The 72,089-nt window shown below is 38.5% G+C and overlaps 2 protein-coding genes across 2 annotated transcripts; one reads left to right on the top strand and one right to left on the bottom strand.

Annotated features, from left to right (window-relative positions):
• Positions 1 to 11,743: 11,743 nt before the first annotated feature.
• Positions 11,744 to 12,217, bottom strand: LOC118845561 (small ubiquitin-related modifier 2-like; the record flags this gene model as incomplete). Its single annotated transcript, XM_036753530.1, has 1 exon — positions 11,744 to 12,217. A coding segment is annotated over one exon (441 nt), but the record flags the coding sequence as incomplete, so codon positions are not given.
• An 18,728-nt stretch (positions 12,218 to 30,945) lies between these two features.
• Positions 30,946 to 66,791, top strand: TMCO1 (transmembrane and coiled-coil domains 1). The gene is made up of 7 exons (XM_036753528.1): positions 30,946 to 31,356; positions 34,690 to 34,767; positions 42,676 to 42,735; positions 45,669 to 45,715; positions 47,354 to 47,421; positions 55,919 to 56,063; positions 66,144 to 66,791. Exons 1-7 carry the CDS (start codon positions 31,287 to 31,289, stop codon positions 66,240 to 66,242), a joined length of 567 nt encoding a protein of 188 aa, XP_036609423.1. The 5' UTR covers positions 30,946 to 31,286; the 3' UTR covers positions 66,243 to 66,791.
• Positions 66,792 to 72,089: the final 5,298 nt, after the last annotated feature.

Raw genomic sequence — 72,089 nt, 5'->3', positions numbered from 1 at the left:
TTGGGAAGGCTTCCTATAGAAGGTGGGACTAGAAGAAAGCCAGAGCAGCTATGAGGAAGAAGAGCATTTCAAAGATGGGAGACAGTGAAAATGCCCAGAGTTGAGAAATGAGTTTCTGGTTTACGAAACAGCAACGAGACCAGTTACTGTGTCAGTGTGTATGTGTGTGTGTGACATAAAAAGTTCAAGGGACATAATTTGTGGGTAATAAATCATTTTATTAATTATGGCAAGCAAATAATTAATAAAAGGATTGGTCATTTGGCCAGCTCTTATGAACCAAAGATGGATCATGGTGGCCTATTCACACTTATATGCCCTGGGAAGAGTGGGTATTTTCAACATAAGGCAATCAACTTCGCTTGGTTAACAATTAATGAAAGAATAAATATTATAATGAGGTGGACCTATTCTAATGAGAAGCTGGTGGACCTGACTGATTATGTCATGTTGACCTGTCTGACTAGAACATAATGGGCTGGATTTCACCTAGACTAAAATCTCTTTACTTTTTGATCAGATCTAAACATTCCCAGTTGGGTGAGGTCTGAACAAGATTGAGGAGAATATTAAATCCAATCTTATCATCAGCTCTATTCTTTAAGCGCTGATTTGATCTAGTAGAGAATGAGGAAATAGGAGGGAAAAAATCTTGGATCTCCCCAATAGTAAATGGTTGTTAATATAAGAGAAAAGTAATTATTTTTCTCAGGTATGAGGAGACTGGAAAAGTAGTGAGGAAGGGGAAGAAGGTTATGAAAGCCTCTGAACACTTAACAGAGGATTAAAAAACTCATGGGGCAGAGGAGAGGTACAAGTTAGCCCTAGTCAAAAGCTTCCTGATGATCAACCTGAAAAGGAAGATAGCGGAAAGAGTGGAGTTCCTCATTTTCTGTTACTACAAGAAAACAATATATCAGAACAAATCAGAAATGCCAATGCCTCACCTCCCAGAAATTTTTGATGAAAGAGGTGCCAGATACTGAAAGTGGGCAAACCATGAATGCCCAAAAAATAGGCTTGAAGACATGAATGCTTTCCCTGTGTGTCCTTATTATATTGTAACAATATGGAAACAGATCATACCACTTTTGCTTAATGAGATCATACTGCCTTTTGTCAACAAGTCACACATTAACATATTGCCCATGTAGAGGGATGATAAGAAAATATTTCACCTCTAATCTAAATTAGATGAAATTGGAGAGTTACTAAAATGTGAAGAAAAAGTTGAAGAAACTAATAGTGCAAAAAGCCTTTACTCAATGCAAATTCCATAATAAAAACATATGACAAAAAATACTCATGTCTCAAATAATTTTAAAGAGGAAATTGGCAGACCTCAGCTGGGATTTTAAAAAACTGGGGTTTTTTTTAGGTTGATGGCATAAATTCTACCAGTAGATCAATTATTCCAAAACAAAATAATAAAAAAAACCTAGATCATGATGTAAACCATCATGATTGAGCAAGTTGTCCCACAATATTTGACAGAAAACATAAAAACATTTTAAGACTTGCATGCAATAATATATTCTGTGGCCATTGCCACTGAAGAAAAAGTGGTACGATCAAAGAATGATCCTCTAAGGACTGATGTCAAACACAATTAAGGCAGAATTAATATCTCTTAGGAGAGAGAGCTATCAAAGATGTGTGGAAAAGCACTGGGGCGTTATATAAATATAATAATGATGATGATGATGATAATTGGCATTTTATATACAAGCACTGCGTTAAGTGCTTTGCAAACATTGCCTCACTTGATCTTCACAACACCCCTGTGAGGTAGGTGTTATTACTCTCTCCTTTTTCCATCTGAAGAAACTGAAGCAATCAGAGGAAAAGGGATTTGCCCAGGTTAGTAAATGTCAGAGGCCGGATTTTAATGCAGGTCTTCCTGACTCCAGGCTGGGCTCTATCCACCGGACCACCTGGATGGTATGTACAATCAGAAACTTGAATTCCACATGACTCAATTAAAGGCAAGAAAAAAGAAACATGCAGTATGAAATCTGGAAATAAAAAAGTACATCAGAACTTCTCAATTTCTTGAATCATCAATGAAAAAGGAGAGTCACAAGGTTAAAGCAATACAAGGAGTCATGTTGTCTTTTCTCTCCATATTGTCTCTCTTCGCAACTCCATCAGCTCTCATGGATTGAGTTAGGGTCTCTATGATGATGACTCTCAGTGCTTGGCCATAGTTGCTGGCATGTTATCTCCTTCATTAGATCGTGAGCTTCTTGAGAACAGAATCTATTTTCACCTCACTTCGTGTCTCCAATCACCGTGCACAGTGCCTGGTGCATCACAAGTGATTAATAAATGTTTGTGGATCACCATATATCCAGCCTTAATCTCTCTGTGGGTCAGGAGTTACTTTCTTCTTAAAGGATGGATTTGGGGACATCTACAAGACCTACAATTTTTTTACACTGGTCAGTATCTTACTTGGTTTACTCATTGCTCCAGCTTTAGTTATAGAGCTGGGGCTTTGTGCCAAGGTCAGGCTCTGCCCTTGATATTCTTTTGAGTGAAGTGATCAGTCCTGCTTGGTTTTGCCCCGGTTCTACTGGATTCCTGTGCTGACGTCTACCTTCCAGGCTTAGTCATTTCTGGATCTTTAAGTGCAGAATGCTAGAGACTGCAGAGCCCCTATGCTGTTCTGGAATAAGAGCTCTGCCATACCACACTGGACACAGTTGCTACTGGGATCTTCTAGGTAATGGGTCTCTACCAACCTAGGGCTTTCTGAGGGAGTCTTCTGCTCCTGTTTTCTCTAAGCACAGATTTTTGCAGACTTCAATGTCTCTGGCCCTTCTCTGATCTGAGGCTGAGAAGGTGTAAGCTACCAGTGCCCCCTTTTCAACTATGAGCTTCTTCTGACTGACTTTTTGTGTGTGGTTCTGGGCTGAAAGAAGTCACTTGCTATAGTTTCTCACTGGATTTCTTAATCATTATTTAGTCTGGTTTGAATTTCAAATTTTTGCTAGAGTTGGGAAGAACTGGGTGGTCTGCCTCTATTTAGGTATCTGAAATTCAGAGAGGTTGTGACTTTCTCAGCATCAAATAGCTATTAAATGTCTGAATTAAGATTTTGCCATATGAAGACCAGTTGATGGATAAAATATTTAGCCTAAAGAGATACTAATGGGGAGGACATGATGGTTATCTTCAAGCATTTGAAGGACTGTCTTATGGAAGAGGAATTAAAATTGTTCTCTTTGAGTCCTGAAGGCAAAACTAGGAGCAGTAGACAGAAAATGCAGTTTTGGTAACTGGAAAGTTACGGTTTGATAAAAGGAAAAAATCCCTAATAATTAGACCTATTCACATGTGGAAGTGACTCTCTGAAGAAGTTGTGGGTCCTTTCTTACTAGTTATCTTCAAGCCAAAGTTAGGTAATTATTGGTCAGGTAGTTTACAAAGAGAGTTCTTGTTCAGATAGATGTGGCTCTAGATAGCCTAGCAAGTAAATGTCTTCCAAATTTGAAATTTTTGTGCTTTGCTATGTGAGCATTAGAAACAAATCAATTGGATTTTGTTATAAAATGCCTTCCCACTCATTCCCACTCCTGTAGCATGAGTGGCTCTATCCTGGTCAGAGGAGACATTCTCCTAGTGTTCTGCCCTGGTCAGACCTATCTGGAGGTGCCAAATTTCAGAAAGGATATTGATTACTGACCTGAAGACTGCACGAAATTGTGAAAGGCACCAAGCTGATGGCACAGAAATGTAACTCTCAGTCACTATTAGGATCACGTCTATTAGGCAGCTGGTTTGTTTTTGTGTGTGTGTGGGCAGAAGAAGGCATTTATTACACTCCTCACTAGGAACACTCACACCCATACAGCAGCAGGAGTGGTGGGTAACCATCACCTCCACTCCTGTTTGAGTTACGGTTAGTTTACATTCTTTACTTTTTATATAGTTTTCTTAAGTTATACAGTTTTATATAGGTAGGATAATAAGGATACAAAAGCAGAAGTGAAGTTAATTAATTCTATCTTCCTTGCCTGAGTTAGGATTAATCTACATTCTTTATTTCCCCTACCTTCCCTCTTTGGCATATGCAAATTATGCAAATCAGTAAACCTGGACCCTTGAACTGACATGATAAGCTTTTTTAATTTAATAGTCCAAGCATTTAGTAATTTTTCCATTGGACATGGCTTGAGATGACGTCCTCAGCTTGCAAAAACAATGGGCTGGTGGTTTGAGGTCCCAGCCCTACACTAGGAGAGGTCATGCTTTCCTGTGAGGTTCCCAGAATTGTCACATTCCCTCAAGCTGTAAACAAAATGATCCCAGGAAATGTAAGGATATGTTTGACGAGAAGTGTTTGTTGATGGGGAAATAGATTAGACCTGTCAAATACAGTCTTCTATAAGAACAAAACAGTAAGTCAGAAACAGAACTAGGCAAGGTAGACTGGGTAAGAACACTTTCTTTCAGTGCTCCAGCTATTGGAATAAATGCCTAAGAAAAAAAAGTACACAGACATAAAGTTGTTTGTTTAGAGATCACATCTCATGTTCTCCCATGAAGACTTGGGTTCAAAGGAGAATGCAGATGTTGCTGCAACCGGTCTTCAGGGGTGGAGGGAAGGAAGGGGAATGGTGAGGAAGGCACTGGTCTCTTGTACTTCTTTCATCTCTCTCAGTTCTCTCTCCTCCCTTTCTTTTAAGAAATAGTAAACGCTCCCATTTTCCTGGGAGAAACCTAGCCTTCTAGTTCTGCTCTGGCTTAGCTTCCTCTCTTCCCAACCAGGGAAACACATCCTGTTGAATTACTACTCATAATTATTTAGTGCATAACTTAAACTGTACCTCCTATAGGAAGACTTCCCTCATTCCCCAAATCAAAGATGACCTTTCCACGGTTGGATTTCAATAGCACTCTGTACCTTTATAACATATAAAATCACATGATTTTATATTATTTGTGTATATGTCATATACTTTTACTAGACTGGAAGTTCTTTAAGGACAGGGACTCACCTTATCTAAACATTCTATGCATCCTCACCCCCACCCCCCCAGTGCCTAGCCCTTTGTTCAAATCCTTGTGTCAGTCATATACCAGTGTCTAGATCACTTTCCCTCCTCTCTCATGGAGTTCATTGCCTGATTCATATTCTTTTTCGTTACCCCACCCCCGCTCAGTTTTAGAGATTTCAATATTCACAATGCTACCCTTTCAAATGCCCTGGTTCAGGACAATAATTCATATAATGACAGCAACATTGCAAAGAAAAGTAATTTTGAACAATTTAAGAACTCTGATCAATGTAACGAACAACTACAATTCTACAGGACCAATGATAACACATGATGCTCACCTCCTGTATTATCAGTGGTCCCCTAGAATCATGATTGCCCGTTGCATTAAAAAAAATTAAAAAGCAAATGCCCTGGTCAACCTCTTCAACTTCTCTGACCTGCATCTCTACTCTTTCCTAGTCACTCATCTTATCATCACTCAAAACTACTCTAATTCCATGTACCATAAATAATGACATTTTCTTTTCTCATTCCTATATTGCATTTTCCCCTCTGCTTCATTGCTTCCAAATCTATTCTTCTTCCTTACAACTGCCATTCCCTCAATCTATTTCTGTTCTCCCTTAGTCTCACAATTCCATCCTTGACCCTATAGTTAACCAGTTCAATCAATCAACCAGTCAGTCAATCAATAGGCATTTATTAAACACCCATTATATGGGAAGGACTGGGGATACAAATACCTTCAAGAAGCTACACACTGTCCTCTAACCTTAAATTATTTGCCCTTTTGTTTTTGAGACCTGTCATGAATCACCCCATCTCTCTCCACCATTTCCTTTTCTGCTTCTACTCCCAAGCTGCTGGAGGAAGTCATGCAACCATGCTAACTGGTCCACTATAAATTCATGCTGTCTCACCTTAATTTGGCCTTCAAATATTTTTTTCTTCCCTGATTAACTATCAATCTCCTTACAATGCTAGCTCCAAGCTTCTTCCACTAGCCTTAAAACCTCAGCAGCAACCAGACTTCCATGCCCTCCCTGTCCCCACCAAAAGACTTTGTCTCCTACTTCACAGAGAATACAAAGATCTACCAATGTGGAAGAGCAGGTGCTGCATATGGTTCCATTGGCCAGGTTATGATAGTGGTCACAACTATAACTAAAATCGAGAAAAACATTTGTTCACCTTGTATTTTCATATAAAGTGGTATGTTCTTGTATGTGGTTTTTTTGTTTTGTTTTGTTTTGGTTTTTTGCAAATTTTGTCTCCTACTCTTCCCCACTTTTCACTTGCATTGATGGATTAGGTCACCAGAAGGCAACTGCTGTTTCAAGGTTCTAGGGTACCTTGTGAGTTTACACTCCTAAATTTTTAGCTCATGAGCCCCTACCACTGAGTTTACCTTAAATAGTCAGCCAGTACATTACTTAGCTGGGTTTCCAGGCTCTGCTCCTCTTCACATTTTAAGTCTCTATAGCCAGGTATAGTTTTCTCTTAAGTTCACAGTCAGCTCTCTTTATTGCTGCTCCTTGATGGATGCTTCCTTCCTCAAGTGTTGCTCCTCTCTAGGTTTGTATCACCATGCAAAGCATTGTTGCCTGTCAGAGTGTGTGTGTGTGTGTGTGTGTGTGTGTGTGTGTGTAATTCTCTCCCTCCCCTCTGCTGCCCTTTGTTGTAGGAACAGGAGTTCCACTCTATAAAACTGCTTCCTGCCTGTCTGACTGCAAAACTACCAAGCTACCTTTTTACAGGGATTCTGGGAGACTGGTAAGTCTTTTCCTAGCCAGCAACCAGGCTTCCATCCCAATTTGATCAGAGCCTTTCACACTTTGTGAGGGGGTAAGAAGGCATAGACAATTTTTTTTTTACTTAGCTTAATACCTTTTGTGATAACATCTTTGGCTGGGGAGGGGGAGATGGGTAAGAGACTAGCTCCCTTCTCTTTACATATATACTAACAATTGTGTACCATATAAAACTTACGCAAAAAATAGACATTTAAAAAGTGTGAGATTAAAGATGAAATAACATTTGATCCCAGAGTCAATAGGGAACCACTAGAGTTTACCGAAAGGAGGTAAAATGTTATAGCAATATTACCATGGTAGACCTATTCTAATGGGATTCTGGGAAGGGTGAGCTAACTTTTATCTGTATCACCTTGGGATTAGCTCATCACCATATCAATATCATCTCAAATTTATCAGTGCCCCCTTAAGAAACCCTTAATAGTTTTACTGTGCATACCTAGAGTTTGCCTGCAACTTGCAGATAAAGAAACCATTACTGGCACCTAATTGACTTCTAATTTAACACATAGTCTCTGGATGTGGTATTGTAACCAGAATGGCCTTTGTTTTCTTTGAATGACTCAGCTTACCTCATTGAGCCTCTGGATGCTGTGGCTTGCTCTTCCGGGGCAGGAAGCCTAGAGAGCATGTCAGGAAGCAGAAAACTTCCTGTGTGATGAGTCATGGGGCTGGCTGAGGGGAGGTGTTAATGTCTACGCTAGGGGGAGGGGCCAAGTCAAGAACCAATCGGCCCTGGTCATTCAGGCGGCGCTTCATGATGTCAAAAACCCTATAAGAGGGGAGAGGACAGCTTGAAGCTCTCTTTCCTCTTCCGGTTGGTGTGGGAGCAGCAGCAAGCAAGCGTGACTCTGGGCCAGCCCTTGCTCTCGGGCCGAGCCCAGATGTTGGTAACTATGAATTGTATAGGGTCTGTCTGTTGATATTTGTAATTTGTTTGTATTTTGGTTTTGAGGTTCGGGGTGCTGGTTTGTTTTTCCCCTGAACTAAATGAATGTTTTGAGCCTCAGGGTGCTGGTTTTTTCCCCTGAAGTAAGTCAATGAATCTGTATTTGGTCTGTCTCTTGATGCTTGTCTGTATGCTCCCCTGAACTAACTGAATGCTAACTGAATGCTGGCGTTTTCCCCTGAACTAAATGATTGTTGTCTGTATGCTAACTGAATGCTGGATTAAAGTAAGCTGGTCAACCCCTTCACCGTGCTTTCCTTGTTTAAGCAGATAAAAAGAACCTGTGCTTTCCCGGCAGCCTCCTGGGTCCCAGTAGCCTCCTGGGTCCAGGCAGCCCCCTGGGTGCTGGCTGTGGGGGAGGGATCTTACGCCCCCACCGAAGCTGCTAGCTGGGTTGTTAAAACAGGTATTAATTAATTTAGGAGGGAGTTTTTGGCAAGTGGCTTATATGTTCCCTTTTACACACTTAATTCTTATTTCCTACCTATTATTACCTTATACCGGCTACTTACTATATTAAGTCATAAGATAGTTGGGGGGACCGTAACAAGATACAATTTCAACACAGTATAGGACACCAAATAATCCAAAAGAAGGTTAAACCGCTCTCCCCGCCCCCCCAACCAGGAACTGACACTGACTCTGAGCTCCCTCAACATGCCTTTCCCACCTCTTATACTACTGACAGTGAAGTTGTACTAGCAGACCCAAGAACATAACACAGGCTTATGTCAAAACTCATCCTTGCACTCTGTTTCCCCCATCCTCTTTCCAGTGCCATAGAGGCCTCAGCTCCAGGTATGAAGGTTTCCTTAGGCCTCAAAAGTCAGGTTGGCCACAGGGGAAAAGCCTGCCAAAGGCTGTAATCTGGATATACCAGCATTGCAAAGCTCTAAACTATTGGTACTGGGGAAACAGGTTCTGAACTTCTGGTGCCAGGGAAAGTAGGCTCTAAACTGCCAGTGCCATGATAGAAAATTGAGAAACAGAGGGAGTCACCAGTATAGGACACAATGCTTGTAAGGAGCTGTACAGCACTCCACCAAACCTGAGAAAAGAGCACAGCATCCAGCTGGAGACAGCTCTGACCACCCAAAAGTCATTTGGGCTGAGACCTAGGTTGGTGAACCATGAATTGCCCAGTGTAGGAGGAGGCTCCTAGGGAAACCATAGTCAGAAGGGAGGGAGTCAAGAAGTGAGTAATAAGGAAAATAAGAGGCTGAAAAGGACTGAAAGTATCAAAGATTTCAGGAAGAAGAAACTTTGAAGACCTTGAACATGAACAGATAAATTAACAGAAATATCAGTAATAATAGAAAGAAATAAGGTCTCCAGATCTAGCTAATGAGTCCAGATATTTAAGAATAAATACTATAAAATGAAGGAAAATGATCAAACATTCAATGAGGAAGAGGACCTGATGGAATTTGAGAAGAACATGGAACTACAACATGCTTTTCCTGAGTGGTTTAAAAGAGAAATGATAAGATATCATAAGAAAATTAGAAGAACAAGGAACATATCATCTATCGGTCTTATGGATAGGAGAATAATTTATGAATAAACAAAAGATAGAGAGTATGTGAGGTATGAAATGAATAATTTTGATTACACTAAATTAAAAAGCTTTTATATAAATAAAACCAATTTAGCCAAGACTAGAAGAAAAACAGAAAACCGGGGGAAATTTTTTATAGGCAGTTTCCGAGATAAAAGTCTTATATCTAAAATACATAAAGAACTTTGCCAAATTTATAAGAATACAACACATTTCCCAACTGATAAATGGTCAAAGGATATGAGTAGGCAGTTTTTTATGAAGAAATCAAAACTATACATTGTTTTATAAAAATGCTCTAAATCACTATGGATTAGAGAAGTGCAAATTAAAATAGCTTTGAGATATCATCTTATACCTAATCAGATTGGCCAAAATGATAGAAGGGGAAAGCAACAAATTTTATAGGGGATGTGGGTAAAGATGGGACAGTAGTTCACTGTTGGTGGAAAGGTGAATTGATGCAATCATTCTGGAGGGCAATCTGGGATTGTGCCCAAAGAGTTATAAAACTGTGTATAACTTTTGTCCCAGTAATACCACTTGGGAAACAGGTCTGTTTCCCAAGGTGACTAGGGAAAAAGGAAAATAACTTATGTGTTCTAAAATATTTATAGTAGCTCTCTTTGTGATGCCAAAGAACTTGAAACTGAGGGGAAGCCTATCAATTGGGAAGTGGCTAAACATGTTATGATATATGATTGTGGTGGAATACTACTGTGCTATAAGAAATGATGAGCTGGTTGATTTCAGAAAAACATGGGAAGACTTTCATGATACAAAGAAGAGTAAAATGAGTAGGACCAAGAGAATGTTTCACATAGTAATAGCAATACTGTTCTAAGAACAATTTTGAACAACTAAATCATTTTGAGCATTATGTTCAAATCAACCACAAAGAACCTATGAAGGGGGATGCTACCCACATACAAAAAAAAGACTGACAAATAGTAGTATGTATAGCATGGTTGTACATATTGTGTCTAATGCTAGCCTTCTCAATGGCAGGAGACAGAGGGAGGGAGACAAAAAATAAAAAATAACACAGCAGAGAACAAAATAAAACTTAGAAGGAAGCACAGAAATGTAGGATAGCTTTGAAAATGATGTGTAGTTTTTATTACATAGTTAAAAAAAGTAAACAGTATGAAATGGAAATTCATAGGTTTATATTAAATCCTCCTTTTATATTGTGCTGTATACATGGAAATGTTCTTTTTTGAGGGTCTATTTGTATTAAGTCCAAAATGAATAAAAATTTTTTAAAAAAGAAAAAAATGAGAATTATGAGGGCAGAATTTATGCCCTATGTTAAAAAAATAAGCAGAACAGAAAAACTTGAATCTGCAATGGTAAACCTCACCAAAGAAACAAAAGACAGCAAAATAGATTGAGAATGCAAATATACAGAAGGGAAAGACAACCTAGAAGAAGAGAAGCAAAAAACAAGAAGATTAAAAGAGAATGTGCTCATTATACAAGCAAAACATACTGATTTTGAAGACAGGATGTGGAAAGACAACCTAAAACTCATGAGTCTCTCAGAAAACATGATAGGACAAAAAAACATTAACACCATACTGAATGAAATAATAGAAGACAACCACCTAGAACTTCTGAACATAGGAAGCAAAATTCTAATCGAATTCCCAGATCACCTCCAAAAAAGAGCCCAGGGCTTCAAACTCCAAGACACGTAGAAGCTAAATTTAACAATTCAATTCAGAAACAAATTCTGCAAGCCATCAGGAGAAAGACCTTCATATATAAAAGGAAAGGACATTCGAATAATGGAAGATTATTCCATGTTGACTAGAAAAGGAGAGAACAGAATATGGTTTTTTTTTTTATTTTAAACAAGAAGTTTATTTAAACAACAAGATGTTTGACTTGAAGGGAAAACTATCTAGGATCAATTTCTTTATAGTAATTTATCCCTACTGAGAGACAGAGATTGCCCTACATGTAACAGCTATGTACAAAAAAGTTATAAAATCATCCTTCATTTTACAATGATAAAAGAAAAACACTGAAATTATCCAATCAAACAAAGTATGCAAGGATTTTTTTTTTGTGGGTTTTTTGTTGTTGTTAAACAGTGAGAGCAAAATAACTTACTGGAATATAAAGATAAAAGTTGAATGAGCATGCCACTAATGGAGAAAAGGGGTATTTTCACAGAAGCAGTTTGTTTTTTCCCCTCCCCATCTCCATTTGATGTTGATCAAAACATACCATCGGCCATTTAGTTAAAGAAAAAATACGCATTATGCCTGTGCGCATACACCATTTACTTTATGTACAAAAAAGGAAAGGGGGAAGGGAATCAAAGAAGAGAGAAAACTATATTGCAGTAGTCAGAATGTGGATGAACCAAATCTTGGTTTCTAATTGTGAATGTATTGTTTTCCTTGGGAGCACAGTTCTGGAGAAGAGTTGTAGATTCTTTTTAGTAAGCGCCTCCTGTCAGCTGCTGGAATACATCAATTGTATCTTCATCCTCCATTTCCAACTGCGCAGGTGTGTCTGTTTCATTGATTGGTTGCCCATCAAATCGGAATCTGATCTGCCTCATTGACAAACCCTGTCGTTCACAATAGGCTTTCATTAGTTTACTAAGTGGTGTGTGCCTCTTAATCTTAAATTGCACCACTGAACCATCTTGCCCTGCCACTTTCAAATTAATGTGGTCGTTGTTTTCAGTCTTGACTCCTTCCTTTGGCTTTTCGTCGGCCACGGCGAGTCCCATGGTCTCCTCAGCTGCCACTTCACAAAAGAGGCACCAGGATGGTCCGCTGCAAGGGAACGGGGGGAGAAGCAGCAGCGGCAGGAGCAGGAGGAGGAGGAAGATGATGGTGATGATGGTGAAGAAGAGGAGGAGAAGAAAAAGGAGGAGGGGGAGGTAGAGTAGGAGAAGGAGGAGGAGGAGGACAAGGAGGAACGAATATGTTCTTTTTTAAAAACATTTTATTTATTTATAGTTTTCAACACTACTTTTATAAGATTGTGAGTTCTAGATTCTCCTCCTCTCTCCCTTCCCTCTTCCCCAAGACAGCATGCAATCTGATAAGGCTATACATGTATAATCATATTAAACATATTTCTACATTCGTCATGTTGTGAAAGAAGAATCAGAACGTAAAGGAAAAACCACAAGAAAGAAAAAAGAGAGAAAATCGTATGTTTCGATCTGCATTCAGACTCTATAGTTCTTTCTCTGGGTGTGAATAGCATTTTCCATCATGAGTCATTTGGAGTCGTCTCAGATCATTGCATTGTTGAGAAGAGCTAAGTCTATCAAAGTTGGTCATCACACAATGTTGCTCTTACTGTGTACAATGCTCTCCTGGTTCTACTCACTTCACTCAGCATCAGTTCATGTAAGTCTTTCCAGGTTTTTCTGAAGTCCTCCTGCTCATCATTTCTCATGGAACGATAGCAGAACAATGTGTTTTGAAGAGCATACAGCCAAAGGTGACCTACACTGTAAATCTGACCTTAACCATATGGAACAAAAGATGGATGGTTCAATAATAAAGAAGAGTTTGAAACATTTTTAGAAAGAAAAGAGATTACTTGCTCCTCAAATACCCCAAACAACAGAAATTCAGGAGTAAATAAATGCAGACAGCAACAGAGTGACAACAGTAAGACCAATAAGAAACTTCTTTCTAAATGTACACAAGGAGACAGAGTCAAAGGCAGAAATCTGGTAAGATGACAATGATGAGGCAGACAGGCTCATTATGGACAACACCCAGCTACTGGTGAATACTTCTATTGTGGGACTACATTATAACTTGGGAGGGTACAAGAAAGCAGGGGAATGGAAAAAGAGATATGGGAGCAGAGACATAGAGAAGTAATGCACCAGGATCAAATCGAGGGATAGCAATGAGGGGAAGGTGAGCTCTGTGGTCTCAGAAAGAGAAGACCCTACAGGGGAGTGGGTGAGGAGGAGGGGAGAAAAATTGAAAAGATGAGGGGGAAGGAAGTAAGTCTTATTTTGGAGGTGGAAGGGAGTTCTACTGATGGATACTCCTATGGATGAGAAGAGATGAGGCCCTTACACTGCATAAGGCCTAAAGGATTTGGTGCCTGAAAAGTCCATTTGTCTTGTGGTGGGGGGAGTTGGGACCTCTGGGGTCAAATGGCACCTGGAAGAGTGGGAGAGTATGGATGTGGGGAGGAAATGTCTAGGAAAATGGTAAAAAAAAAAAAAAAGGTCAATAAAAGATGGTATAGATCAGTGGGAGAAAACTGCTCTACTATGGGACAGTGTCCTCTCTGACACTTGTAATAATTGACATTGTTATGAGATCAAGGCACAAGGGGCAAGAAGAATCTATGGGTTCCATTGCCTATAAAGCAGTGTCAGAAAGTATCTAGAGGGAAGAGCCTATAGTGGATGCCTTGGAAGCTTTGATTATGTGAAGAATATAAAGAGAGACCAGATGACAAGGATCACAAATCATAAAATGAGGGTCTAGATTAAAAAGAAAGAGAAATCTTTTTTGGAAAGGGACACAAGAAATTAAAAAGCAGAAGAGAGTAGAGAGGAGGGGCTTGACTACTTGACTGAGAGGAAGAAAAGAGGGGCAAGAAATATAGAACCAGATAAAAGCAGGAGAGAGGAACTAATAAAACCCTAAAGGGTAAGAGGTGACAAATGAGAATACATGATCGGGGTGAGGGAAAGAGAGCCAGGGGGAACAGGATCACCTTAAAAAAGATTAAAATAAAGCAACTGAAGGAACATAACACTGTGTTAATAGAAAAAGAGGGGGAAAATCATAACTTGGGGGGAAAACAACTTTAGAGACAGATGGGGGAAAATACAAACCTAACTCTTGTAAGTTTAAATGTGAATGGATTAACCAATCCAATAAAATGAAAAAGAGTGAGAGATTGGATAAGAAAATAAAACTCCACAATATATTGCTCCTGGTTAGGCTATGCCAATATAATAAAATTGACAGCACTACCAAACTTAATTTACATTGTTAATGCTATGGCAATCAAGTTTCCAAGGGGATACTCTCTAGGGGTTGATAAAATAATAACAAAATTCATTTGGAAAAAGAAAAGATAAAAAAAATCAAGGGAAAGGATGAAAAGAATTAAAGATGAAGGGGAAATAGCACTTCCAGATCTCAAACTACATTATAAAGTAGCAGTCATCAAAACCTCTAGTATTGATTACAGAATAGTGAAATAGATCAATGGAATACACTAGAAAAGGGAGATTTGGAAACAATAGAACTCAATAACCCAGTGTTTGATAAAGGGGAAAAAATAAATAACCTAGGGGAAAATTCCTTATTTGATAAAAACTGCTAGGAAAACGGCAAAGCAGTCTGGCAGAAATTAGGCTTGGACCAACACTTTACCCTGCACTATATAATACATGGATACATGACCTTACTAGAGAAACAGATCATATACTGGCATGCAATCTGATACAGGCTACACATGTATAATCATATTAAACATATTTCCACATTAGTCATGTTGTGAAAGAAGAATCAGAACAAAAAGGAAAAACCGCAAGAAAGAGAAAGCAAAAAACACAAAAAAAGTGAAAATAGTATGCTTCAATCTGCATTCAGACTGCATAATTCTTTCTCTGGATGCGTAAAGCATTTTCCATCATGAGTCTTTTGGAATTGTCCTAGATCATTGCATTGCTGAGAAGAGCTAAGTCTATCAAGGTTGGTCATGGCAAAATGTTGCTATTACTGCGTATAATGTTCTCCTGGTTCTGCTCACTTCACTCAGCATCAGTTCATGTAAGTCTTTCCAGGTCTAATTGCCTATCCTTGATAAATATCCTTATCCTAATATGCTTAGATAAATTTCCTTTTGTTTGTTGAATGACTTATAAGAGTGTAATTTTTTCCCTGATGTTGAGCCTCAACTACCAGGAGATTGGCCTCAGGCCCAGACCAGAACAATGATAAATAACCCAAAGAGTCAGTTTACTTTTTATATATTAAACACGTAATATCTATGTATATATACACATATACATATATAGAGATCCATATAGATCTCTCTGTATATCTATTGATTGATAGATAGATAGATAACTATACTGTAGGTGGCCAATGGGCTGGGCCCAGAATTGAACAATCCAATTGGGAAACTGTGAGGTAATAAAAAAAATGATTTAGATGTTTTGTTTTTACACTATCTACATTCCCCACTACATATTTCCCTTCCCCTCTCCCAGAGAGCTATCCCTTATAATAAAGATTTAAAAAGAGAAAGACAAAAATTTAGGAAACTAATCAAAATATTAGAAAAAATCTGGCATTATATGCAATGTTCCACATACAGAAAACCCCACTTTTGCAAAGGAGGGAGGTGGGGTATTTTCTCATATCTCTTTTTTGGGGCAAAGTTCAGTTATTATAATATCACAATGGTTTTGATTGTTATACTGTTCTTTCTTTTTTGTTATTATTCTTATAGTCACTGTGTATACTGGTTTCTGTATTCTGTTTATTTCATTGCATTAATTCACATAAGTCTTTCTGTGTTGCTCTGTATTGATCATATTCTCTGTTTCTTAAAGTACAGTCATATTTCATTACATTCATGTATCACAATTTGCTTATCCATCTAATTTTCTTATACCTTCTAACTACCCCAGGTACTCTTCCATTCAGTGATACTGACTTATTTGTTGTTCTAGTTTCCTCAACTGTAAAATGGGGATAATAACATCTACTGTGCAGGGTTTTTGTGAAGCTCAAATGATAATAGCTGTTAAAATAAACAAACTCAGCACAGTGCCTGGCACAGAGAAGACATTATAAATGCTTATTTCCCTTACTTCTCCTCCAAACAAGACACTCTCAGCTCCAGGAATTTTCTGTTTCCTATCCCTGGAATGCTGTCCTTCCTCATTTCCACCTCCTGGTTTCCCTGGCTTGCATTGAATCCCAGCAAAAATCCCCCTTCTACACGAATCCTTTCTCAGTCCCTCTTAATTCTAGTACCTTCCCACTGCTCATTATATTTTATGTAACATATAGCTTTTTTTATGTATTTGTTTGTTTGTACATTTTTGTTTGTTGTCTTCCCTATTAGGTTTTGAATTCATAGAGGGCAAGGACTGGCTTTTGCTTTTCTCTGTATTCCCAGTGCTTAGCTCAATGCCTGGCACATGGTAGGAGCTTGATAAATGTTTATTGAGCTGACTGATCATATGCCAATTGATGGCTATCCACTTGGTTTCTATTTCTTTTCTAACACAAAGAGTGCTGCTGTAAGTGTTTAGGTGTCTATGAAGCTTCTTTTTTTGGGGGGGGTATTGACTTCCTTGGGGTATATGCTTAGGAGTGAAATCTCAGGATCAAAAGGTAAGGACATTTGAGTCACTTTCTTTACATGATTCCAGATTGCTTTTCAGAATGGTAATACCAATAAACAGCTCTACTAACAAGCATCAGTGTTCTTGTCTTTCTATAATCCTTCCAACATTGACTATTCCCATCCTTTGACGCTGTTGCCAATTGTAGAGTGCTTTTAGTAACCCTAAACTTCTCTCTGAAAAAGGTTCATTTTATTTTTTTAAAATTTATTTTTATTTTTTCAATTAACAAAAATCTATTACCCTCCTTCCTACCCCCCTCCCATGGAGGGAGAACAAAAATGAAAACATAAAACCTTGTAACAAATGTGCATAGTGAAGCAAAGAAATTCCTTCATTGGCCATGTCCTAAACATACACACACACACACACACACACCCCTCTGTGTCTGTGTCTGTGTATATGAATCTATACATATATATCTCATTCTGTGTCGAGTCCATCACCTCTTGGTCATGAGTGGGTAACATGGTTTATCAAATGGTCCTCTAGAGATCATTGTTCTACTAGAGGCTGGTCATTACATTCATCATAGTTCTTGTCTTTCAAAGTTCTTTGTTTTTACAGTGCTGTTATAGTTATTATATAAATTGCTCTCCTTTTTTGTTCACTTCATTCTGAATTAGTTCATACCAGTATTCCTGGGTTTATCTGAAACTGGTTTTTCATATTTTTTGATGGTAATAATAGTTTTCTATTACATTCATATATCATAATTTGTTCAGGCATTCCCCAAAAGATGGGTATTCTCTTAGTTTCCAGTTCTTTGCTACTACAAAAAGGGCTACTAAAATTTTTTGTACATGTGCCTCCTTTATTTTCTTTGATATCTTTGAGGTACAGGCCTTGTAGTGATATTGTTGGGTCACAGGATACACACAATTTAATGAATTTGGGGGCATAGCTACAAATTACTTCCCAGAATGGTTGTACGATTTCATAGCTCCACCAACACTACAAAATGTCAATGGCCCATCTTTCCAATAATATTCTTCCAATAATGTTTTATGGTTGTGATTCATGGAATAATAGGTTCTGAAGAATTAAATTTAAGGATCACCTTAAGTATAATGAAAAGGTACACGATGGGTATTAAACGTTACAACACATTACAAATGAAAAATTACACAAGAAGTGTGTAATGGATATTACTAAAGAGACAAGGTAGCATGGTGTCACAGAAAGTGTCCTGGATTTGAACTCAGAGAAACTAAGTTTGAACCCTGGCTTTCCCATTTACCACCTATGGGAAAACAGGTAAGACATTCAACCTATGTGGGATTCAATTTCTTCATCTGCAGAATAAGGGAATTGGACTAGATGACTTTAGTGGTCCATTCTAGCTCAAAGTATATGATCCTTTGTATAACTGGTCTTTTTTTCAAATGGACAGGTCATGTGGTAAGACAGAAACAGTCCAAGTCTTACCTACACTTTTACCTACAAACTATAAACAACTCTAGAAGGCTTTCAGTACATTGGATAGTTCTGCCATGAAGGATCTTTGAGAACATGAACAAGAAGTGCAGAGAACCAAAAAATATGGATATGTTGTGATCTGCATCGGTGGAGAAAACATTTATATCAGTGAAATCATAGATCCACTGAAGTACAGAATATATGTAATTGTATATATGTAATATGTATAGAGCATTTGCATATTTTACCAACCCACAGTATGTTTTGGTCTGAAAAACACAGGGTTAGAACATAAGAAGCAATGCCTCAGGGGGGGTATGGATCACTGGGCACTTGGGAGAGATAGAAATGGATTAATGATGGGAAGAATCACTTTTATAATTATCTGAGGCCTGAATGGGCCCTGGATGCACCTCCAATTACATGGATGCTACTACCTCTCAAGAATCAGCTTTCCCCCTTGTACAATGTATTTATCTTGCCCTGTAACTTATTTGGACTTCAATTAATCCTTTAATCTCCCTATGTTTTAGTCTCCCTATCTATCAAATGAGGATGGTAAGACCAGATCTATCTACCTATTCCAGGGCTAAGTTAATAGATGCAAAAGTGATTTGAAAAGTAAGTACACTATTACATGTTGGGTCTATATAGGCAGTATAATATAATTGGATTAAAATGCTAGGTCTGGAATCAAATATCACCTCATTTTTTAGCTATGTGATTCTAGACAAGTCACAACTTCTCTGTGCCTCAGTTTCCTCATCTTTAAAATGGGAAGGGATAGACTTCATGGCCTTTAAGGTCTTCTCCAGACCTAAATCTATTATGATCCTATGTTTGTTTTCACTTTCTTATCACTAATCCCTTCCTCTCACAATTGGAAGAAATGGGGAAGAAATGAACCAGGGTTCATTGAAATAATTCAAAACCAAGGTTGGATGAGATAGATTAACTTTTCATGGGGAAAGGGAGTTCAGACCTAGGATTTTCTTGGTGTGATAAGCTTTTGCTGTGGGAATTTCCTTCACCATTGCAGATCAGCAGGTCATCTGTAACTCATGGCCCTAGAGAGTCACTTGGGGTGCTGAGAGATCTTAGTGGCTTGACCATGTTAACAGAATAGGGACTTGAATCCAGTCAAGTCTCATTGACTTTAAGGCTGGCTTTCCATCCACCATGCTCTGCTATCTCTGGACCTATAGATTTGGTGATTCTCTTTATCCCTATTTCTGTATATGCCTGAACCAAAAATCATACATATCATTTGATAAAGAATATTTCTTGTCTATCCTTGTTAAAAGTACTTTCTTTTCTTGAAATCAGACTACTGATCAGTGTTTCTTTAAAGACCTTACAACTATAGAGTTTCTATGATTGTACGGAGTCTAGATATATTGGTAAATACTAACAATAGTTATTCAGATGTAGCTAGACAAATACAATGTAAGGCAAGCAGCCAGTTGTATTCCCCATCCTGCATCATTCTCTCTTGGGAAGTTGGCCACCAGATCCCAAAGCTGTGGATGTTCAAATCACTTTTGAGCTTACCTTAACAATTACACTACTGATTTAGAATTAAGTGATTCAGAGTAATCATTCCTTCTCCTTTTCTCTACATAATAATAACAAATAAAGTTTGATATAATGCAATCTAGAATCATAATAATGTAGGGAGACAGTGAGGTTTTGTCATCCTAAATAAGATATCAAATCTACAAGATTTTGCTGCTTATAGATATATGTAATAAATTCAGAAAGGTGGGTCAGACAGGTGGAGAATAATGACTTTGCCTCCTTAGATTACCTTTTGTTCTGGCTCGAAATTCACATTCATGACAAGCCAAAGAAGGTCTTATGTCAGATCTATGTCAGATGGTGTCTGGGCCAAATGAATGAATGAATGAAAAAAGCATTTGTTGAGTATTTACTTTCTGCCAAGCACTGTGCTAAGTACTGGGGGTAGAAAAAGCAAAAGCCAGATAGTCCTTACTCCCAAAGAACTCACAATCTATTAAGAGGAAACAATATATAAATGAAAGTTCTGTTGCAGGGAAGATGTCAAGGCCCAGAACCCCTAAGGGTTAAGCAACAGAGAGGATGGCAAGGCGTAGAAGTTCTGAAGATGTACCAGGGGTCTACAGGGTATAGAGGCAGGGCAACTGGTAAAGCCTAATGTTTCTTCATCTTACCAGATGGAATAGAGATGGTATGTGAGCAGTCAAGGAACCCAGATGGGTTCTGGGTTATCCAAGCTATGCGAGCAGTCAAGAAACCCAGATGGATTCTGGGTGGCCAAAGCTAGGGAAAGGTGGGGCAGCTAGGTGGCACAGTGAGTAGAGCATCAGCCTTGGAGTCAGGAGGACCTGAGTTCAAATGTGACCTTAGGCACTTGACATACTTACTACCTTGTGACCTTGGGCAAATCACTTAACCCCAATTGCCCTGCCTTCCCTCCTCAAAAAAAAAAAAAAAACCTAGGGAAAGGAGCAAAGAGGGAAGACAAAAGGGAAAGAGCACCCATAGTAGTGGATCTTCCTAGATATTCTAGGGTGGCCTGGAGGATTGGGGGAGAAGAATCAGCCATAGGATGGATGGAAAGGCCAGAAATCCTAAGGTGAATGGAAAAACCCAGGTGTCCTTATGGTCCATGAACAAGTAATGACAGTTCCCTAGGCTCTGGAGGGCATAGAGAGATAGCAAATGGTAAATCCAGGAAGATATTAAGACACAGTGACAGTATTCTACATGTGTCAAGTATCTGGGGCTGGATTTGAACTCAGGTCCTCCCGATTCCAGGGCCACTCTAATCACTTCGCCACCTAGCTGTCACGACAGGATTCTTAACTAAATGACAGAGAAGCAATTGCAAAAGACAAAAGTGATCATTTTGATTACTTGAAACCAAAAAGGTTTTAGACAACATTAATGCATTTAGGATGGGAAAGTAAGTGGTCAAAATGGAAAAACTCTTTGTATCAAATTTCTTTGATGAGGGTTTGGTATACAAGATACATAAACAATTAATAAACATATAAATGGCCAAAGGATATGGAGAACTGCAAAGTATTCACAAGCATATGAAAAAAACACTAATAATAAGAGAAGTGCAAATTAAAACAGTTAATATTTCATCTCACACCCTGCAAGTTGGTAAAAATGGAACTATGCAAATGAAGTAATTAACATGTCCACACCCTTTGAACTAGAGACTCCAGTCTTGTTCTTATATTTTGCAGAAGTCATCACAAGAAAAAAGTCCTCATGCTCCAAAATATTTATAGCAGCAGTTTTTGTGATGGCTAAGAATTGGAAAGGAATAGATGTCCATCAATTGGGAGGAGGGGAAAAGAGGGAGGGATAGAGTTGAATTCTGTTGCTCCTCACAGAATGGTGGGATGAGGACAAGATGAGGACACTGCTAGGATCTTGTGAACTTTGAAAGGCTTGAAGAGCCATGGGAGGGGTCCCTAGCTACCAGATTCAGTAGCAGTGTGAAGGAGCTCACGAAGCTGAGTACAATTAGAAGCCTGGCAAGCATCAGGTGAGACACCAACCTTATAAGGAGCCAGCTCAGCTGAGTTAGCCCTCCATGAACTTGGTGGAGGCTCCTTAAGGAGATTAAAGGTCTCCCAAGGCCAAGAATCCCAAGGCAGTACTTGGTTCCACAGGGTCCCTACGTACACTTCTCTATCTTTGTGCTTTTACATGGTATATACTCTTTCCAGGGATTATGTTTAGAGGGGAGAATGTTCTCCTGTGGTGGGGAAGAGAATATTTTTGCAGCTTCTGTCTTTATTATACCTTCTCAGTAAATTCCCTTTTGTAAAAGCTAATTGATATCAACTGGTTGAATGATATTGGAAAGGTGTTTGTGGGGCAGCAAGGTGGCACAGTGGATAGAGAAACAGCCCTGGAAGCAGGAAGACAGGAGTTTAAATCTGGCCTCCAATATTTACAAATTATATGGCCCTGGACAAATTACTTGTCTGCCTCAGTTCCCCCATTTATAAAATGGGGATAATAATAGCACTTCCTTCCCAGGGTTGATATAAGGATCAACTAATATGTGTAAAGCATTTAGCATAGTGTCTGGCACATAGTAAGTTCCATATGTTAGCTCTTAGTAGCAACAACCCCTCAGGGTTTTCTGTTTCCTGAGGATTCAACTTGCCAAAGCAAGGAGGAATTGGGAAAGTGAGCCTAAAGGGTACTTAGGGAAGCTTAGGAATATCTATCAATAGATATTTGGCTATAGCTAGACACTTGAGTCCTACGTATGAGGAATGGAGAAAGACTAATGTTACCTAAATGCATCTAAATGACAGAAAGAGGTATAGATTTATTCCTTTTTCAGACAACACCGGTGGGAAAGTAGACAAAATTCTACCCATATGGACTGAAGGCAGCCTTGCTGAAGTATTCATCAATAAATGTCATCAGTTACCTTGGAATCAAAAGCATGCAATTTATTTTCCCAGTTCATTCTGAGACCTTATCATCACCCTAAAGATTATGTCTAAACTGGCAAATTATTAATATTGTATATGGTGGTTGTAGAATCTATACAGCACTTATACAAAACTGCCTGCTCATATTTGAGCAAAAGGGCTGATTAAAGTAGGTTCAGTAAATATGATATATTTGGTCAATCTGTAAATTATGAATTTAGTTTTAATAGAATCCAATAAATAAAAAGCACTTCCGGATGTTCCTGGGGGCGGAGGCAAGATGGCAGCTGGAAAGCGGGGACTTGTGTAAGCTCCCCGCCAGGTCCCTCCAACAACCTAGAAAAAATGGCTCTGAACCAATTCTAGAACTGCAGAACCCACAAAATAGCAGAGGGAAACAGGGATCCAGTCCAGGATAGCCTGGATGGTCACTGGATGAGGTCTATCATGCACAGAGCAGAAGGGAGCCCAGCATGGGCAGAGGCAGGACCAACCAGACCAGGAGCCAGGCAGAACAGGCCCTACCACCCTGAATCAGTGAGCTGTGGCAGTTACCAGACTTCTCAACCTACAAACACCAAAGACAACACAGAAAGTTAGTGGGAAAAGCTGTGGGGGACAGAGTGAAAGGAGTTCAAGGTTGGACCACTACCCCAGGGGCAGCTGAGGTGGTGCAGTTACAGAACTACAGCTGCAGTTGCTTCTGGCCCCAGGCCCACCTGGTGGGAGAAATTAAGTGGCGGATCAGAGCAGGAGTGCAGAGCCTGCTTAAGATCTGAGTCAGGTCCAGGTTGGTGGTTCTTGGGGGAGGAGGAGTGCTGGTGTGTTAGAGCTAGCTGTATAGAAACAGCTCTGAAATCAATGGCGCATCCCCTCAAGCTTGGAACAAAGTACTCTTTACTCTACAAGCAGTCATACACCACTGAAAAACTCAAGGGTCAAGTAAGTTGGCAAGGAACATGGCCAGGCAGCGAAAACACATTCAGATTCAGTCTCAGACTTTGGAATCTTTCTTTGGTGACAAAGACGACCAAAACATACAGCCTAAAGAAGTCAACAAAGTCAAAGAGCCTACATCAAAAGCCTCCAAGAAAAACATGAACTGGTCTCAGGCCATGGAAGAGCTCAAAAAGGATTTGGAAAAGCAAATTAGAGAAGTAGAGGAAAAATTGGGAAGAGAACTGAAAATGATGTGAGAAAACCATGAAGAACAAGTCAATGACTTGCTAAAGGAGACCCAAAAAAATACCGAAAAAAATATTGAAGGAAACAACAGCTTAAAAATAGACTAACTCAAATGGCAAAAGAGCTCCAAAAAGCCAATGAGGAGAAGAATGCCTTCAAAGACAGAATTAGCCAAATGGAAAAGGAGGTCCAAAAGGCCACTGAAGAAAATACTACCTTAAAAATTAGATTGGAGCAAGTGGAAGCTAGTGACTTGATGAGAAATCAAGATATTATAAAACAGAACCAAAGGAATGAGAAAATGGAAGACAATGTCAAATATCTCGTTGGAAAAACCACTGACCTGGAAAATAGATCCAGGAGAGATAATTTAAAAATTATTGGACTACCTGAAAGCCATGATCAAAAAAAGAGCCTAGATATCATCTTTCAAGAAATTATCAAGGAGAACTGCCCTGATATTCTAGAGCCAGAGGGTAAAATAGAAATTGAAAGAATCCACAGATTGCCTCCTCAAAAAGATCCCAAAAAGAAAACTCCTACGAATATTGTCACCAAATTCCAGAGCTCCCAGGTCAAGGAGAAAATAGTGCAAGCAGCCAGAAAGAAACAATTTGAGTATTGTGGAAACACAATCAGGATAACACAGGATCTAGCAGCTTCCACATTAAAGGATCAAAGGGCTTGGAATAGGATATTCCAGAGGTCACTGGAGCTAGGATTAAAACCAAGAATCACCTACCCAGCAAAACTGAGTATCAAGCTCCAAGGCAAGATATGGATTTTCAATAAAATAGAGGACTTCCAAGCTTTCTCAGTGAAAAGACCAGAGCTGAATAGAAAATTTGACTTTCAAACACAAGAATCAAGAGAAGCATGAAAAGGTAAACCAGAAAAAGAAATCATAAGGGACTTACTAAAGTTGAACTATTTTGTTTACATTCCTACTTGGAAAGATGATGTGCATGATTCATGAGACCTCAGTATCACAGTAGCTGAAAGGAATATGCATATACATGTGCATGTATATATATACAAATGTGTGTGTCTATGTATGTATATATGTAGGCATATATATATATATATATATACATATATACACACACATATATATAGACAGAAGGTACAGGGTGAGTTGAATATGAAGGGATGATATCTAAAAAAATAAAATCAAATTAAGGGATAAGAGAGGAATATATTGAGAGAGGGAGAAAGGGAGAGATAGAATGGGGTAAATTATCTTGCATAAAAGTGGCAAGAAAAAGTGGTTCTGTAGGAAGGGAAGAGGGGGCAGGTGAGGAGGAATGAGTAAATCTTGCTCTCATCGGATTTGACCTGAGGAAGGAATACCATACACACTCAATTGGGTATCTTACCCCACAGGAAAGAAGGAGGAAGAAGATAAAAAGGGGGGGATGATAGAAGGGAGGGCAGACAGAGGGAGGAGGTAATCAAAAACAAACACTTTCGAAAAGGGACAGGGTCAAGGGATAGGATAGGAAGGAGCAGAACACAGTTAATCTTTCACAACATGAGTATTGTGGAAGGGTTTTACATAATGATACACATGTGGCCTATGTTGAATTGCTTGCCTTCTTAGGGAGGGTGGGTGGGAAGGGAAGAGGGGAGAGAATTTGGAACTCAAATTTTTAAAAACAGATGTTCAAAAACAAAAAAAAAGTTTTTTCATGCAACTAGGAAATAAGATACACAGGCAATGGGGCATAGAAACTTATCTTGCCCTATAAGAGAAGAAGGCAAAGGGGGATAGGAGGGGAGTGGGGACAAAAGGGAGGGCTGACTGGGGAACGGGCAACCAGAATATATGCCATCTGGGAGTGGGCGGGAGGGTAGAAATGGCGATAAAATTCATAATTCAAACTCTTGTGAAAATCAACACTGAAAACTAAATATATTAAATAAAATAAAATAAATAAAAAGCATTGCCACCAAACAGGCAGAGTAGAATACCATGATGCCAGGTCACCAGATATGTTTCAGAGGAAAGAGGACATTGTTCTATTCCTTCCCTTTCTCTCAGTCCAGAAAATTCATTAAAAAGCATAATACCTAGACATTTTTAGAGAAGCTCAACTCCTAAATCTCTTCTAGTTATTACCATGGTATGGTAAGTGGATAAAGAGGCAGTGAAGTAGTAGTGAAGTACTCATAGAACTTATAGTTCTGCCTAAAGTTAGAAGACCTGTGTATGAGTCCAAGCTCCATAAAAACTGCTACCTATTTGACTATGGGTAAGTCATAACCTCTGTAAGCCTCAGTTTTTTCATCAACGAAATGAAATAATAGAACTGTTGGCCTGAAGAGAGCTATTATTATAGGGAGCTGACTTAAAAAAAAGTAACTCATATAGCAAAAAGAATCCATATACAGCAGGTAGAATTCATGATCTGAAGACAACTTCCAAGAAGTAAATGTCCTTAAGGTATGATTTACAGATATCTCTTACTCATGTCTCTCCAACCTTGACCCTTCTTCCAAACTTCAGCTCTATCACCCTGCCAACTTTTTGATGGACATTTGTATTTGGAAATCTTACTATAACTCCTGAAACTCAGTATATCTAAATTAAAACTGAACTAGCTCCAGCCTATCTTTCTAGGCTAAGTACTCATTACTGTCACTAATACACTCTACATGCCAGCCAAACTGGCCTATTTACCGTTCACCCACATGCGATAACCTCTCACCTGTGTGCCTTTGCACTGGCTGTTCCCAGTCCCTGGGCTCGTCTCTCTCCTCAATCCCACCTCCTGAAACCTCTAGGTAACTTTAAGACTGATTCGAGTGCCAATTCCTTTAAGAGGCCTTTCTTGACTCCCCATTTTTAGTGCCTTTGCCAAATTACTTAGTATATATTTTACATTTATTCATCTATAAACGTGCTATATTGCCTCCAGTAAAATGTATACTCGTAGGTAAGGATTGCCACATTTTTGTATTTGCATTCTCAACAACTAACAGACTGCCAAGAATATATTAGGCACCTGGTGTTTGTTTTATTGATTTCCTCTGATTAGAATAACTATCCCATTTTCAATAATAGAAATTCTATACATCTTTCAAGTCCAAACTCAAATGCCATCTCCTCTATGAAGATTCCTCTGGTTACATCCATCAGAAATAATTCCTTCTTCCTCTGAAGTCCTATGACAAAATACCTATACCACTAATATTCTGCTTTGTATTATAGTTATTTGTATATCTTATCCCCCCAACTTACCTATAAGTTCCTTGAGGAATTGATCTCGTATATTTTTATGCCTGGGAAATGGCCTTCCCAGGTCCTATCAGAGAACCCACACCACAATGGGGTCAGGTGAAGGGATGGGAAATATTTAGTTGTACTAGGATAATATTTGGCAGGCACATGACAGCTGTCTTTAAGTAGCTAAAGAACTGTCACGTAAAAAGAAATTTGAATCCTGCCTAATCTAATTTTGTAGAATTAGGAACAATGGATAGAAATGGCAGAGGAAAGTTTTGGTTCAACCTAAGGAAAAATGTTCCCAAGAATTAGAGCTAGCCAAAAATTAAATTAACTGTCTCAGGAAGTCATGTTTTCATTCTTACCTGAGGTCCTAAAGTGAGGCCATAGCATGACGTTAGCTATATTGAAACAGGTATTCTATTCAGGTATGCATGGATTAGATGACCCTTGAAGGCCTTGGTAATTTTGAGATTCTATAAAAAAACCAAGGCGATAGTCACCTAAATGTAATTAATGTAAAATGAGCTATAGTATTAGAAATTATAACATCCTAACATATGAAATAAATGATATAATGGAAGGATTTTCTGCTGAGCAGTGAAAAGAGCTAGAAAAGGGCATATGGAGAATAAGAATGACATAGTTCCTATAGCACTGACCAAAGAAGAAGGTGCTTAGCACCTTGGTACTCGACTATTACCTTAGTAGGGACTGTCCATAGCTTTCAATCAGGAAACATTGTTTTAAAGAGGTTCATAGGATCACATATTTTGAATTGCAAGACATCTTAGAATTCATCTAGTTCAGACCCCTTATTTTACAGCTGAGAAAACTGAGACCCAAAGAGGTTAAATGATTTCCCCAAGGTCAGAGGCAAATGACAAAGCAGAAATATACATTTTCTAATTCCATATTAGCTCAGTCTATGATAATACTCTACATATAGTGAACCTTCATTATATGTATACATATACTAGCTGATAGATGACAATGATAAAGTAGAAAAACTAGCCCTAGTATGGAAAAGGATGACAAAAACATGCTCTGTCAACTTGAGCTAAAAATCTTTTTGGCAACACACAATTTCCTTTTTTTTTTTTTCTTTTCTGATTCTATGCTCATCAAGCAATTTCTGATTGATCTCTTTTACTGTGTGGGCCTTCCAATCAGGTAACTACAGATGACCACTCACTACTGGTTATATTGACAGTTAGGTTCTGGGGATATTTAGCCTGGAAAAGAAAGGACTTAGTACAGTTATCATTTTCTGTTTTCAAATGTTTGAAGTGTTGTTCCATAAAAGGAAATTAGACTTATTCTGACTGAGAAATAATTTTGATTAAAAATTTTAAATTTGAGGGGCAGCTACATGGCACAGTGAGAAGAGCATCGGCCCTGGAGTCAGGAGGACCTGAGTTCAAATCTGGCCTCAGACACCTGACACATGTACTAGCTATGTGACCTGGGCCAAGTCACTTAACCCCAATTGCCCTGCCCCGCCCCAATTTAAATTTGTTATTTCTGAAACCTAAGAATTTCTGAAAATATCTAAAATATGATACAATTAATGACTTTTTTCTTTTGAAAATTGATCTGTAAAGTAGAACGAGATTGCTATTGACCCCTGGAGATCTTTAAGTAGTTGGCCAATTATAAAAGATATTGTAAAGGAGTTCAGGTAAGGATTGGATAATATCTGAAGTCCTTTTCTATTATAAAATTTTATGGTTTGGGATCAGAATGGTAATTACAGTGGGCAACAGGAAGGGACATCAGAGGGAACTCAGATATCAAAGCAGAGTGGAATAGGATGTTTAGCTAGAGGTGCGTTGGAGGAAGACATGGCACCAGATCCAGCTGATAGCAAGATGATGAGGTATATCACTTGGCACAGTGACTACCTCAGGGAACTCATTCACTGGTACCTTTAAATAACACTCATGCAGCCAAGTACTACACTCAAAATCAAAAGACTTGGGTCCTAGTATCATTCGTCAGGCAGTCCTTTCAACTTGTATGCAGCAGGGAGTGACACGGTTGATAGGGAGATACTTGAGATTTGGTGCCTTCTTCCTCACCCAAAACATCCAAATGGTGGCCAAGAAAACCTATCTTTTCTCACAACTCAATTCAAAGTAAAAAGCATTTATTAAGTACCCACTATGTATAACCACTATACTAGTCAGGAATGATACAAATCCTTTAAAATCTATTTTCCCTAAAATTTAGGGTGCAAAAGCAGCTATGCCTAGTTTTCATCTTCTCTGTTATGACAAATTCATAGCTTAGAATGGCCATCCCTTCCAAAATTTCCATAATTTCCAATCCAGACCCCGCTTCTTCCTTGTTTTCTCCATCTTTTTGAAAGGTGAGGAAGCTAAGCAATTTGAGCAAGTCAAGAAATTGTTAGCTACTGTGTTCTCAACAGAGAAAATTCCTGCGGTGTTGTGTATAATTGAAATCCCTTTTCACTATTAGGTCATTTTCCATGACAGGCTTGTAATCTGTTTCCTAAATTTCTTGTGCAGGTGATCTGTAATATGTATTTCAATAATGTGTTTCCCTTCTGCTTGATATTCACCCAAATGATTTTCATAGGTGTATATGTATTTTCATATGTACAATGCTAATCTCTACCCCATCCCCCTTTTTAAACTTCTCCTTCTGAATAAGGTATAAAGTCCAAGAACCATATTTCAGTCATGGGTCTCATCCCAAGTGTCAGTGATGCCTACAAGGTCAAATTTGCTTTTGTGTCAGGATCTCGATTACTTTTTGCATTTGTGTAGGCATTTAATATTAATACGAATATCAATACAAAAGATGGTCTCTAGCTCTAAACTCTTATTTATGCCCTAGTCTTTTATTTCCAACAGGACATCTTCATCAAGATGTCCCACCATCACCTTAAATGATTACACAGCAAACATATTTTTCTTTCCATTTTCCTCCCAAACCAACTACATTTCCCCACTACTTGCTTGCTCAGTTTCTAGCAGTGTTGTGTCACCCTTCTTCTCCCTTGAAAAAGCTTTGTCATTTCCCCCGTTCCCCTTCTGGATCCACTGTTACCGAGATCCGTCTTTTCCTTCAGTGTTCCTTCCACCAACAACCTACTACACTATGCTTTCATAACTTCATACCTGCATCAAGCGAGATAATACCCTAGCTGCCCTGCTTGATCCCAAGATCTACAATCTGTCAAATGACGCTGCCACGCAAATCTAAAAAATCATGCCGATCTCCTGTTCAAAAGCCTTGACAATTCATTACCAGTCTAGTTCTTAAACTGCGGTTTGTGAAACAACTATCTGTATGTACGTATAGGTATACACACACACATACATACACATATATATGTATATATAGAAATGTATGTGTATGTATATATGTAATGTAGGTATGCATGTGTACCACTATTTCAACATAATTGGTTTCTTCTGTAATACTAGGTTTTTATGCATTTAAAAAACATTATTCCGAGAAGGGTCCATAAGTTTCCCCAGGCTGACTGCTAAAGGGGTCTAGGGCACACGAAAGGTGAAGAACATCTGGTGTAAAATGGGAGGAAGGGAGGGAAAAAGCATTTGTTAAGCGCCACCAGTGCCAAGTACCGTGCTAAGGGCTTCACAGATAGAAGGGAGCCTGGTCTGAGAGTCAAGGAGCCCCAGGTTCCGGTCCCGGGCTGTCATTAACTTCCTGTGTTACTTTTCCTCAGCGGGCCTCGGTTTCCTCACCTGTAAAGTGAGAGGAGGGGACTCCACGGACTCTAAGAGTTATGATTGGGCGGCCTGTTGGAGAACCGGAAGCAGGACTGAGCTCAATGACGTAGAACTCAGCACGAGAAACTGAGCAAGGGGCGGAGCCACGAGTGGCAGCGGGAGGGAAGTCACAAGAGGGAGGGCGAAGGCGGCTTAGAGCCCCCTCACCGGCACCGGAAGCCGCTTAAACCTTCTGAAGCGGAAGTCCTCTGAGATCCCGCGAGATCTCTCCGAACCGCCTGGCTTACGAAACTCTGCCTAATTGGCTGCTTTTCTCGCCAAGCCTCTCCTCGCCCCCTTCCCTTTTCCTACCTTTCCTCTCCCCGGCCTCCTTTTCTTTCGTCTTTTCGCGTGGATCCGGCTCCGTGAGCCGGAAGCGGAAGTGGGTCTTCCAGTCCCTCGGGTAGTCTCCGTTGTGGCGTGGATGGTCGCCGTCACCTGGAGATCTCGCCTCGTCTGCGCCCTTTCCTGAGCCGCGGCAGGTGTTTCCACGCCCCCTCCGGGGGGGGCTCGGAGAGCGGGAGCCGCGGCGCAGAATGAGCACCATGTTCGCGGACACTCTCCTCATCGTCTTCATCTCCGTGTGCACGGCGCTGCTGGCCGAGGGTGAGGGCGGGACCGCGGCGGGGGCGGGGGTCGCACTCCGCTCCCTTGGGGGTCCCCTGCCCCAGGCCTTGGCACCCAGAGCTCCCTTCCGTTTCCTTCCCGACTCGGGGGGGGCAGGGGGCACCTCTCTGGTTCGGTTCAGTTTAACAAACGGCTTATTAAGCGCCTACTATGTGCACAACACTAACCTTCCCTCGCACAGTTCACCTCACAGTATGTATGAAATGGGGAACGAGGGTCAGATGTCAGACTTTTGGGCTCGACTCTGACACTCAAAACAGCTGTGTGGTTGTGGGCCCGTCGCTTAACCTGAGCCTGTTTCTTATACTGACATATAAAAAGCATACAAATTGTTTCCCATGGAGTTTATGTACGAAAGTGCCTTGCGAACCTTCAAGAGTCATGTTAATGCCGTGTATTAATATGGTGTATAGTAGGCGACTAACAAACGCTTATTGATTGGCTACTGGTAGGTCACTACAGGTACACAGATTAGTTTAATACAGGTAGGAAGTGATGGGTGGGCAAAGACAAAAGAGCTCTAGGAAATTCCAAAGAGAAAGAGAACTCTGTCACAACTGTAGGCAGGAGGGAGATCGGGAAAGTTTTTGTGAAGGTAATAGCCGAGCCTGGAAGGAAGATAAGGATTCTGGCAGGCGGAGTTTCTGCATTTGTGTAGGCATTTAATATCAACACACAGATGATCTTTAGAACTCTAACCTTTTATGCCTTAATCTGGTGTTTAGAATTTCCAATAGGATATCATCAGGATAACCCATAATAATAAATTATTAGGTGTGGAGGATTGTAGGAGGCAAGAGATGAAATTTCAAATTCTAGGAACACAGTATAGTCCAGCTTAGATGGAGCTAGGGTGTGCAAAGGGGAATAATATAAAAGAAAGAGAAATGTAATTTGTATTTATAATTCTTCCAATGTTTTAACTGCTATTTTTTTTCTTCCTGATGTATTGATGTATTTTGTTATTACATTCAGAGATTACACTCACTTTGAGAGATTTCGTAACAAAGTGGAAAGGTTAAGTAAAACTGATAATTCTGTGACTTCCTTTGAAAGCTCAGGGAACTTTTTGCATTTGTAGCACCCCGCACCGCCCCCCCCCCCCCCATTCAGCCACACTAGGGAAAAAAAAAGAAAAGAAAAACAAATATCGGGTAACAAATATGCGTAGTTAAACAAGAAATTCCCTTAGTAGCTTCAGAAAAATATCATTTTGCACCCTAAGTCCTTCACCTCTCTGTAATGGGTAGCTTGTTTCTTCGTAGGTCCTGTGGAATTGTGAATAGTTTTTGTATTGATGATGATATTTACAACCTTCGGAGTTGTTTGCTTTTATAGTGTTATAGAAATTATTTTGGTTCTATCCATTTAATTCATCATCAAGTTATAAAAATCCTCAAAAATTTTCCATTTTTATAATATTGATATAATATAAATTTTTCTTCTGGTTCTGCTTACTTTGCTCTGCCTCAGTTCATATAAATCTTTCCATATCTTGTTGTTTCCTCATTTCTTAAAGCACAGTAGTATTCTATCACATTCATGTGATATAACTTACATAGCCATTCCTCAGTTGATGGGCATCCCCTTAGTTTCTATTTTGCCAAAGAAAAAACTATACTATGAAGTGGAAATTATTAATACAATTTGTAACTGGTTAAAAAATAGATCTATCAGTGGAACATATTAGGAATATGACATACAGAAGCAAATGTATCTAATATTCTGCTGTAGTGGTGTCAAACTTAAACACAACTGAGGGCCACTAAACTCTACATAAGGATCCCTGCTGCCTGCATATTGACTTTGAAAACCATTTATTAACATCTATCTTCCATTGATTTTTATTTTATTAAATAATTCCCAATGAGATTTTAAATCTGGTTCTAGCTACACTTGGGAGTTATGTGCGCTAGTATTGCATAAGCGTAAAGACCCCAGCTAATGGCTTAACAATACGGCAAAAACTACTGGGGGAAGATTGGACAGCAGTATGGAAGAAATTAGATTTAGACCATTGTCTCACACCCTTTTCAAAGATAAGCTCCAAATGAATGTGATCTAAATATAAAAGGTCACATAATAAACAAAATAGAGAAACATGGAAAAAACTACTTATCAGATCTGTGGGTGGTAGAAAAGTTCATTACCAAACAAGGAATAGAGAGGATCAGAGAAGATTACACAAAATTTAAAAGTTTTTGCACTAACAGATAGAGTGATTTTAAGATTAAAATGGAAACAGTTAATTGGAAAAAAAAGCAACAAGTTTCTCTAGTAAAGTTTTCATTTCCAAGATCTGTAAGGAATTGATGCAAATAAATAAGAGATTTTCCAATTAACAAATGAGCTAAGGATGTATGTAATCAGGCAGTTAAAGAAAACCCAAGCCAGCTATATAAAAAATGCTCAAAGTCAATAATAATTAGAGCCATCTAAATCAAAGCAACCCACATTCTCTCTCACACCCATCACAGTGGCTGAGATGACCCAAAAGTGAATGGCAAATGTTGAAAGGATTGTGGGGAAAACAGGCACATTGATACATGCTTGGTGGATGTGGGCGAATGGGTATAACCATTCTGGAAGTGACTTGAACTGTTCACAGAATTACTAAAACAGTCCCTATGCTTTGACTTAACTGTGTCACTGCTGGGCCTAAACCCAAAAGGAATTAGAGAGGAAAAAGTCCTTTATGTACAAAAATATTTATTGTACCTCCCTTTATGGTGGCAAAAAAAGCGCTCATAAACTTAGTAGAGTGGGAAGTGCAGGTGGTGTTGTACCTACCAGCCTCACTCACAGGCTCATAAATGGGCCTAGGCCCAGACCCTAGATCCTATTCTAATCCTCTTTTTACTATACGATTTTTTATTTTTTTGTGAGGAGGGGAATGGAGTTTGGCCTTGGTTTAGAAGGGTCTTCTAGCAACTTCTATCCTCTGATAACTCTGGCAAGCCTGACAGGTGGAATTTCTCCTTACTATGTTTTCTTTTTGGCTAGACTGTTTAGACCCATGTCCCATGGTTTAGCCTCCTATCATGGTCTGAACAGTTCATCTCTAGTTGGTTTCCCTTTTTTTTTTTTTTTCCATAGTAGAGTCCTCAGTCTAAGGGTTTTACTAAGTAGGAAGGGTATGTATCCTGTGAAGTATAAGTTCTCAACTCAAAATTAATTCATTCTTCTTTGTATTGTAATGTTTTTCTCTCGCCAGGATGGAACTAAATGGATACTTATGCTACCAATACATCTGGTTAAGTTGCCTTGATTGAAGAGATGATTGGTTTAATGTATTATTTTTGATGTTTTCAGGTATAACTTGGGTGCTGGTTTACCGGACGGACAAGTATAAGAGATTAAAAGCTGAAGTGGAAAAGCAGAGCAAAAAATGTGAGTATTATTACTTATTTGATTCCATTTAAAATGAATCAAATGCTCACAGAATGTACATCATAGGATCTGCTATATTGATAAGAAAAGTTCTACCAACTATTTTCTTGCTGCAAGTTTTGGCAGATTTAATTTAGATTTAGAAATCAGCTCCCCAAATTAGGAAATATGTGAATTTTTTATCTTAGAATAAAAAGAAAACTGTGAGAAAGGTGACATGTTAGCATAAACACACTTAAAGTCTAGTGCTTTCCACCTTTAGTCTAGGATCCAGATTAGGGCACCTCATAGTCTGGCTTTTTTATATGAACTATTGTGTAGCCATGTCTACTGTGGGCCTCACTTGGATAATTGATTGTTTGGAACCCAAGAGTAGGCTTTAAAATTTTTTCTCATTCAATTGCATTTTATTTGTTTCAGCCTATAGCTTTACTTTGTCCCTGTTATTGGATCCTCACTCTTTTATCTAATGTGTTAGCTATTGTCAGCATGGTGCCATCCAAAAATTTAATAAGCATGACATTTATGCTGTTAACTGGGTCATTGAGTAAAGTGTTGAGCTCAACAAGGTCAGGACCATAACCTTGTATTTCACTAGAAGTTTCCTGTTAGGGTGTTGTTAGTCCATTTATCATCATTCTTTGAATCTTGTCACTTACCTTGTCCAAAGTCCATTGCATTATCACCTAACCCACATCTCTCCAGTTTATCTGTGAGGATATTGGGAAAGACTTTGGCAAATACCTTACAGAAATCGAATTAGATCACATGTGTGGCTTTCTCCTGGTCTACCAGTTTAGAAAACCTGTCCCAAAAAATGAGGTGAGTCTGCCTTGTTCTTTTCTTGTTGTTAAATTACCTTATTTTTTTTTATTGATACCTGTTGCTTTTTATATTACGTTCATTTCCAATTATATCCCTTCCTCTGCCCACTCTGGCAAACGACTCCTTGTAATAAAGATAAAAAGTAGAAGATTAAGCAAACCAACCAATGCCACAATACTACAGCATCAGTTGGTTTGCTTTACTATTACCCTTCTCCTTTTTATCTTTATTACAAGGGGTCGCTTGCCAAAGTGGGCATATACATACATATATACATACATATACATGTGCGCGTGCACACACACGATATTCCACACTCGTAGCTGCTGCGCGCATGCCACCGTGCTCTCTCCCCCTCCCCCCAGTGGAGAGAGGGAATTGACATTTTATCAGCCCTTCTGGGGCAGTTAGGTGGCCTCAGTAGATTGAACTGTGGACCTGGTTAGTTCATGTCTGGTCTCAGACACTTAATAGTTGTATGATACTGGGAAACTCATAATTGCTGTTTGCCTCAGTTTCCTCATCTGTAAATGGGGATAATAATAGCACCTGCTTTACAGAATAAATGCTATATAAATCTTAGTTGTTATTTTCTCTGAAGCTGAACCTGGTCATTATCATTACATAGCAATCGGTTTTGTTTGCTTTTGTTCTGTTTACATTGCTGTAATCCTTGTGTATTTTGCTGTGCTAGTTTTATTCTGCTTATTACTTCACTCTATTAGTTTATTTTAGTCTCCTATGCTTCTCTGAGTTTATATTTTTCTTCTTATGGCACAGTAATATTTATTATGTTCATGTAACACAAAGCATGTCTTGTTCTTATCAAACTTGTGCTGGCTATCACAGTTACGGCTTTTCTTTCTGGGTGTTCATAAATCATCCCTTTAATAATGAATGCTAAAATGAATAGTGTACGGGGATTGAAGTCAAGCCCCCAATATAGAGAGAGTGATGAATCCACGTCCTCTCCTTTGAAAGGAGGACCACATTTATCCAGACCTAGTTCTGGCTCTACAACACCTCTTTTGGCTGATCCGAGCAATCATATCGACGAGTTCTTTGAGTCTACTGGGGTGCAGGTTATCTAAGGCTGGATACTTAAACTTATTGAGTAATAGCTAGGTGCTGTAAAAAAAAATCGTTCCTAGTGTTGTTTAGAGAGAATTGAGTGGACAAAATTCCTTCTTCTTTAGGAGATGCGTGTGAATTAATTGACAAATCTAATATAAGGAAAATACTTATTGAACCAACATCAGGTGAATTAACAACCCTTTCGTAGTGTATGATCCTGGTGATATATCACTATAATTTCCTTGTTAGTATTTTATTTAAAATTTTTGCATCACTATTCATTAAGAAAACTAGTCTGTGGTTTTCTTTCTGTTTTTGCTCTCCCCGATTTAGGTATCAATACCATGTTTGTGTCATAAAAGCAATTTGGTGTAGGACTCATTCTTTACTTATTTTTTCAAATAGTTTGTATAGTATTGGTAGAATTTGTAAATCCTTCTGGTCCTGGGGATTTTTTTCTTAGGGAGTTCATTAATAGCTTGTTCAATATCTTTTTCTAAGATAGAGCTATTTAAGTATTCTATTTCCTCTTCTGTTAATCCAGGTGATTTATATTTTTCTAAGTACTTATCGTTTCACTTAGATTGTCAGTTTTATTAGCATCTAATAGGACAAAATAACTCCTAGTAATTACTTAAATTTCATCTTCATTGGTAGTTCATTCTTTTCATTTTTGATACTAGTAATTTGTTTTTCTTTTTTTAAATTAATGATTTACCTATTTTATTGTTTTGGGTTTTTTCCTCATAAAACCAGCTTTTAGTTTTATTTGTTAGTTCAGTGGTTTTCTTGCTTTAAGTTTTATTAATCTTCCTTTGATTTTTAGGATTTCCATTTTTTTGTGCTTATTAGAGGATTTAAAATCTATTCTTCAGTTTTTTTTACTTGTATGCCCATTGATCTACTCTTTTTTTCTATTATTGATATACACATTTAAGGGATATAAATTTTTCCCTAAATACTAATAAGAATCTTGCAATTAGAACTGCAAATTAAAAATCTTGTAATCAGAATTTGTACTTTTCCATTCAGAAGATGAGGCTTAGCTGGAGCTTTCTAGATTCAATAGAGTTATTTGAAATTATATTTATTTTCAGTTTTCAACTTTCACTTCCATAAGTTTTTGAATTTTCTCTTTCTCCCTCCCTTGTCCCTCCCCAAGATGGCATGCAATCTGACATGGGCTTTACACATTTATTCCTATTAAACATTTTCACATTAGTCATGTTGCATAGGAGAACTATAACAAATGTGAGAAGTCATGAGAAAGAAAACAAAAAAAAAATAGTCTACTTTGCTCTGCATTCCAACCCCATAGTTCTTTCTCTGGATGTGGATGGCATTTTCTATCATGAATCCTTTTGAAAAGTTTTAATTCCTTGCATTGCTGAGAAGGGCTAAGTCTGTCAAAATCAGTCCTTGAACACTGTGGCTATTACTGCGTACAATGTTCTCCTGGTTCTGCTCACCTCACTCAGCATAAGTCTTTCCATGTTTTCCTGAAGTCTGCCTGCTCATCATTTCTTATAACACAGTAATATTCTATTACATTCATGTACGACAACTTGTTCAGCCATTCCTCAATTGGTGGGCATACCCTTGATTTCCAATTCTTGGCCACCACAAAAAGAATTGCTATAAATATTTTTGTACATGTGGGTCCTCTTCCCATTTTTATGATCTCTTTGGGATATAGCCCTAAGAGCGATATTGCTGGGTCAGAGGGTATGCACATTTTTATAGCCGTTTGGGCATAGTTCTAGATTGCTCTCCACAATGGTTGGATCAGGTCACATCTCCACTAGCAATGAATTAGTGGTCCAATTTTCCCACATCTTCTCTAACATTTATCATTTTCCTGTTTTGTCGTGTTAGCCAATCTGATAGGTCTGATGTGGTACCTCATAGTTGCTTTGATTTGCATCTCTCTAATCAATAGTGATTTAGAGCATTTTTACATATGACTATAGATAGCTTTAATTTCTTCCTCTGAAAACTGCTTGTTCGTATCCTTTGATCATTTATTAATTGGGGAATGAATTTTGTTCTTGTAAATTTTACTCAGTTCTCTATATATTTTGGAAATGAGGCCTTTATCAGAGATCCTAGTTGTAAAAATTCTTTCCCAGTTTTCTGCTTCCCTCCTAATCTTGGTTGCCTTGGCTTTGTGCAAAAACTTCTCAATTTAATGTAATCAAAATTATCCATTTGGCATTTCATAATGTTCTCTATTTCTTGTTGGGTCATAAATTCCTCCATTCTCCATAAATCTGACTGATAAACTATTCCATGCTCTCTTAATTTGTTTATAGTATCAGCCTTTATACCTAGATCATGTACCCATTTGGACTTTATTCTGATATGTGGTGTCAGATGTTGGTCTATGCCCAGTTTCTGCCATACTATTTTCCAGTTTTCCCAGCAGTTTTTGTCAGACAGTGAGTTCTTATCCCCGAGTCTGGAGTCTTTGGGTTCATCAAACAGTAGATTGCTATGATCATTGACTACTGTGTCTTGTGTACCTAACCTATTCCACTGATCTACCCCTCTGTTTCTTAGCCAGTACCAAGTGGTTTTGATGATAGTTGCTTTATGATACAATTTAAGATCTGTTATGGCTAGGCCACCTTCCCTAACATTTCTTTTCATTGATTCTCTTGATATTCTAGATCTTTTGTTCTTCCAGATGAATTTTGATATTATTTTTTCTAGCTCTATAAAATAATTTTTTGGCAGTTTTGAAATTGTACTTTTGTAATACATTTGACAAGTGAAGTAGATACAACTAAGAAAACATGGGAACCAGTGTTAAATGAAATGAGACAAGACCTCTTTTTGGACACTACTTTTACTAAACTTATCACAGTTACTAATGATGTGAAATTTCCACACATATGGTACAAACTTACAGCCCCATGTGTTAACCCGTCATCAGATCAGTTAAGACATAACTGAAAAGATTTGGATTTAGCTTTCTCAGGCATTCATATCTTCAACAAGAAACAGTATTATCCAGTGAACAGTTAATTCTAGGGGCAGCTAGGTGGCTTAGTGGATACAGTTCTGTCTTGGAGTCAGGAATTCTCATTTTCTTGAGTTCACATCTGACCCCAGATACTTATTGTCTGTGCGACCTGGAGAGAGTCACCTAATCCTGTTTGCCTTAGTTTCCTCATCCATAAAATGATGTGGAGAAGGAAATAGCAAGCCACTCCAGTATCTTTGCCAAGAAAACCCCAAATAGCATCACAGAGTCAGACACAACTGAAATAACTGAACAACAGGGCAGAAAGTAATAAGTCCAAAGGAGAGATCCAGACTGAGTGTTGTGAGAAATTAGAAGGTGGAGAGATCATTTTTGCAGGTAGTTAGAATCTGCAGTGGAATGAGGTGACTGTCCCTGAGCTGAACGTTCAGTTCAGTTCAGTAAACATTTGTCAAGCACCTTCTATGTTTCAGGTACTTTGCTAAGTGCTGGAGATATGCATAAGAAAAAGAAAGACAATCCCTCACCTCAAGGAGCTTATAGTCTCATGGGTAAAGACAACACATGAAATGAGACCAGAAAGGAGGGTCAGGGTGGACAACAGGAGGTGTGCCCTGTGTGGGGGCATCCTGTATCATGGATTGAAACCAGGCATAGCTGCAGACGCAAAGTGGAGTTCAAAGAAAAGGGGGATTTCAGCTGAGAGAGTAGTGGAAGGGTGTCTATTCCTGGCATCAGACCTAACAATATATTCTTTAATAAATTTAATTCAGTAAATATTATTAAATACTGACCATATGCCAGGCACTGGGGATACAAAGATGAGAAGGAAACAGTATGTCCTAAGGGAATTTACATTCTAGTATTGTGAAAGAGCACATACCTAGAAAATTACATACAAAATATGCAGAGTGACTTCTAGGGAAAGGCACTAGCAACTGAGAGTATCAGGATATTTTTCCTTTAGGAGGTGACAGTAGAACTTGAGTTTTGAAGGAAGCTCTGGAATCTTACCAGGGATTGTGCAAAGACCTGAAGACAGGAGGTAGATTAATATGTAGAGGAAACAGCAATCAGACTAGCTTGGTGGAAATGCAAAGCCTGTAAAGTGATAATGCAATCAGTCTGGAAAGGGAGGTTGGAGCCAGATAGTGACAGATTTTTAAAAGACAGAGGAGTTTGTATTTCATTTTGGAAGCAAAAGCTTCCCCTGGAACTTCTTGATCAAAAATTGATATCACACATGCTTTAAGAATATCAATTTGGCAGCCAGGCTGAGGTTGGATTGGAAAGAGGAGAGCCTAGAGACAGGGAGACCAGTTAGGAAGTTAGTGTAAGGCAAGAAGTGAAGAGTGCCTAAACTAGGATGGTGACCGTGTGAATGGAGAGAAGGGAGGGGATGGATGTCTGATAGGCTATGGAGAAGAAATTGGGAAATTGACTAGATGTGGAAAATGATTGTATATGAGGTAAAAGGAAGCTTCAGAGATGACCTCAAAGTTATAAACCTGAGTGACTGGAAGGATAATAATCTCATCAAAAATAGGAAAGCTAGGAATAGGGGAGGGTTTGGGAGAAAAGATAATAAGTTCTGTTTTAGACATGTTATATTTAAGGTACCTACAGAACATAGGAGGGGTATTTTTGGAAATTTTTATAAAATTTATTTTTGCAAACCTTTATGATTTCACTCTCCATTTATTACTCTCCATTTATTATTCTCTTCCCCTAGCCCTTTCACACCTCCACCCCCACCCGCAACAATAATAAAATACAACTCTCACTGTCTGGCAACACAGATTCCCATACTGGCCAAGTCCAGATATGCATGTCTGAGGATGTTAAATCTATGGGCTCTGTGGTTGGAGGTGGGTAACAGGACTTCTCTTCAGCCCTCTGAAGTTATTGTATATTATTGCATTAATTATAATTCTAAAATCTTTCAAAGTTTTTTTTCTCTCTAACATTGTTTTTCTGTCATTGTTCTCCTGGTTCTGCTCATTTCAATCTGAATCAAATTAAAGAAATCTTCCCAGTCTGTTTCATCATTTTTCATGGCACAATAATATTCTATTACATTCACATACCACAATTTATATTCATCCTAGAGATGATAGGGAGCCATAGAGGCAACTCACAGAAACCCCCTCATCTCCATTGTAGATGAGCACTTTTTATTTTACATTTAGAGCTGCTATGAAAAGAGCTGCTATAAATATTTTTGTACATATGATGGTTCCTTTTGCTATAGGCCTAGTAAGTCATATGGTTGAGTAAAAAGATATGCACAGGGCATAGTCCTAAATTGCAGAGCATATAATCAGAGCTATCTAATAGGCAATCGGTAATATGGGACTGGTGTGTTGAGTTGAATTGACCATCTGTGCAAATGTATGGGAGTTAGAGAAGGTAGAACCAGATTGGGGAATGGCTAGTAGGCCATTGAGGCCGAGAACATACTGTGTATGAAAAGGGGTAGGCTAGAATTGTAGATTTGAATCATATTGTGACAAGGAATTTAGACAGTTTGGAGCCACTGACAGTTTTGAAAATAGGGGTGGAAGGCTAGGGTCTTATCTGTTTTAGTGAGACCTCTGTCATTTATTTGACACAGCAAGTAGAAGGTAAAACTCTCATTAGAACTCTGGCCTGACTCCAAATTCATTGCTCTTCCCTGTGGATAGATCACGATTCCTCTGATTAGCCTAGAGAGTTAATAATCTGAAAACTATCACAAAACTTGGCCTTTAATTATAATGGTCACTTCTATGGAGATATTAATATATTTCTAGCACTTTTGTTTGTGTAATTACTTTCATTCTTAGAAAATTATTCTTGCCTACTGGCAAGAAAGCTGACTTACCCATGACTATAGCTGAAGCCATTAAGTGATGGTCTGGTCATTGCTGCTGTTGTTTCCATTTCTTTAATCATTATGATTATGAAAAGTTAATAGTTTACTTTGATATCATAAGCTATCCTTTGCTTTTCTGTGTTAACCACTCTTGATTTGTTGATTACAGTGGAAAAGAAGAAGGAAACAATAACAGAATCTGCTGGCCGTCAGCAAAAGAAGAAAATAGGTAAGATTAGACCGTGGTCTGTGCACAGTGAATGCTTTAAAGATGAAAATAGAGGGAAGATATATGAACAGAATTGTCTCTTTCTTGTTCAGACCATTGAAGTTTAAAATCTTGATGAAAGGAAGGTGTTAGTTTTGGTTTTTGCATATGGTTGAAGATTCTTTGTAGGGTTTCTTCAAGTATATTTATCTTTGAAATTGTGACTTGTAGTCAGTTCTCATTTGGTTTTGCTGGAATACTAGCGTGTGCTCTCTGTAGCCCTTAACTAATGATGGGATTGAACCCGAGGTAAAAACTATGCTGGAGGTTTCATCTTGCCCAGCAAGTGGTATTGCACTCAATCTTGCTGCCTCTCCATTTCAGCCATAGCAAGTTGCTTGGATTGGGTGATTCAGAGCAAAGTCCCCAGTCTTTTCCTGATGATCTAGTTTTGATATGCCTGAAGTATGATACTTGGGAGTAGGGCTGGCTAGTGCTAAGGAAGGCTGGATGTGCTTGACTATTGCTAACAGGGCAGGTCACTCACTGACTAGGTTGGAGAACTTGGAGATGGACTGGATAAAACTGAAATCGGTGAGTGACTTTTCATGGGCCTTTTTAAGGATGCGTGTTTTAGAGTTCAGAGGTTTAAGGTGTAGAGCAGTTTAAACAACTATAAAGAATGGTTCATCAGTTAATCAGTATTTTAAAAGACAGATAATTGGTGATAACTTTGAAGCCCCCAGGCCAAGTGAAAGCAGGTTCTAATGCTCTACTTATGATAACTTAAAAACCTGCTCAGCCAGGATTTGAACCCATATCTACTCTTTCTGTTTTGTCTATTTAATGGTAGACTGCATACTATATGTAGCAAAGGCCATTCACATTGGATTCAGTGGTATTCAGCAAAGAGTGCAGGTTCTAGTAGGTCTTACCAAGAGGATAGTTTCAGTGATGTACCCAGTGATAGATTGAATATCTGTTTTTCTATGAACAACCTTGTTAAGTTCTGAAAGGTTAGGGTGAAAGGTTTATGACCAGTCATTGGAGGGAATACCCACTGTAATACTTGTAACTAATTTGGATTAGCTCTAAGCTTTTGTATTTCAAGAAAATAGACTCAAGTCAGTCAACAAGCATTGAGAACCTGTTAAGTGCACTGTGCTAAGCACTGAGGATCCAAAGAATGGCAAAAGATAACCCTTATTCTCCAGGAGCCTAATGGAGGAGACAGGTTGCAAACCACTATGTACAAACAAGCTATAGACAGGATAATTGGGGATAATCGACAGAAGGCATTAGAATTAAGGAGGATTGGGAAAGGCTTCTTGTAGACAGTAAGATTTTAGCTGGGACTTGAAGCCATCCAGAGAATCCAGGAATTGGAGATGATGATAATTAAAACACATGGGAACTGATGGGATCACCAAGAAAGAAGGGAAAAGGCTCTGTGCAGCTCCTAGAGTTATCTCTCCTGCGCCAACCCCCTCTGCCTCCCCATTACAGCCTAGCATGTGGATGATGCAGGAAAAGGGACTGAGAAATTTTGAGCAGTCATACATTAAAAAGAGAACCAAGGAAGAGTAGTGTCATGAGAAGGTGCTAGAATTAAGGGGGATTGGGAAAGACTTCTTGTAGAAGGTAGGATTTTATCTAGGACTTGAAGGAAGCATGGGAGGTCAGGAAACAGATATTAGCATGGAAAGAATTCCATGTATGGGAGATAGCCTGTGAAAGTGCCTCGAATAGTCTGATAGACCCATGAGTGCAGATTGAAGGATACGTTTTCGTTTTTCTTGACTCCCCTTCCCTCCCCCCCCCAATTATGACTACTGTGAAAATGTTTTTCATGCCTTCATATGTATAATGGGCCTTGTTTTTCTTGCCTTCTCAATGTGGGGAGAAAGGGTGGAAGGAGGGAGGGCATTTGAAACTAGAAATAAGAAAAAAAAAGTTCCTAGAGGTAGGAGATGGAATGTTTTGTGTGAGTAACAGCAAAGAGACCAGTGTCATTGTTTTGCAGTATATGTTGGAGGGTGTGAGGTATAAAAAGACTGGAAAGGCAGGGAGGGGGCCAGATTATGAAAGGCCTTGAATGCCAAACAGGATTTTATATTCCATCCTAGAAGTGATAGGGAGCCATTGGAGTTTATTGAGTAGGGAGATGCCATGCTTAGGCCTGCACTTTAGAAAGCTGACTTTGGCAGCTAACTGGAGGATAAGCTGTAATGATGAGAATTTGAGTTAAGCTGTTGCATCAGTCCAGGTGTGAGGTGATGAGGTCTTGTACCAGGGTAGTGGCAGTGTCAGAAGAGAGAGAGGATCGTATTCAAGAGTTGTTTAGAAGGAGAAAGTCAACATTCCTTGGCAACATACTGGATATTGTGGGTAAGAAAGAATGAGGAGTCAAGCATGGCACTTAGGTTATGAACCTGGGTGAGTGAATGGATGGTAGTACCTTTCAATGGGACATCCAATTCAAGATGTTCAGTAGGCAGTTGGAGATGGGTTACTAGAAGTCAGCAAAGAGGTCAGAGCTGGATAAGTAGATCCTGAGAATTACCTGCTTAGAGATGATAATTTAATTTATGGGCACTGATGAGATCACTTAGTAAAGCAGTAGAGGGAGAAGAGAAGAGAGCTCTATGGGCCACCAATATTAGTGGATGGGACCTGGGTGAAGATCCAGCAAAGGAGACTGAGAAGTGGTCAGATATCTGGAGAAAGAGAACATAGGGAGAGTAACATCATGAAAGCCTAAGAGGGGAGCGTATAAGGAGAAAAAGGAGATCAGCAGAGTCATGGTAAACACTTTGTATTGTAAAAAAGGAGTTTGCATTTGTGTTTTTGTTAGTTTTGGAAACCAGGCAAATTACAGCTATGTGTTCCTGATTGAAGTATTTGAGAACGTACTATATGTGGTGTGTCTTAACTTTAGTCTTGATTCTTTCCAGAGAGGCAGGAGGAGAAACTGAAGAATAACAACAGGGATCTGTCAATGGTAAGATATATATTATATATAAATGTATATATATAGTACTCATAGGCTGCGTGCCACACCGTGAGCCCCTCTCTTCTTTGCCTTTCATGCAGCATCCTACAGTTACCTTATTTATTTATATTTTAATGATTGGATTGTGTTGTTTTTACAGTCTGCAATGACAGTCTTGTTATTTGCCATGCTTTTGGTCATTTAGTTCAAAAATGGAAGGTATGTTATTATCTATGAAACTCGTTTTGTTAAGTTGAGTAGTATTCTTTTTAGCCCATCTCACAGTTCATCAATTGTCCTCCCTGCACGATTCTTGCCTCTTTTCCCATAGATTCCTTGTGTTATCAAATAGTGAAGCCCTTTTGTCTGTCTGGACTTCATTTCATACCTCCTGGCCCTCATGTCGTATCAGTATGAGAATTGGAGAATATTGTAGTTTTATTCTTCATTGGTGCCTTTTGGGGACCATTACTTTGTTCTCATTGGGTTTTTTTTGGTCTAACATTTCCAGGATGATAAGAAAGATGATTCTATCACCCATTTATCCTTTATGTAAGGAGAAGCATGTTTAAGCCTTTCTTTCTAGGATGAACATAGTAGCCATTAAATAATTCTGTTGTGTAGCTTGATTTTCTAATCTGGTTTTTAATGATTTTAAGAGAGGAAGTCTGAGCTGTGATGCCAGCTCTTGTTAACTTACCGAAGGACCTTTACCAGCTTTCCTTTTTTTTTTTTAATTAATTTTTTTTTTATTTTTAGTTTACAACACACGGTTCTACATAATTTTGAGATCCAGATTTTCTCCCCTCCCTCCCCCCTCCCTCCCCAAGACGGCATGGAATCTCATATAACTACCATGTATAACTTCGCATTGAATTAATTTATACACTAGTCAAGTTGTGGAAAAGAATTAAGACCAATGGGGTGAATCATGAGAAAGAAGAGAGAACCAAAAAAAAAAACCCCAAAAACAAAAACAAAAGAGAAGAAAAAAGGCGTGCATGTAGTGTGCCTCAATCTGCATTCAAACTTCACAGTTCTTTCTCTGGATGAAGATAGCATTCTCCATCGTGAGTCCCCTGGAGTTGTCCTTGCACCTTACGTTGCTGAGAAGAGCGAAGTATGTCAGGGTTGGTCCTCACAGAATCCATATATCTGTGGTTGTGTACAATGTTCTCCTGGCTCTGCTCCGCTCACTCAGCATTATATCGTGTAGGTTTTTCCAGATTGTTACGAAGTCCGTATCATCCCCATTTCTTATGGCACAATAGTATTCCATTACTTTCATATACCACAACTTGTTCAGCCATTCCCCAATTGATGGGCATCTCTTTGATTTCCATTTCTTGGCTATCACAAAAAGAGCTGCTATAAATATCCTTGTACATATGGGTCCTTTTCCCGCTTGTGTGATTTCTTTGGGATACAACCCTAGAAGTGGTATTGCTGGGTCAAAGGGTATGAACATATCTACAGCCGCTTTCTTAATCTCCTTTGGCTTGAAATTCATGTTATTTTAAATGAGAGAGATCTATTATTTAGTGGATAGTCGAAACCTTGTCAAACTGAAATTTGTGTTCATTGTAGTATTTTTTCTTGGTGATTGCCAGCAGGTACAGTAACTGTTTGTGACTTTTCTCATTGCAGGTTCGAATGAAATCTATGTTTGCTATTGGCTTTTGTTTTACTGCCCTGATGGGAATGTTTAACTCCATGTAAGTAATCCTTCTCTAAATGTTTCTGCCTCACTATATACATATGGATGCCTTTCCTTTTTTTTTTAACTTTTGCATTTTAATTCAACAGTAATAAAGCTGTGTGAATATAAACAGGGGCACAGAACTGGTTTTTAAAAATTGATTTTTTATTTTGAGCTTAAACACTCAAAAAAAATGATAATTTCCATACACAAAACCAGGAGATGAAGATTGTATATGCAACCTTGAATTTCTTTCCCATACTGTTTGCCTTTTTAAGTATATAATATATCCAACATGTTACTTTCAAAATTCTCTAGTTTGTCTATGCTTCCTTCAGAATTTCTCTTCCGTGCATTTAAAAAGGCTTCAATAGCCCTCTTTTTTCTTTTTTTCTTATCACCATTGATACTCTCCCATCCCAATTAAAAGCAAAAGAAAAAGCTGTTTCTCTGAAATCATCTCTTTCATTATTTCATACAGTATAATAATATTCCATTACATTCACATACCATAATATGTTCAGTCATTCTTCCAGTTGATGGGCATCTTTATTGTTTCCAATTCTTATTGTTTTTTGTTCATCTCCCCTTCAGGATTTGGAAGTATATGTTACTGGCAGCTATTCCTTCCCTGGCATTATCTTCTTTCTTAACCACCTTCCTTCTCTTTCCCTGCTGAATTTCACCTAGTTCTACATCAGACTCTGGATATGTATGTTCAGCCCTCCTTTGTCCAGGTCAGAGATGAAGTAATTCTGATGCCCAAACTCCCTCCTTCCTCTTACCAGCCTTTGTCTTTCTCTGCTAAAAGCTCTCAAAACACAATCCATACGCCGGTCCTCTGTTTTTCTTAATTTCCAAGTATCCTTTTAAGACATGGTTCTGAAAGGATACTTGGTGTTGTCCCCCTATTAAAATGTTAGCCCTTCATCATCATATAGCCTCTTCCAGTTTGCTCAAATAAATTTACCTCTAGATTTTTCTGGACTCTTGTGTTTTTATATCAGAGTTCCTCCTCTTCCCAAGTCTTTTCATTAGAAATGCCGGAAAGTCCTGTATTCCATTTAACTTTCCCATGTAGGATTATACTGAGCTTTTCAGGGTAAGTTATTCTTACTTGTAAGCTTTATTTTTTGCCTTTTGGAATACTCTTTTCCATGATCTTTCTTTCCCTTAGAGCTTTCATTTCATTTTAAAGAATCTCGTGTTTCATTCCTTCTAGGTATTCATGTATTCATATTCATATTGTAGAAAACATTTTATTTTCCTTTGAATCTCTGCTTACGATTGTTATATTATTTTCTTCTAGATTAGATTTTTGAATATCTTTGGATCTGTTATAATTCTGTTTTATAGTCTATATCTTAGAATGCTTGTTCTTCTCTCCAGTCTGCACTGGGCTTTGTGCCAGGGCCAGGCTCAGCATTCTGATCCCCTTTTGGGTGGCATGGTTACACTTACTTGGTCACTTGGATTTCTATGCTGACCCCCACCTTCTCTTAAGGACACTCTATGGCTTCTCAGGGCAGAGTTATAAGGACCTGAGCCCTTGGGTTTGAGCTGCCTCTAACTGAACACTAGCATGTCAGTTATTCTCTGTCCTTCCAGGGTCTCCACTGTGAGTTCATGATTCTCTTGGAGCTTTCTTTAAAAGACTCTTTCCTCCGACCCTCCACACACACCACCACTACCACCACCACCTACCCACCCACCCCCTTACACATATACACTTGCTGACTTAGGATAAAGAGCCTCCAAATGTCTTTGTCCCATCTCTGGGTACATGGGGAGGCAGTGCTGGCACTGGCTTTGCTGACAGCTCCGTGGGTATCTGGATGATTTTTTGTGTAGATCTGGAGTAGAAGTTCTCAGGTACTGTAGTTTTTCATTTGGTTTCTAGATCATTATTCATTCTGGTGTGATTTTTTAGGTTTTTGCTGGAATGGGGATATGGGAACTGGATAGCATCTTGATTAGAAGCAAAGGGCTGTTTTTTCAAGGATTCTGCCATACCTTTTCCAACCCAATACAATAAAAATAACAGTGTTTTAGTTGGCTTCTTATGAAGTTGAGCTCTAAATGAATGTATGTCAGCTTTCTCCTCTTTTTATAATTTCAGATTTTTTTATAATATATATCACCTTCACCCTTCTGTTTCTGTGTAATAACCCAGTTCTGTCTAGAGACAAGAATAACATCCGTTTTGCATTATGTTACTAAGAACAAAAATTTTCATACAGATCCAGAGCATGCTATTTCCCTTAAGTCATCTTTTTTGCCAATTAAACATCCTCAGTTTCTTCAGCCAGCCCTTTAATGGCATATGATCTCGAGACCTTCCTGAATTTTTATCCCTTATCACTTTTTTCTAAAATATGGCCTCCAAAACTGAATGGCCTGATAATGGAATTTCCTAAGAAGCAGTCTTAGATGTGTAAACTTGTGGTTGTAGGCAGTTGTCTGGGCAGACACTTGGGTATAATGGAAATGATGTTGGTTTGGGAATCACAAGTTCCAAGTTTGAATCTCTCGTTTTGTGATGTTGGATAAATCATTTCCATTCTCAGGCCAAAGAAGTAAAATCTAACAACTTTTACTCCATATTAAATGCAAAATACCTCATCTACATTGTTCCTAACCTAGTAGGACACATTAGTTTTGGGAACTGTAGGTGGTAGAGGATTGGGTGATCAATTACTGAGGAGGTCCAGAGGTTAACCCCATATGCCCCACTTAAGTTTTTTTTTTTTTTTTTTGAAAACAGAAACAATGTTGTACACTTTATGCTATTTGTAACTTTAAGGAAATAACCAAAACCACCCTTGAATCGTAATATTGTAGGATCTATTCTGATAGAAGGCCTTGAACTGCATCAAACTATGACCTGGAGTGAAGCACCTACTTTGTAGGTCCCCGCTTAGGGCAGGCATCCAGCAAATTAGTTTAAATTACAACCTCACCTACATCATACTGCGAGGAGGTGCAGGGTAAAGGGTGCTGAATTTGTAGCCAGAGATTTGGGCTCAAGATTTGCTCTGTCACTTACCTGTGTGACGTTGGGCAGTTCATGTAACTTCTCAGCGCTTTAATGTCTTCCTTGGTAAAAGAAGAGGTTTTATCTAGATGGCTTCTAAGGCTCCTGTTAGCTCTGAATTTGTGATTGTGTGTGTGTGTGTGTAAAATTAATTATTTTGGGTTTTATAGCACAGTCATTTCTGGAGATCCTCCCTTCTCCATTTGAACTCTCTCATAAATAAGAAAAGCAATTAGGCAAACATCCAAAACATTGAATGTGTTTGATAGCATTTACAACATTTTGCTTGAGTAGTCCTCTGACTCTACTTTGAGGGAAACTAGGTAGGTTTGTTTTTTATCTGTCACTTTGAACCAATGTTGGTTTTTCAGTCAACTCAATTTGGCTCCCTTTTAGTGAGCTTTCCATTCACTGCCAAAGTCATGGTGTATATATTGCTCTGGTCCTGCTTATTTCCATGCTGCATCCATTCTCAAGAACGTTCCCTTCTCCAAATTTCTCATAATCATAATGTCTTACAGAAAAATAATATTACAATCAATAAGCATTTACTAAATGCCTATTATGTGATGGATACTGTGCTAAATGTTGGAGATACAAAGAAAAAAATGAAAACAACAAGAAATAAGTTTCTCCGATAAAGGTTTATTTCCAAGGTATAGGAAAAATTAATTAAAATTTATAAAACTAAGAGCCATTCTCCAGGGGATAAATGGTCAAAAGATATAAACGAGCATTTTTCAAAAGGGGAAGAAATCTAAGTTTTCAACAACTGTATGAAAAAAATGCTCTAAATCACTAATGATTAAATAAATGTACATTAAAGCAGCTTTGGGGTTCTACCTTATACCCATTAGATTGACGAAGATGGAGAAAAGAGAAAAATGACATATGGTGGAGGGATTGTGCTAAAACTGGTACACTATTGAACCTGCTGTGCTAGTGGAGCTATGGATTGGTCCAGCCATTCTAGAAAGGAATTTGGAACTTTGCCCAGAAAGTTACCAAATTGTGTGTTAGGTCTGTACCCCCAAAGAAATCAGAGAGGAAAAGGATCTATATGTACAAAAACCATAGGAGCACTTTTTGTGGTAGCCAAAAAGTTGGAAACTAAGGAGGTATTGGGGAATGACTAACCAAATTATGCTATATGAATGTAATAGAACATTATTGTGCCATATGAAATGGTGAAATGTGTGATTTCAGAAAAAACTGGGAAGAATTATCAACTGATGCAGAGTAAAATTTGTCAGCTAGCATTTATTAAGTGCTTACCATGGGTCAGGCACTGTACTACCTGTGAGGATTCAAAGGAGGGCAAAAAACAGTCCCAGCTCTGAAGGAATTCACAGTCTAATTGGGAGAAGCAGCATACAAATAACTATGTACAAACACGATATTTACAGGTTAAATTGGAGGCAGTCTCAGAGGAAAGGCACTAAGATTGAGGAAAACTGGGAAAGGCTTCTTACAGAAGGTGCAAGGGACTTTTAGCAGGTATTTGAAGGCAACCAGGGAGTCAGAGATCAAAGAGGGAGAGCTTCGTAAGCATGGGAGACAGCCGATGAAAATATAGTTGGGAGATACAGGGTGTTGTGTGCAGAGGAATAGCAAGGAGGCCATTGTTACTGAATTGAAGAGGACTTGAGGGTGAATAAGGTATGAGAAAACTGGAAAGGTAGGAGGGAACCAGTTTATGAAGGGATTTGAAAGTCAAATAGAGGATTCTGTATTTGGGAGCTACTGGGGTTTGTTGGATAGGGAGCTAATTTGGTCGGGCCTGTGCTTTAGAAAGATTACTTTGGCAGCTGAGTGGAAGGTGAGACTAACCAGGACACTATTGTGATAGCCTAGGTATGAGGTAATAAGCTTAATCAATGTTTTTTGAGTCATCGATCACGTCTTTTGTGTGGTCCAGAGCACCTAAAATGATTTTGAGCCACATAAGAGGAATTCAGTGAATATTGTTTGGTTTGGTTGTTGGAGCAATATTAAGACAGCAGATCTGCAGCACATGAAGAGAAGATACATTGTATGGGGCAGCTCTACTGGTTGTGGGAGTTTTAGAGGAGAAAATCTCATTGTGGGAAAAAATCACATGATAAGCTTTATTATGTATCTGACTTTTGTTTCTTGCAAGTACTGGTATAAAAGCTGAATATGCCGGGAGTCTGCCTCAGTTTCCTCATCTGTAAAATGGAAAAATAACACCTACCACACAAGGTTGTTGTGAGGCTCCAGTACGATAATATATGTAAAATGCTTTGCAAAACATAAGCCAATAGTTATCGTTTGTAAAGCAGCTTAATTTTCTGAGAGGCAGGTAGGTGGTTAGAGCATTGACCCTGGAGTAGGGAATACCTGGGTTCAAATTGAGCTGCACACACTAGCTCTATGACCCTGGACAAATCGTTTAACCTCTGTTTGCCTTAGTTTCCTCAGTTGTAAAATGGGAATATTAATAACATCTGCCTTCCAGGGTTGTTGTGATGATCAGAGAGATAGTGTTTGTGAAGCGTCTTATTCTCTCAGTGCCCTGTCTTGGGGGCTAAGTCGATAAACTAATTTGAGTGTGGGTGTAGTAGCTAAGAATCTTCACAGAAAATGATTACATTTTATTTAATATCTTTATGATTTTTTTTAAATTAATTTCATGGGAATTTGAAGGAAGATTGTTTAGAAGGAAAGAAAATGTTTCAGCCAAGAACACCTTTGCAAAGCCCTTCAAACTGTAGGCACCTTTCTGTTTTAACCAAGTGTAATGCCAGTCCTGTGTCTGACGTGTCACGAATCTGTTAGAATCAGAACAACAGGGTGTTAAATCTGGAAGGCATCTGATGATCATAAAACATCGAATCTCCTGGTTTGAAGGAATTGTTGAGATCATTTAGTCCAACTGTGTCACTTTATAGATGAGGTGACTAAAGCCCGCATAGGTAAAGTAAAATAGAAAATTTATTTGGCCTGTGTAGACATTGCCGTAACATTGACTAAAAACTGTATTAATTTTGAGAATAGGAAGTTACAGGAAGAATACATTGTTTCCTCTTCAGTAGTTTTCACACCCTAAGAAATAAAGCTGTTATATGTTACATTTTGGGCTTTGTACTCTTGTGAGTTATCATAATTTTAATGGAACCTGCTGCTCTACCTACTTTTTTGTGCTCTTCCTATAGAAATTTAAGTTTTCATAGAATTTGAGGGTTACAAAGCACCTCAGATGCCTTCTGGTTTGCCCAAAGCGTGGATCTCCTCTGCAGCATCCCCCTTCCCCTCCCAAAGTGTCAAGAATTTATTTTGTGTAGTATGTAGGGATTTGAAATTAGACATCCTGGGTTCAAATCCCAGCTATGCTATTTGATAATAATAACAATAATAACTAACATTTATAGGCAGCTTTATGAACTAACCACTTTTTTTGCAAAGCACTCCCAATGGGCAGCTATGATCCTGCTAACACCAAAACTGCTACTTTTTTTTTCTATTTTATGATCTATAGAGAGAAAGTCACAGACCAGATGGTTCACGGACACTGAACCTCCCCCTCTCTGTGTGAGGAATGTTGAGTAGAGTGTGTAGCATATCCTATAACTATTCCTGTTCTTAGATTGGGTTATGTGGATAAATTTGGAAATTTTTAATTTAATTTAACTATTTAATAATAGTGCCCTCTATGCAGGCTAATTAGTTGACTGGAAAAGATAGAGCAGATATCCTTTCACTGTATCTTCTCCATCCCTCCATCCTGTTGTTGAGCCAAACCAGTTAGGAAAGGGACATTCAGTGGGAAACTTTTCTGTGTAGTAGGTCCTCTGTAAGTGTTGGGATTTGTTTCTTTCTTGCAGTACTATGTAAATATCCCCTCCTAGAGAAAGTAATACTTTTTATGGTAAAGTTCTTATAAAGAGAAGGTAATAATCGATTTAACATCATCTACCAAAACACTTGCTGTATATAAGACAGGGTACTTCATGACTGAACTGCTTCTCTTTGTGTAAGAAAGGAACATATATGTAGAATCTCAAGTGATTGGAAAATGCAATAGGAAAAACACCTCAAATTGAATGTGTGCCACTTTTCATTGAAATAGTTTTTTGAAGGTTATTCAAAGATAATAATTTTGTAAGCAAAAGTACACACTTTTGTGATTATATTAATTTGCAATGGTAAAAAAAAGCAGCAAGGTTTTCTTCATTTGTTTTTTATCTCTGAGAGAAAGGATTATATTGCTATTCCTTATTCTCTTTCTTTCCTCTCTATAGATACTGCCTCAATATGTAGTATTTTTGAGAGACACTCCAAACTATTCTGAGGAAAAACAAACTCTTTGTATGTGTGATGCAACTGTTAATTTCTGTGTTTTCCTCTATTGTTAGTTCAGACTAGGAAAAATCATCCTACTCCTTGCCATCCTTGATTTTCATGAATTCTTATTCCTAAAATTGGTAGTTTTCTTGAGCTCTAGATACTCCGTTTATCATGTTACTGTAAAATGGAGTAATCAGGGAAGGATGCTTCTTCCATTTGATGACTAGCAGCAGTTGAAGTTAGAGGCCCCAGGTCCAAATCTCAGTCTCACTTACATTTTACTACCTGTGTGAGCTCTAGCAAGTTGCTTCAACTGTTTAACCCCTATCTAGTAGATGATGGATTGGACTAGCTGACTTTTTTTCCTAAGGGTCTATCCATTTCTAAATCTACCACCTTGTTTACTGCCACATTTAGCAAAGCAAAAAGTGGAGAGGAGGTGGAAAAAATATTTTCTGAGTATTAATTCTCTCATCATTCCTGGGAAATACAGTAGAAGAATGATTTTTTCTGTTTCACATGGGAACAAAATGGGGCTTAGAGTACTAGAATAGCTTACCTAACGTGATAATAAGCCTACAACCTAAACCAGGGTCCTTCTTAGCTTTATAATTCTGAGTTGGTTTCTCCAAAGGACATTTTCAGCTTGATTAGATCCATGACTCATCTTCATTATCAAAATAAAGAAGTTTTAATTAAGTTCCTTCTAGTTCTAAGATGCAACGTGTGTGTTTTTTGCAGCTACTATTAACATCTGTTAGTTTTGGTTTTTTTCTTCTTCCTCCTGCCTGTTGACCACTTGTCATTTATGTACTATTTGTCTCAAAAAACACGTAGTACCTGAAATATCTATCCTTAGGACTGATATTCTTCTTATCTTGGAAGTACATTTGTAACATTGGTCTGTAGGACTTGGGAAATGTATTTTGTGCTGGATAAGGACTAGATTTTCCTAACTACTTCATATCATGGTTTAGGGATTGGGTGATGGGAATAATCCAAACCCTTCCTTTTATCCTTGTACTTTATTTAGGTCCTTACCTCTGGTCACCTTTTCTTTGTATCTCAGAGATCAAAGAACCTAAGTGTTGTTCCTGTCCCAGGAGCTTATCTGAACTGGGAATCTCATCAGTCATCCAAAAATAACAATAATTTGTTTTTTCCTTCCTAGATTTGATGGCAGAGTGGTGGCCAAGCTTCCCTTCACTCCTCTTTCCTACATCCAAGGACTATCTCATCGAAATCTGTTGGGGGAAGATTATACAGACTGTTCCTTCATCTTCCTTTATATCCTCTGTACCATGTCTATTAGACAGGTGAGTATTTGCTTACATTATTGGAGGCATTTTGGTGTGGGAAAAGAGGATTTGGAGTAAGAGGAACTCAGATAAAATCCTAGCTCAGAATTTAATCCTAGTGACTTTGAGCAAGTTATTTGTGCTCTCTTGGCCTAACTTTCCTCATCTGTCAAATAATGACGTAGAATATGAAGACCTCTAAAGTCCTTAATGAATTCTGAATCATAATAAGAATTTGTACCTCCAATTGCATTTTGATTTTCTTTGTGTTCAACAGTGTATACCTCATTGCTACAGAGCCCATTTTCTAGATTTACAACTATATGTGGAATTGTAGAGTAATATTGTAAAACTGTATTTTGATTGTATATTTAAATCCTTCCTTCCATTTAAGAACTAGCTCAAGTGGTAGTTCTGCCATGAGGACTTTTTCTTGATCTACTTCTTTCTTCTCCTCTAAATCTGTTATACCTCTTGGTTTGACTTACACATTTATCTTGTTCTAACAAAGGGCCTACAGCGCAGTTTATGTGGCCTGCCTAACAAGCATAAAAATTTACATCAATGCTTTAGTAAACAAAGCAGAGCTACCTCAGTCAGAGCTCTCACTAAAATGGCAGATCAAAATGTATTGTCTATTGTTTCAATAAAAAACCTAAGATTGGACAGCCCTGTTCTAACATACTACAATTGTACACATGCCTCCCTCATTTCCCCAACCAGATTATGTGCCTCTTAAAGCCAAAAGTGGCATGGTATGCTGGAAATAGCTCTAGCTCTGGAGTGTCAGAGGACTTGGCTTCATATTCTCTCTCTGATTTTTACCACCTCCATGAACTTGAGCTGGTCACTTAATTTCCTTTGTCCCCAGTTTCCTTGTCTATACAGTGAGCTATGATTTTATGATCCTGTTTCTTCCAAATAAATAAATAAATCATTATCCCCAGTTCCTTAGATGGTGCCTTCCATGTAATAAGTACTTAATCTGTAATTGTTGTTTCCTCCTCCATGTAGCACTTTGAGGTTTACAGAGCACTTCACACACACACACATTCCATCTTTCCAACAATCCTATGAGGCACATCCTTGCAGTATACCCCACTTTACAGATGAAGTTGATGAGGCTTTTGAAATTTAAATGATTTACCCACAGTTGCACAGCTCATTGGTGTCAGAGGTGGAGTTTGAGCTCAGTCCTCTCCTGATGCTAGGTCCAGTTGTCTTTACACTAAAATTATACCCTAGGGTGTTAAAGGAGCTTGGGCAGTTTATCTTTGAGTGGAGATGAACAAATGCTTTCCCAATTTTTACAGAGGAGTACAGTGGATTCCACAAACTATTGACTGATAAGCATGTTGTGGATCTCTGAGTCTATCTCAGCTACAGTGCTATTTGAATAGTTTGTGAACCCTTACAAAAGAAAAAAAGTAGCAAACACTAGGAGCCAGCATGGTTTCACTAACATTAGACCATACAACTATGGGATGGGGCAGCCTTGGTTAGACATCTGTAAAAGAGTTGGGAATTACAGTGGACAAAAAACTCAGTATGAGTTAGTAGTATGAACTGGCAGCCAAAAAAGGCCAATACTGTCCCGTTGTAATCTGCCCTGATCCAGCAACGTTTGTAGAATGGTATTCCGTTCTGGAAATACAGTCTGTAGAAGCAGCTTGGCACAGTAGATAGAATTGGCCTATCAAGCCACCAAAACCTGTTGTGTCCTGCTTCTGACACATGCTGGCTATAAGGTACCTGGAAAGTCACAGCCTCTCAGTGACCTGGGCAGCTCTCTAAGACTGTAAGTTGCAGAAAAGTTGCCAGCCTGCATTAGGTAGAGAAAGTTTCCTTTTTATACCAATGAATTCACAGTCCCTCTCCCTATCTGGGCACCACAGTTTTAGAAAGACAAGAGCATCCAGAGGAGGGCAGCCAGGATGGTGATAGGTGATGGTGACTCAGTGTGATTAAGGATCATTTGGAAGAAGATGGAATTTTTAGCCTGCATAAGAAAATAATTGGGGGGAGTGGCAACATAGTAGCTATCTTCAGGTAATTGGAAGGATATTGTGGAAGAAAGATTAGTCTTAATTCTGTTTAAATGGTAGGACCGGGAGCAATGGCAAGTTTCAAAAAAGCAAATTTAGATTCTATTTCAAGAAAAACTTCTTTAAAATTAGAGCTGTTCAAAAGTGGAATGGATTGCATCGGTCGGTGGTTGGTTTCTCTTTCTTGGATGTCTTTAGATGGAGCTTATATGATCACTTGTCCAGCTAGGTTATAGTGGAAATTCCTTTATAGTACAGGTTGAACTAGATGCTGTTGAGGATCTTCCAACTCTGAAATTTTGGGATCCCATGAACCAGCTTCACTTCCTTTAGTGAACAGTTGCCAAATTAGGAGGTCCAGGAAATATAGTGTATCTTTCATCAAGATATTTGAAGTCCTGCATACCATAATTCTGTTAAGTGGATTTTGAACCAGTTGAACCAGGTCCAGAACATAGGTATTAGATGCCACTGTTAACAGGTTTCTAAGGGTTACTCGAGCTTTCTGTCCTGGATTCTATTTAGTTCAATATTTTTATCAATAACTTGGATGAAGACATTGACTGTGACAAAAACCTTGGAGGGGATAACCAAGAACATGAATGACAGAATTAGGTCCAAATTGGTCTTGACAGGCTAAAAGGATTGAATCTAATAAGATGAAATTTGATTAGGAATAGATGCAAAGTCTTACGCTTAGGTTCAGAAATTTAGTGCTAAGGCAGTGAGGTACACTGGAAAGAGCCTCAGACCCTTATTACCTGCATGATCCTGAGCAACTAACTTACTTAATTAACCTTTGTCTGTTTCAGCTTCATCATCTATAGAATGAGGGTAATGGCAGCTGCCTTCCAGGGTTGTTGTAAAGATCAGATAAGTTGACATGTAAAGCTCGCTGTAAATGTTTAAGTGCAACAGAATGCTATTATTATTAGCTTTTATTAAGTGATAGACTTGATCTTAATGTCCTTCGAGGTCTCTTCCAGCTCTAGATCTGTGATGATTCTAGGTGCAGATCTTAAAGCAAATACTGAAACAGTAACCTAATACTTTGTAGTTTAATCATTTGGTAATAAAGCCAGCATGTTATTTATAAAAGGATGGTCATTTGGCCATCTCTTAGACCCAAGACCCCTCAGGGTGGTGGGCTCAGTTTTATGCCCTTCGAAGAGTAGTGTTCCCAAGGGGAATGGCAATCAGCTTAGACTGGTTAACACAATGGGAGGTGGGTCTTGGGGTATGTGACTTACAATACTTTTTAACAAACTAATGAAATGTAGCTAAGATGATGTTCTTCATCTTCCTGATGTATGATCTGTACAAAAACTAAAAGTAGATAAAAACTGCTGTCTATCATGCTCAGCCAGGTAAAATAAAGCTCACATTTCTATAACTTTTTAAAGTTTACAAAGTGCTTTAGTACTGAGAACTAAGGCATTGATGGCACTATTCTGTAGGTCTTGAGGCTCTCTGGAACACAGGGCTTGCCAAATAACTCCTCTAGGGTTGGGTTGAATATGAGAGACATAGTAATCACTTAATAAATGCTATTTGCTTGATGAAATTATAATATAAACTAGACTGGTCTCTTCATTACTGGTAGCTTTTATGGGAGGCAAGTGGACAGTGTTCAGTGGTATCAGTGGGACTTTTTTTTCCTGAAGTTCAGAAACAACGTTCTGGTGGTAGTAATTTTTTGATAGACTCATATGAAAGGGCCCCTTCTGAAAACACAGAATTATACTACCCGTAGTACAATTACTTTTTTAAAACAGCAGGTTTGGAGACTTAGGACATTCAAAACTTTTTTTTTTTTTAATCAGAATTCATTTACAGGAGAACTAAGGTGAACTAAAGTTCAAAAACAAATGCAGACTAGGGTTTCACACTAAAGAAACCTTTCTTTTTCCCCAAAGCCACTAGTTCCTTTTATTAAGGTAGAATCTCTTAAGTGACTAAAACCTGTAAGAAATAGTGATTTTAACCTAGAATTGCTGATGGTTCATTCTCATTTTATTTTTTTCCTTCTTTTTTGACAATTAATATAGACACTAAGAAGAGTAGTATGTGCTACTTAAAAAGCTAGCTCGTTTTGTTTTGGCTGAATACAGAACAGGAAGGTTATTCTTATATTGTGGGAGATGGTAACATCTCATATAAAAATAGACCTAATTACCTTTTCTTTATTTTTCTCCTTGGCTTTTGTTTACTTCCTTAAAGTTTAGTGATTAACATGTCTTGACCTTCAGATAATGACTGTTTTCCTTTTGTGAATTTTAAGAGACCTCTCAAGGATGTGGCAGCTGTGCCAGTTTCCACCAGAGGTGTTAAGTCAGTCTCAGGGCAGTTATAAAAACTCCAGAATAAAAGGGATTTATCTTCTCAAGACTTTTGAATTAAGAGGCTTTCTTCTTTTTGTTTTTTTACTGTGTGATTTTACTTTAGCTTAAATGGGATTAATGGCATCCATTAGTGGGAATTATTGTAATAGACTTGTAATATCCAGTCAGCAAAACAAACCACTGCCGTGACTGGCAACAGCCCTGTGAGGTCAGTGCTGTTATTTTCCTCACTTTACAGTTGAGGAAACAAGCCCCACGGAGGTTCAGTGGCTTCCCAGGGCTGCACACCTAGCTGGATTGTTGGCTCAGATTTTCCTGCTTTAGGCCCAGAGCTCTCTTTACCGTACCACTTGCCTGCCAGTTATACGGCATTCATTTTGAATTCTGTTTGCTGCTGCTCTTAGTGTGCTTGTTGTGTTTGTTATTTTCTTGACATCATTTTTTATCATATCTTCTATGTCGATTCCTCTCTTGTTCTTCCAAGTCATTATTTCTTAGAGCATGGTGGTAATCCATTAAATTCACATGGCATAATTTCTTAGCCATTCCCCAGTCAGTGGTTATCTATTTTGTTTCCAGTAATTTGCTACCACAAAATAGATCGCTAGGAATATTTTGGTGTATACAGGGCCTTTCTTTCTATCTTTTTCCTCTTTAGGGTATCTATTTAGTAGTGGGATCTCTGGGTCAAAGGGTATGGATATTTTAGTCAGTTTCTCAGAATAGTTCCAAATTGCTTTCTAGATTGGTTGGTCCAATGTTAGAAAATGTTAGTTCACCAAGAGTATCTGTCTCTTTCCATAGTCCCTCCAACATTAAATAGTATCGTCTTTTGTCATCCTTGCCAGTTTGCTGGCTATATCATGAAACATCAGAATTACTTCAGTTTGCATCTCCTTACTAGTTATTTAGAGCGGTCTTTCATATGCAGTTCTCTTAAAATTGCTCATATCCGGTGATTACTCGTCCATTGGGAATGATTTTCATATACGTACACATATGTATGTATGTATTGGTGGTAGTTCAATATCTGTCTGTCTGTCAGTCGATCTATCTGTCTATGTCTTGGCTGTCAGCCCATTATCAGAGACATTTGATTCAGAGCTTTTTTTTTTGCTTTTTTTTTTTTTTTTTTGGTAATTGACTGCTCTCTACATCCTAATTATGTTGATTTAGTTTTGTAAAAGCTTTTCAATTGCATGTAATTAAAATTCTAGTTTATCTTTTGTGATCATCTCTATATCTCTCATTTATTTGAGAATTGTCTTCTAGCCATGACAATGAAAAATATCTGCTATATCTAGGGTTTTTTTTAAAATGGCAAGATCTTTAGCATTCAGATCATATACTCATTTTGAGCTTATTGTGGCAAATAGTGATCTAACTAGTTCCCCATAGTTTTGTTGATCAAATGAGATGATATAAAAAACCTTATTATAGTGTAGAAATGTACATTTATAGTATAATTTGAAGTCTAGGAGTGCTACTTTCCTATAATTCCTAGTTTTTTTCATTATTTTCCTGGAAAATAATGAAAAAAACTTTTTATTACCTCAAATGAATTTAATTTAAAATTTGTTATGTTCTAGGTCTATACAAGTACCCTTTCGGTTTTCAGTGATATAGCATTAAATCTGTCAATTAATGGAGGTAGTATCATTGTAATTATATTGGTGAAGTATCTTTCAACAGCTATTTCCTAGGAATATAAGCAAATTTACATTCTTTGAGATTAGGCTGACTTTTTTTGTTGTTGTTGTTTTTTGAAGGGGGCGGAGGCAGGGCAATTGGGGGTTAAGTGACTTGCCCAAGGTCACACAGCTAGTAAGTAAGTGTGTCAGGTGTCTGAGGCTGAATTTGAACTCAGGTTCTTCTGACTCCAGTGCCGGTGCTCTGCTCACTGTGCCACCTAGCTGCCCCCTAGGCTGATTTTTAATAGAACATGTTCATAAGCCACTAGTATATGCAAAGACATCTCTACTTTTGAGAATTTTAGCACATTTTTCAGTCAACAAGGTAATGGTAGAGGTGCTATATGCCTGCCCCTGGAAGTCATGTATCCTTTAGTTGAAGATTGGAATCCTAAATCATCAATTCCACTATGAGTCAGCTACAACAATATGTGTGTATCTCTGTGTCTGTCCACCTAAGTAGACAGATAGATAGATATAGATAGGTAGTTAAAAAAATTAAACTATTCAAATTTGCATTTGAATACAAAAAGTTCAGAACATAGATACAGATTTGCCGAGTATGATAAATACTAAATGATTTCTGTGTATGAAATACTGTGCTAGCCACCAAGAATATTCACAGTTTAAATGAGATGTGTAGTCCTTGCCCTCAAGGAGCTTATATTCCAGTAAGGGATAAGACACCAACATGAATAACTACGTTAGAGTGCCATAAAAGGGCTGTGTGGAGTTTGAGAGGCAGATCAGATTCTCTCTTTCTTGCCTTCCTTTTCCCGTTATCGGTAGAGAGATTTGAACCTGAGTGTACCAGAACTTTAAGTTCAGTCTGTCTGCTGCATTGCCTGGAGAGATCAAGGAAGGCTTCCTGGAGAAAGTGGAATTTGAGTTGGATTTTAAAAGATTTGTAAAAATTCAGCAGAGGAAGAAGGAAAAGCATTTAGGTTTGACAGGTTAGTGCCTATTCAGGAGACAGATAATTGAATTCTAATAGTCATTCTTGAAGTCATAATGATAATGAGTTGAAAGGTTTGAGTTCCCGTTTTCTGGGTTTTCTTCAATGTGTGGGCTGTCATGGTATTGAAGATAGCCTCAAATATCGCATAAAAGCAAAGGAGAGAGATACCTTAGTTCTTCTATGGATAATCCTCGGTAGTGCTTAGAGGCTTTTAGTGTTTAGTAAGGATGTAACTGGAGATGGTGGCTACCGTGAGTGTAGCCCTAGTGGTGGTACCTGTTCTCCATACTGAACTCCTTTCTCCTTTCCAGAGAACCAAGAAGTGTTGAAATCTACCTTATGAAGTATATCGAAATGATCACGAATGACTGAACATTTTGTCCCCAAGGGATTTAACAAGGAGGGTCCAACTGAGTTGAGATTCCAGGTTATTTGATTCCACAGGCAGCTTGTGGAAGATATGGTTAATAATATGACACATGGAGAACTGTAGGTGAAAAGTATGAGATGGAAAATAAAGGCTTTAATACTGTTATATGAAACCGCCAAGGAAGCATAATTAATTGGAAGCAAAAGCTGACTGCTCAGTGCTGGAGAAGACCACAGTGCCAGAGAGCTTTGCATTAACAAATAGAACTGAAAGTTATAAGAGAGGAACGTTATCTAAATCACTGAAAATGAAATAGTGAAATGTGTTTATTGCCCATGACCTGGGTTACAGTGTCTTCCCAAAATATCCTGTTTGCAACTAATAGCTTCCTTTTCTTGGTAGCTTGTTCTCACCCTTCACAAGAGAGGAAGGAACGTAAATCCTGTAGAGGTGTGCGTCTGGATTTCCTACTTAGTGGAAGGGATGATCAACGGGAAGTTTTTTCCCTTTGTTTTTTCCTGGTCAGAAAAGCTTCATTTGCTAGTAATTATAGATGGCCTCTCTGAAAATGCAGAAATAGACATGGGTCTTCTTATAATTCAAAATAATGTGTTATATATCTGAACCTTGCCTTAACTTCATTTTAGAGCCCTAACATCTTTACCTTATCATTTTTCACCTGTCTTTTGATTAATTGGTTTAAGTTCTCTATCTTATCATCTTCCTCATGTGAGAAAGAAAGCTTATTTTTCTACATTTGATATCAGTAATACTTTTTTTCCTTCCATTGTCTTTTTGGATTAACCTAAATCTACCAGTTCAGAAAATTGAAAAATTCATCTCAGAAAGCATTTTGAAGAAGTGGCACAGCAGTCAGATAGGATTGAGAAAATCAGGAAATGGGTGATTTAAAAGATGAAATAGGAAAATCCCTAATATTTTCCATACATACAGGTTCTGAGCTCTTTTCTTCCCTAACTTTAGTGTCAGGCCACTGGCTTTATTGAATAGAATTTGGGCAAGCTCATTTGGGGGTGCTGCTTGTACTGTGCCCCCTGCAAGGTACTTTTTAATAAGGGATATGTCTACTACTGCAAAATGGGGTATGGTGTCCTCTGGGTCTTTGCATGAGAAAAAAAATTCACCAGTGACTGGCAAGTGTGAAGGAGTTTGTTCTCAGCAAAGGCATGAGCATCATGGCATCAGCAGAGGCCTGGATTTTTATCAGGCTATCTTATGAGAAATTCAAGACAGCTTTGTTCTAAAGAATAAGATTGCAATATGTAAGTGAACTGCAGCTTGAAATACAATTGCTGGGGACATTCCAGTTGTTTGAGTCTTACCAGCATTTAGGGTAGTACTCACTTCTGGGGAAGTCTGACAGCAAGAAAAGACAAGGCTGTGCTCTCCCAGTCATCTGCCACTTTCTTCAGTAACTGGTCAGTCACCTACTGTTGTAATCCTGAGTCTTGAAAATATTTTTTCCTTTATCCCTTTCCCTCCACATCCTCTTCTTTAAGTCCATTGACCCCACAATTTAGAGGGTAGCAGAGTTGTGTTTAGAGAGGAATTGTTTTGTTCTGGTACCTTTCTTTAAACAAAATTAGAGGCTGCATTTCATTGTGTCCTGTGCTTATACAGTATCTTGTGTGTTATAACTCTAGAGTGTATTACTGTGTTTTCTTAATGTCTTATTATAATTGGCTTTATTTCTTAAGTGAACATTTCTTAAGTAAACTAAGCTCTGTGAGAATAGTGTGCTCTATAATTTTCTTATATGTGCTAGGTTCAAAGTAGGGACTAGGAAAAGTTGACAGTTAACTAGGAGAAGTTAGGAAAAAGGCATACATCCTAGGCTTTTTGTTGTTTAGATTATGGTACACCTTTACCAGAGGCAGGTAGCTTGGTTTCCCGCAGTGATTATTTCTTTTACCCTTGTGCCTCCCTTTAAAATTTCTTCTTAAGAGCTTCACAGTCCCAGTTTTGGAGAGTTGCCGGGGACATCAGTGGCCAAACCATACATGAAAGGAATTCGTATTGTACCACGCACTACAAGTTATGAACACCCAAATAAAAAACATTAAAAGTATTATTGCTCTGACGTACGTGGTACTTAAATAAGCACCTCAGAAAATATTTCATATTCAGATGCTTGTCTGTACCCCCTGAAAGCATAGAGTAAGACCAGATGTAACAGATTAATGCAGTGGGGGAAAAAGGCAAATTAGGAGTCAGAGGCCCTGCTTCTAATCCCAGCTCTACAATTTAGCACCGGTGTGACCTTTGGCAAGTCACTTAGCTTTCCTGAGCCTTTGTTTCCCCTGGTGTAAAGTGAGAGGTTTTAGCTCTAGAGGTCCATGGTTTCCAATTGTAAATACATGATCTATGAAAGCTTCAGGGGATGTGTATTTGAAATCTGAACAGCATGGAACCAGTTGGTACGGGAAACAACCGTTCTTCTACCCTACAAAGCACCATATTTCTAGGGGGACAGGGTTTCCTTTAGTCCCACTGCAGAAACTTCATAGTGGGGGTGCTAAGGGTACTTCTGTTTACATTTGGGCACATTCTGTGTTAGATATAAAGAATCTTTTTGACTACATCTGGAAAGCAAGTATATAACATAAATATTTAGCCTTCTACAAGTGTCATTCTCGAACCTGATTTCTTGTTTTTTTGTTTACCTCCACAGAACATTCAGAAGATGCTTGGCCTTGCTCCTTCGCGGGCTGCCACCAAGCAAGCAGGGGGCTTTCTGGGTCCCCCAACTCCGGCTGGAAAATTCTCCTGAGACCAAACCCAGAGCTTTTCCATTCCTTTCCTACTTATTCAGACACTCAAATCAAACTGCTCCTATTTCATCCTGAGCAGCGGGCACTGTTAGCCACAAAGGCCACATCCCAGCTTTCTGAGCTAGTCTCAGGCCTCTGTACATGATTGGAATGAGGACATCATTCAGCAGACAAGGTTAATTGTACTTGTCTGTCAGAGTTGAAAATTTTAAAATATGTGTATGTTGGTTAGATAAGTTTAAGTGCTATTTGTGTGGTTGAGAAACAAGGAATCTTTCATGTTATGCTTGTCATATTCTAAGAATATTTTTGGTGTGGCCAGCTCATAATTCTGATATGTGCCATATGCCATGGAAATGGGCTAGGCATGAAGTCATGGGGAGCTGAACTGAAAACAATCAGTTAGACTTAAGCACACTCAAAGAAAGAATTTGGTTTATGATAATTTTTTTTTCCACAGCTAAATTGTTAGGTAACTACCAGTCTTAAGGAGAACCTAGTTTGTGCCACTATAATCTAATAAATACACCTTGTTTTGGCATGTTTATGAATGTATGTCATCTTTGATAATGAAAGCTTAAACTGCATATAGTGGGAGTCCTGGTATGAAAGGAATAAAACAAGTGGTTTTGTCCTAACCTTTATGACCTGTCCCCTCTATTTGAACGTCATACAGAGCAGGCATGGTGTGGAAGTTTGTGAGGATGAGCAGCAGGTCAAATGGTTTGTAACCTGGCAGGCTTTAAAGTATACCACTCAGACCTTCAAGCCAAATTGCAAATGGCTGCATTTTCATGAAGGAGGCCTTCCCTATTTGGTAGAACTATATGTACACCTTTCTTTTTTGTTTCTTTCAATTCTTATGATTGTGTTTCTACTTAGTTTCTACTCAGCTCTGGTCTTTTTCATTAGGAAAATCCCTCTTTGGAAGTCCCCCTTTCATTCTTGAAGCTAAATAGAGTCCTAGTTAGTTATAAGGGGCAGGATGCTTGACTTGACATGTAACCCTCTTGATATGAAAATGGTATTTCCTGCCAATCATATTTGCATTGTAATTCTTAAGGAGAAAGTTACATTCTGTACATGCACACTACAGAGAAGACTAGTTTTAAAGTGCTAACATCAGACAGAGATTAGGAGGTTTTAAATCTCAGAAAAAAAATACCTTTATCATCTTCATAAAGAACTTGCTGAGGATAAAGAATGTTGAAATGTCAGCATCTGATTTAATTTATTTCACTTCTTTTATACCTTGTAAGGCAAAGCCAAGCCAGTAAGGCTATTTTATGAAACCTAACTCATGTGGGATGCTGTTTCATGTGATAAAGCTGGCAGCAATGAACAGGGCAGATTGAGAGTGAAGTTTTGAGAATTTGAATTGATGACTCCATCAGTATTATAAGACATAAACAGGAACGTGAACAGATCATCTAAGTGTGTGACTCTGTGCAGTAGACATCCAACGAAGCAGAAACCCAGGAAGGCCGGTCTCGTTTCTCTAGTGCCACTAAGACATCCTTCCCTGAATCTGATTGGGTGACCTCTGTATCAACACTGCATAGACCTTCCTGGAACAAAGTATTTTGTTGATTGTGCATCATGCAAAACTATTTGTGAGAAACATTTTAAGTGATCTGTTTGTCAGGTTGCATGTTCTGAGAGAGGCTCTGTAATCTTTGGTCTTAAATAGCATAGTTATACTTGAATTGGCCTCTTACCTTTTGCTACTTTCCAGTTGTGTTTACAGTATATTTAAGGAGGAGTTCTTTCACTCTTAGAACCAAAGGTAAAGCTGTAGTCCTGCTTTTAAGAAAGCCCTAAAATGTCATAGAGCATTTCTGTTCTCTAAACATTCAGTATTTGTAGTTTCATTTGTCTCGTTTGTCCTTATTTATTTTCTTGTCCTATAGCAGACACCTTATTTATGTTTTAAAGAAACAAAAGAAGACATAAAAGCATATATCCTTTTGCTGTCTGTTTCTTACATTTGTTATCTTTTTTGTTTGTTTAAAATATTGCTGCCAAAATAACATTGTAGTAGCTTACATTCATATAACAATTTACAAAGTCCTTTACTAGCAACCTTGTGAAGAAGTAAATGCAGTTGGGATCTGAAAAGATGCCAATAGACTGGAAAGATAAGCTGAAGCTAACAGAATGAGTTTTAATTGGAATCAATGTCTAGTATTTAGATTTAAAAATGAATTACATCAGGTTCAGTTTGGAGTAAATGTAGATCTAGAAAGCAGTTCATGTGAAAAAGACTTGCAACGTGGAGTTCATTTTTAGAGCTCAGTTGAGTCAGATGTGCTGAGATAGACAAAAAAGTTAACGTTTTAGGGTGCATTAATAGATTTACACTGTCCAGAATAAGGGAGACAATAGTCTTCTTATACTTGGCTGTCATCATAGAACTGGAAGGTTGGAAGGGCCCTCAGGAGCCATCCACTTCAACTCAGAAATGAAAGGAATCACTGTGACCTCCAAGGAAGGACCACTGGTCACCTCCAGAGGCAGCCCACCCTACTTTGGAACAGCCCATTTGTTAGGAAGTTTTTCCTGATACTATCAAGCCTAAATTAGCCTCTCTGCAACTCCCACCTGTTGATTTTGGTTCTATCCTCTGAGAGACAAACACAAGTGGACTACTTTCTCCATATTACAACCTGAATCAGGTACCTGGAGTCTTCTCTATGCTAAGCGTGTCCTGTTCCTTTGTCCAGTTTTCATCTGATATAGACTTAAGGTCTTTCACCATCCTGAGTGCCCTTCTTTGGACACTCCAGCATATTAATGTCCAGAACTGGCCACTATATTCCACAAGAGGACAGGATACAGTGGGATAGTCACCTCCCTATTTCTGGAAACTGCTTCTCACAGCACAGGATCACATTAGCTTTTTGTGGTGATCTCATTGACCTTTCAATCCACTAAAAGCCCTGCATTTTTTTTTTCAGAATAACTGTGATCTGTTTGACCTATCTTGTACTTTTGAAAGATATTTTTTTAACTCAAGTGTAAGACTTCACATTTATCTCTATTGAATTTCATCTTACTAGATTCAGCTCATTTCTTCAACCTGTCAAAATCTTTTTTGAATCCTGACTATTGTCTAATGTATTAATTATCTTTCTCAGCTTTGTGTCATCTGCAAATTAGATGGCTGTGACATCTATGCCTTTATCGGGGTTATTTATAAAGTTAAGCAACACAAACAGTAACTTGGAAAAGAGTCATGTAAAGATACCTAGGGTACTCCACTGGAGACTTGCTGTTTTGACAGTGAACCATTAGCAACTACTCTGAGTCTAACTATTCAAGCAGTTGTGAATTCATCTGTTTTATCATCTGGTCCACAGCCTTCTCTGTACAGGAATGTATGCAAGAATTGTAAGAGATAACTTTACCAAAAGCTTTGCTAAAATCTAGGTAAACTATATCCACAGCATTCTCATCTACTTGTTTAATTATCCTGTCAAAAACAAGAAATGAGTTTAGTCTGCCATGATGAGTTCTTGATAAAGCTGTACTGGTTCTTGGTACTCATTGCTTCACTTTCTAGGTGTTCACTATGAATACCCTACACACCCCCAAGGCCTCAAACCCATCAGTGAAGTAGAAGTTTACCCCAATCATGTGAAGACTACCCCCCACACAGACACACACACTATGGGCAGATAAGAACAATTTGTTCCAATGACCATGAAGACAACTGAAGCAGGTGCTGTGGAGTGCTTAGAGCTTGGTCAGACATTGAAGATGCCAAGGTCATCCACTGCATCCTGGGCCATTGCCAGTCAAGATGGCACACAGATAATTGAAGACATCACCCATCCGCAATTTTGCCCCAACATGATGATGCGTTTGGTCCTCTTCAAAAATGGAGGATGAACAAAACAGCAACGCAAAGATGTTCACCAACCACTTCTTGAATGATCTGTCAAGCTGCATCTGGCTTATGTGGTCAAGGACTGGGCAGCTAGGTGGCACCATAGTGTGCAGAACACAACTTGGAACCAGGAATACCCAAGTTCAAATCCAGTGTCAGACACTTGGTAGCTGCCTGACCCACCCAGGGAAAGTCACTTAACCTGTCTGCCCCAGTTTCCTCATTTGCCAGATGGGAATGATAGTGCTTGCTTCCTAGGGTTGTGAGGATCAAACAAGATAATTATAAAGTGCTGGCTATTATATTTTTAAAAGGGTCTTCACAGGCTGGTATGTGTTCAAAAAAGGGTAGCCAACATTATGGGAAGCCTTAACACTATGCCATGGAAGTTGTGGAAGGCAGAGCAACTCTTGATTTAATTTTGATTCTGTTTTCTAAGAGAATAATAATTGAACTGAGAAAGAGAATAAACATTGTTAACAGTTGAAATGTAAAATAAGTGAGTAGAGTGCGAGGACTTCAATTTCCAGGATATAGAACCTGGTACTTAGGTTCTTAATAAATGCTTGATTTCATTGATGTGAGGGAATTTTACTCCTCAGGATGTTTGTCACATGGTCCAGATGGTCTATATCCCAGGATCCTGAAAGGCCTGGCAGTTGTGATTGGTTTAGAATTTAGAATACTAGACTTGATGTCAAGAAAACATAGGTTCAGATCTCTGCTTCCACAATAGCTAAGGTGTGGGGGGGTTGCATGAAGAGGTCACTAGGTATCTTATTCCAGAATTGAAACCAGGCAGAGCAGTTAATGCAAAGTAGAGTGAGCTGAAAGTCTTATTTGTATACTAGGAAGGCATTGGGAGGAGTTTGCTACTCCACCCTCCAGCCCTTCAATTGGAGGGGAGAGGAGGCTGAAGGAGGTGGTATCCATCAAGGCATGACTTAGCAGCATGGAGGTGAGTTTAGAAGGGATGACCTTATCCTGGGAGAGGCGTGTTCTGTAGAACTCCTTGGGCACCTAGTGGCACAATGGATGGAGTGCCGGGTCTGAAGTGAGGAAGACTATCTCCATGAGTCCAAATCTAGCTTCAGATACATAGTAGCTGTGTGATCCTGGGCAAGTCACTTAACCCTTTTTACCTGTTTCCTCATCTGTAAAATGATCTGGAGAAGGAAATAGCAAACCACTCCACTATCTCTGCCAAGAAAACCCCAAAAGGGGTTATAGAGGCAAACACAACTGAGTAACGACTTAAAGGGCTCCTCCTACATTTCCAGTTTTCTTTCTATCTTGTCATACCCACATACTCTTCGGTTCAGTGATACTGGCCTCTTTGCTATTCCTTGAATAAGACACTTCATCTCCCAACTAGGCATTTTCCCTTGTACCTGATGTCTGGAACTCAAATTCTTCATCTCCCTCTCCTGACTTCCCAGGCATCCTTCAAGTCTCTGCTAAAATCCCACCTTACGTAAGAAGCCTTTCCTGATTCTCCCTTAGTGCTAGTGTCATTCTTGTGATTATCTCCCATTTATTTTATTTGCACATAGTTGTTAGAGTGTTGTCCTCCCTCTTACACTGGGAATTCCTTGAGAGCAGGATGTATCTGTTGCCCTTCTTTGAATCTTCAGTGCTTAGCACAGTGCCTTAATAATTGCTTATTGACTTACTGGTTGATTTGTTAATTTTTTAAAAATGTCTCATTTATTAGTATAGACTTACTATCAACAAACATATTCCCATGTGCAAAGAATAGGAAAAGATTTATGACACTTTAAATACTATTATACCTTTTTAATAAATATTTAATAAATATTAAATTTGACATACTCTAGCCTTGCCCTGCTTTTCCTTGTGCCCTTCTGAACTTCTTTCTGCCCTCTTAGGTATATATTTTTAAAAAAAGATTTTCATTGATTTATTTTTATATCACTTAAATTTTCTGCTGTATCCA

Source organism: Trichosurus vulpecula, chromosome 4, assembly GCF_011100635.1.
Source record: "Trichosurus vulpecula isolate mTriVul1 chromosome 4, mTriVul1.pri, whole genome shotgun sequence".
Lineage (NCBI taxonomy): Eukaryota > Metazoa > Chordata > Mammalia > Diprotodontia > Phalangeridae > Trichosurus > Trichosurus vulpecula.
Note: the sequence above shows the minus strand (reverse complement) of the source record. Positions and strands in the feature narration are given on the sequence as shown.

What these genes read in the sequence shown, in the direction of transcription:
- TMCO1 (XM_036753528.1), top strand. Translation starts at nt 31,287, where the DNA reads ATGAGCACCATGTTCGCGGACACTCTCCTCATCGTCTTCATCTCCGTG. An exon ending in CACGGCGCTGCTGGCCGAGG is followed by an intron (nt 31,357 to 34,689) that starts GTGAGGGCGGGA and finishes TGATGTTTTCAG; the next exon opens with GTATAACTTGGGTGCTGGTT. An exon ending in TCAGCAAAAGAAGAAAATAG is followed by an intron (nt 42,736 to 45,668) that starts GTAAGATTAGAC and finishes GATTCTTTCCAG; the next exon opens with AGAGGCAGGAGGAGAAACTG.